Source organism: Rosa chinensis, chromosome 2, assembly GCF_002994745.2.
Source record: "Rosa chinensis cultivar Old Blush chromosome 2, RchiOBHm-V2, whole genome shotgun sequence".
Lineage (NCBI taxonomy): Eukaryota > Viridiplantae > Streptophyta > Magnoliopsida > Rosales > Rosaceae > Rosa > Rosa chinensis.
Genome location: NC_037089.1, coordinates 77,148,005 through 77,219,902, shown reverse-complemented (window position 1 = coordinate 77,219,902; position 71,898 = coordinate 77,148,005). Strand labels below are relative to the sequence as shown.

The 71,898-nt window shown below is 37.7% G+C and overlaps 4 protein-coding genes and 1 long non-coding RNA gene across 8 annotated transcripts; all 5 read right to left on the bottom strand.

The window, feature by feature from the left end:
• Positions 1-1,262: 1,262 nt before the first annotated feature.
• LOC112189099 (myb-related protein 308) lies at positions 1,263-3,032 on the bottom strand. The gene is made up of 3 exons (XM_024328373.2): positions 2,582-3,032; positions 2,362-2,491; positions 1,263-2,182 (listed from the first exon to the last, which is right to left on the bottom strand). The coding sequence occupies exons 1-3, from the start codon at positions 2,712-2,714 to the stop codon at positions 1,543-1,545; spliced, it is 903 nt and encodes a 300-aa protein (XP_024184141.1). The 5' UTR covers positions 2,715-3,032; the 3' UTR covers positions 1,263-1,542.
• A 4,446-nt stretch (positions 3,033-7,478) lies between these two features.
• LOC112184341 (transcription factor MYB4) lies at positions 7,479-8,634 on the bottom strand. Its single transcript, XM_024322599.2, has 2 exons — positions 8,382-8,634; positions 7,479-8,252 (listed from the first exon to the last, which is right to left on the bottom strand). Exons 1-2 carry the CDS (start codon positions 8,512-8,514, stop codon positions 7,597-7,599), a joined length of 789 nt encoding a protein of 262 aa, XP_024178367.1. The 5' UTR covers positions 8,515-8,634; the 3' UTR covers positions 7,479-7,596.
• A 26,059-nt stretch (positions 8,635-34,693) lies between these two features.
• Positions 34,694-42,099, bottom strand: LOC112187552 (origin of replication complex subunit 5). 2 transcript variants are annotated; one of them, XM_040514775.1, is made up of 9 exons: positions 41,943-42,099; positions 40,802-40,914; positions 39,874-40,030; positions 38,359-38,484; positions 37,163-38,004; positions 36,661-37,077; positions 35,865-36,180; positions 35,630-35,754; positions 34,694-35,013 (listed from the first exon to the last, which is right to left on the bottom strand). In XM_040514775.1, exons 2-8 carry the CDS (start codon positions 40,894-40,896, stop codon positions 35,704-35,706), a joined length of 2,004 nt encoding a protein of 667 aa, XP_040370709.1. In that variant the 5' UTR covers positions 40,897-40,914; positions 41,943-42,099; the 3' UTR covers positions 34,694-35,013; positions 35,630-35,703. The 2 variants fall into 2 exon arrangements, with proteins under 2 accessions (XP_040370709.1, XP_040370711.1); XM_040514777.1 differs by lacking the exons at positions 40,802-40,914; positions 41,943-42,099 and adding an exon at positions 38,556-38,589 and having other exon boundaries at positions 39,874-39,976.
• A 7,239-nt stretch (positions 42,100-49,338) lies between these two features.
• LOC112189426 lies at positions 49,339-52,489 on the bottom strand. 3 transcript variants are annotated; one of them, XR_002931920.2, is made up of 6 exons: positions 51,727-52,489; positions 51,435-51,516; positions 51,270-51,332; positions 51,104-51,174; positions 50,937-51,008; positions 49,339-50,749 (listed from the first exon to the last, which is right to left on the bottom strand). It is a non-coding gene; the product is annotated as an uncharacterized LOC112189426 (long non-coding RNA). The 3 variants fall into 3 exon arrangements; XR_002931919.2 differs by having other exon boundaries at positions 49,339-49,527; XR_002931918.2 differs by having other exon boundaries at positions 49,339-50,737; positions 51,727-52,488.
• Positions 52,490-64,407: 11,918 nt separating this feature from the next.
• LOC112185055 (transcription factor MYB4) lies at positions 64,408-65,393 on the bottom strand. The gene is made up of 2 exons (XM_024323265.2): positions 65,165-65,393; positions 64,408-65,039 (listed from the first exon to the last, which is right to left on the bottom strand). Exons 1-2 carry the CDS (start codon positions 65,295-65,297, stop codon positions 64,408-64,410), a joined length of 765 nt encoding a protein of 254 aa, XP_024179033.1. The 5' UTR covers positions 65,298-65,393.
• Between the last annotated feature and the right edge of the window lie 6,505 nt (positions 65,394-71,898).

Below are 71,898 nucleotides of genomic sequence, written 5' to 3'. Positions count from 1 at the left end.
TTTGGTGCTTGTTAGAATACATAGATTTTGTGGAGAATCTTGATATTATTTTAGGATGTTCTCTCGATGCTTATTGTAATTTAGGGTTCAGGCTTCACGTCCCCCTCCTTGTATTCTACGGTTTTATTAATCAAGACTTGAGGGCAACCGCACCAACTCCCTTTCAAAAAAATATAGTCATTGAATATATATATATATATATATATATATTCATTTCCCTTGGAAAAAATTTGATGAGGTCATGCCCATTCAAATTCACTATATATATATATATATATATATATATATATATGGATTCCTCATAGCATCTCCCATTTGCATGAAGCTAAAATCATTCATTAGAATCTTCCGAAACTACATGATATTCCCATTTATGATTTCAAAAAATGATCATCAAATATTTATCTGATTCTTGACTATGTACGTGTCACGATTGGATTTAAATTTTGCTCATCACTTTTATTTTGTGGTGATATCACCACTATTAAAAACTTGTCCACGTCATATAGAATTAATTTAATACTTAATTTTTTTTTAATAAAATATCATGATTAACTATAATTATGTTTTATAACATATAACAGTTTTATATTGAGCAGTGATATCATTACTAAAGTATTAGTAGTGAACAAATTTGAATCTTATCACGACCTATCTTTCTGTTTAATAGGAAAACGTTTTCTGTCCTTGGCTTAGTGACCACGGTTGATGATGGTTAAAGGGAAACATATATGGTATTTTTCTTGATGCCAAAGAAAGCTAGCTTGATCAAATGCTGATCTTATTGGATTGACGTGGGTCAATTCCACAAGTCAATATAATACGATTGATACCTTCGAACATCAGCAATGAGAACTCAGAATTTGGACTCAAATTTTTGGTTGGAATAATGATTCGAGTTCATTATCATCAACAAAGACTTAACTTTAGTATTGATTAATTTGGTTTACAAAGAAAAATAAACTTTTTATGTCAGCTAAAGCAGTTACAATTAGAATATAACATAGCGTCACATAATCTTGCATGTTACAAAAGAGCGTGAATATTTCAGGTGGTCGAAATTTGACTCTTTTTAGCTTATGAATGACCAATACTTCCTTTGACATGTTACTATTACTTGCATTGCTGTGGACATATTGGGATAGGGAGAATTGAACTTTAATTCTCATAAAAATGCTGTTAAACTAATAGCTAGTAAATATTGCGAACATATCCTTTTTACTAATGGTTTAATAAGTTGAAACACTTTCATCTAAGAATTACAAAATTCCAGATGACAAAGAATGCTACACCAAGCAAATGAAAGAAACCTTATAAAAAAATAAAAACCTAGCCTGCTCGTTATTTAACTCAACTAATTTTTTTTTTATTTTTTTTTATTTCGGCAACTAATCAGTAATGCGGTCATGCAATTAAGTTTCTGATACATTGGGAATTACTTGACAACTTGGGAAAGTTTTATTACAAGAACCACCACTCGATCGATTATATATCATGCCTGATTAGCCAATTAATTGCTAAGCGTTTATGAATATTACATCTTCAACTACCCTCTTGCAGTGTTGGCATGACCTGGTAGAACAAATCCATGCCTTCATCATAGGACAATAAATACGATGATGAAGATGATATAGTGTCACTTTCGATACATGTATTGTCCTGTAGAAACGGTTTGGTCCAAAAATCACCAGCACTGTATTCTTGATCTAATATCATTGTTTCTGATGATGAAACCATGACAATATCTTGATCACCAAGATAGTTCATGATCACGGTAGAACCTCGTGCTTCATGATTATTAGGGGAGCTTGAGGATGAGGAGGAGGAGGAGGAGGAGAAATACTTTGCTGAACTAGTACTACTGGAAAATGTTGACTCACGGGATACTACAGGGGAGCTCTCCAAAATTTGGGGATAATGAAGTAGTTGTAGAGAATTAGCATGATTACAATTATGAGTAGCACTTTCATGAGCCCCTAATTGATTGTCTGAATTGCTTGATGAGTACTCGTGATCATCAGAAGACTGCTGATGATCTTTTAGAAGTACCACTTGACCAGATGATGCTTGATTTTGCTGTTCTTTTGTGCGCTTCTTCTTCTTCTTCTTCATGTGGGTGTGCCAATGGTTTTTTATTTCATTGTCAGTTCTTCCTGGTAATTTTGCAGCAATCATCGACCATCTGCATACTCATGAATTTAGTTCATATATAATTAAGCTTTAGACACACTTCACATTAGTACTCAAGGGAATTGCATTACTTAATTTTGCTTATAATCATATATATGAATGATGATTTTCCTATATGAAGTGTGCTTTGAAACTCATCATAATTTTGAATATTAATACTCCCTTACATACTTATTCCCAAGTTGTTCATGTAGTTTGATGATTAAAGCCTCTTCTTCTTCAGTGTAATCTCCATGTTTTACACCTGGTTGAAGGTAGTTCTTCCATCTTAGTCTGCAACTTTTCCCGCACCTTTGTATACCTTCGATTCACTCATAATTATATGAATAAGAACATGTTCTATGAAAATTCATGAAAGATATTAATTTGGTTTGTGCAAGTATGTACATACCAGCAAATTTCGGTAGTTGACGCCAGTTCCAATGGCCATAGCTTTGGATATAAGCTCTCAACTTATCGTCTTCTTCGGCACTCCATGCCCCTTTCTTTACGCCACTTTTGTCATAGAACGGAGCTCTCACCATCTTTCTCGATCTTTCCCTATATCTCTCTTAATTAAGTACGTCACCCGCTCATCAAGAACACTCAAAATTAGAGTACCAGCTAGCCTGGCTTGAAGGGGGGCCAATCTTTCCAGTGAGATCATGGGTATTAATATACGCGATCGAGGACGTTGATGCACCCGTTTGTCCAAGTGGATGATTGAATTGCATTACCTTTTACTATTAAGAAAGGAACAACAAACAGCTAATCAAAGATGGACCTTTTAACTATACATTTAACATATTTTTAACAATGAAGGCCCCAGAAGGTACAATCAAAATGTCTTTAATTAAGGATTTAGCTAGAGTGAGAAACGTGACTTTAGATATAAAGGTTCACATGAAATTTGGTCAGTAAACTAATTAAAATGTACCATTCAAAACCCGAATATGAAAACACGTTGCTGTCTTAAGCACGTAGTTTCACATGGAGAGAGCATAGTCACGCTAAAATAAAATGTTAGTTAATTGATGCCAAATCCCATGCAATGTTTAATTTGGACAGAGAACGTTCTTAATTACTTTTCAATTAATTAAACATTAAATCTTAATTAATTTAATTTACCATGCGTTAGATATTGATTTGCTGAAGCTGAGTGCGCATGTAGTGATGACGGATGAACTGACGGCGTAAACTCGAAATCAGATGACGTAGAAGCTGTGATGTCATCGCTAGTTGGAGTGTTGGACCAAAAAAATAATAATTGAGATATCCAGCTAATTGTTGTAAGGGCCCCAATTCGCACTTGTGGTAATCAATTAATTAAGTTTTCTTTCAAGTTTCAACAGAAGAGATAAAGATCGAAGGAGATAAGAACAATTTTATTAGACGGTTTCACACCGATTCGGATTCCGATTATACTTATATGGGTTTAAGACGACGTGGAGTTAAAAGCCGGTCAACGGAAACTTCTTTGAAGGTGTGTAGAAGCAATGTTCATTATTGGCCCAGTTCACCCAATTCCAAGGCCCAATATGATAATAGTGCAAAGAACAAACAGTTTGTAACCAATGAGACTGAAACTATTAAGCTCGGTTTGCGATAGACTAGTTTAAACCGTAAGCAGTTGTAGGTTTTAGCTTATCAAAGCTAGTTTGTACAAACTTCTGTAAGCAGCTGCTTGATGATGTAACTTTTGAAATAAGCTGCTTTATTTAATTTTACCAAACATATTTTGCTACTTTACTTATAAGTTAAGTAGTTTCTTGCAAAGCATAAGCTATGGCAAACTGGACTTTAATATGGCGAGACAAAAATAAACAATGATGGAAAACGTTAATTGGCTGAAAGGTTAAGGATTTGAACATTGGATTAGGTATGCTTAGGGAAGCTAACTATGAGGTCTATAAAGGAAATTGAGATCACATTGATCTTAAAGTTATCGTTTGTGTAGTTTGAGTAATTTGATAGTGATATTTAATATATTAAAGCTCAATCCGCTGTTATACTGTTGACAAATGTTCATAAGCGTGTGAAAAGACAGTTTTGCCCTTTATTTTCCATCAATTACCGGATGCCACTCTGAATGTGGGTATTGTTCAATTAATAGTAAAAACTGTGATTTTCCGAATTTGCCCTCTATTTTCTTTAGTCTTTGACTCTTTTGTCCTTATTTTTGTTTTTGTTTTTGTTTTTCAAAACAAAAAAACACAAATATTAGCTCAATTGAATTATTGCAAATAGAAGTAAAAGAGGATTATGATCTTAAAATTTATTTGTTCTTGAATCCATGGTTTTAATTAGCTTAGTAGGATTTTATAGATTTTTTATCTGTCTTTATATATGGCCTAGGTTTGTCAAATATGAAATAACCGGAGTCTTTATTTAAGTTGATTTTTCAAATACAAATAGAAAAAGTCAGTAAACATGGTATTATATAAATGGGTGTCTTGAGTCAAATGTGAAATAACCGGAGTCTTTATTTAAGTTGATTTTTCAAATACAAATAGAAAAAGTCAGTAAACATGGTATTATATAAATGGGTGTCTTGAGTAATTCTTAAATTTTAAATTTAACACTTTTTATGTTTATACATATATATCAATAAATTGTTGTTCAAATTTTTAAAAGCATCACTGTTAAGTTTCATATGCTACTCCTTATATTATGTTGTTTGTATCCAAAAGCAAATGAAGGGTCTTCAACACCATATGAATCAATAAGTGATACATCAGAGGATGATTAGTTTCAACTTGAAATGTATAATATTTTGGTGAGATTTAACCACTTTCTTAATTTGTATGTAAAGAATATATTTTTGTTAGAATATCCCTTTCTTTTGAAAAATGTAAATACAGAAGATTGGTTAAAATATCATCTCATACTCAACACTTCCATTTTTGAAATATGTTTATATTAAAACCAGGTTAAAATGCCAGCTTTCATAATATGCAAAACAGTAATACATTTAGTTAACATTTTTATATTGTCATTTCTATCTTAATGCATGTAGAATTTAAGATAAAAAATACAAATTCACAGCATCGCGTGGACGAGCTTCCTAGTAGTTTACTAACCATAGAACATGTCTTCACATATGCAATGTCATTACTTTTGCACTTTTTGGGAAATAAATAAGGTGGCGGAGATCCTTCCCAATTCTGCTCCCTTTTTTTGTTTTTTTGCTGATTTATATAGTCAGGTGAGACTTGCCCCTCAATAATTTCTTTTGGTACGCACACCATAATAAAGGTTACTTTTAGCAATCGCTTTTTTAACCTAGCTTTTCCGCGCGGCATGTTTGTTACTTTGTTTAATCTTGAGGGATAAAGTTTATATCTTATTTTAGCCAGGTGTCTGTGGTTTATGACAAATACTGGGGGCATTCTTTTGGAATGCTAGTTTCCTCTCGGCTCTTCTCTTAAGAGACATATTTTGGTTAAATGTGTAACTATGTACAACTGCACATGACTTAAAAAAGCTGAAGGAAAAAAAAAAAAAGGAAGTTGTATGAGCAGCAAAATGAGGGCTATTTAAGCCTACAAGGCTACAAACCCAGTTTTGGGAATTTTAAATTAACCCAAAGATAAAATATATGAGAGCCAGCTACCCTCATGCCGGGTATTGTGGCCACCTCCGTAGTTCTACTTGACTTTCTTTTTGATGTACAAAGTACCTTAACTCAATCTTTTAATAGATATAGATTTTCGGGACCCTACGGTACTAATTAAACACAATTTGGTGGCTACTTAAGTTATAAACTTAATAAACTCAAGTCCATGAATTCAGTTCGCTGACATTGATCTATCTCAACGCGTTTACGATTAAGCAGAAGCAGAATGGAGTCACAAGCAAACAGACACATAATTCTATCGGCCAAGTTGTGTGTTCTATAACACCATCATATTATATAACAGAGTTTTAACTTATTCAACTGACCCCACACTGTTCTTGATATATATATATATATATATATATATATAAACCCACGTTTCCTAAAACCCGCTCCAGGACAAGGTTTAGATCATTTACAAGGGTTTCCAGGAAGCCCATGTATGGGGGAGATTAAAGTAGTGCTAATTATATAGTGTGAATCACATGCGTATATAATTCACGCGTATGGATATGTTATTCATCGTTTCATTACTATATAAATTAAATCATTGATCAATTAGGATGGCTGTACGCTGAAGTTATATATACGGGCTCGGTCAAGATACCATCTATCCTGATAGTGACTATACGTATGCCATGGAGATTTTATTAAGACTTGGGACTTGAGAGGGATATCTACGTCAGCAAGGTTAGTATTTTTGAAAAAATTTTAGGTCAATAAACTCATCTCTGGAAGGTTTTTAGTCGTCAATTGTGTGGTTTTGTTTTCTTCTAGGGTCACTGTATATTATTAAAAGTACATTCCCAGATGGTAATTAAGCAGCGAGAATTTTGTTATTACTAACTGCAAATCATTAGGAGGAGAGGATCCTATATATAGGAACTTCTTAATCTTTTTAATTTGTTATTCTTCCGACTCAACTCAACTCAGCCTGTATTTTTCGAAAATAGCATATTGATGTGTAAATGACCGTCTAAAGTAGGTAGTTACATAAATCCTGACTTGAAAAAGTTTAGCATGATGCTGCAATTAGTATCATCCAAACTCATCAAATGCTTGTAGCATTTGGAAGTTTAGAGACAACAGACCAACTAGTATCTAATTGAGAAATATTTTTCTTGATTTTATTGGATCCAACATTATCGCCCTAATGTCAATATTGAATCCTAAAATAAATAAAAATTTAGATGAGTTAATTATCTGAATCATATGACTCATCAGAACAAGGACTAAATTATGCCTCTAATTTTGTTTTCTATATAGCATATACATGACAGCTCTTAACTATAACATAAGAAATGTTGTGTCTAATTGTTTCAGATTTGATAGAAATTTCATTGCTAATGTGAGGAAAGAACTCGATAAGATGTGCATAAAAGCAAAATCTACCACGTTAGAGATACTTGGCAAGACAAAGGCTTGAATAAGGAGAAAGAATCTAAAACACCCATAGCATACAAATCACTAAACAAGTTCGTATCTTGTTAATAAAGATGGATCATATGCAAATTATATATGAAGAGACAAACAAAAGGGAGAGTAGATTTGGACTTAACATAGAAATCATCACAAGCATGCATTTAGAAAAGAAAGATGGGAGAAGATATCGTAGGATATCTACAATCGATCCATATAATACCTTGATATATATTGAATGTTTAGAAGAGATCATATCAAAACAAAATTGTGATTTATCAGAACTAAATACTAAGCTATTTCCAATTTTATTATTCTTTTGATGACTTGGGCGTTTCCATCTTAATACTTCAAAAGCACATATAAAATTGAAATCTTTAGTAAACCCCTAATCATGTTGCTCCGTACAAGAAATCTCCATCAAATGGTGGATACAGAAATTCAGGCTCCATCAAGGGTGTATAAAAACCACTTGTGTTGTAGGAATTATCAGCCAGAAATGGTTCTGTCCAGAAATTATCGCCGAAATCTCCATAAATTGTTCCCATGGCAGCTGAAGTAGCATTGTCCTCCACAACCAAACCATCTGCGGCAGTAATTGCAACCGCAGTATCGCTGGTCATGGACGAGACCTCACTCGATGAAGGCTGTGGCGACCACAGTTCTGGGTAATCAAGATAATCAATTTGGGGAATTTGATCAACAGTAGTTTCTGCATTTGCGAAATCAGCAGGAGCAGTAGTCTTTGGCAGATCCGATGATTTCGGTACTACTTCTTCATGATGATCATCGTGTGTGATTGAAACTGAGGAGGCCTTGTGCTTGTTCATCATTAAGCGTTTCTTGAGGTTTGTGTGCCAGTGATTCTTAACCTCATTGTCAGTTCTTCCCTGAAGCTGTGCCGCAATCGCAGACCATTTGTTCCCCAGCTTTTCGTGAAGTCTGATTATTATTTCCTCTTCTTCACTGGTGTAGTTTCCTCTCTTGATGTTCGGCCTCAAGTAATTCAGCCACCTCAGCCTGCAACTCTTCCCACACCTTGAAAGCCCTAATTAAAGAAGGAAATGAAAACTGATTAGCAACAGAAACCCAATTCGATCGATTCTCATATCTAATTACAAATTTATGGACTCAATTAGTGATCTAGATATGGTTATGTCTATAACTAAATACTCACCAGCAAACTTGGGAAGTTGGCGCCAATTCCAGCAGCCATACCTAGTAACATAAGCTATGAGCTTCCTATCTTCCTCCGGAGTCCATGTACCTTTCTTCATTCCCCTTTCATCACAGCAAGGAGTTCTCACCATCTTTCTCTATTTTTCTTCTTCTTAGTGATCGATGAACGAACCCTCTTAAATTTCTCTGTGTCTCTCTTGCTCTCTCAACTCTGAGCTCCGAGTTGTACTTGTAGAGGTACTTCTGGCTGAAGTTGAACCCCTCACTTATTTATATCATTCCCAAAAACGTGTTTCACAAACATAAATTATTAAGATATTACACTGCATGGATTATTTTTCTTTTGGGGTCACTGTCAGATTAGTTTACTGGCACTGGAACAAAACCAAGAAGGCCTATAATATGCTTCAAGAGGCATGGGTCCCTCTTCTCCACGAATAAAAGAAGATTCAATGAAAGTCACCAGGGTTTTATGTGAACTCTTGTGGATGATCGTACTGACTTGACTGACTGGTCAGTCTATTTAGTAGCAAAGTAGCAAAAGATTAATATTAATTAACACGAGTATAATATAGCCAGCTTCAAGGAAACCCACACCCATCGATTCGATGCTAGCAGCTTCCACGTACTTATCCCACAACATGCAAACAGCATCATCACCATGTGATTTGTTTATGTGCCCCAATACCTTCATGACATGACGAGGTAGCTAGCCACCTAGCCATGATTCATGAGTTACACTGTTACTGTACTTTGGCTCCACAAGGTCAACGGACCTTTTCTACATGTAGAGTCTTGCATCCTGCGGATATAACATGGTATAACATGATGCTTTTGTTTTCAAGGCTGACTGGGAAAGGGTGCCGCAAAATATGTGGCTTAGGATTTAGGCGCCGGTAAAGCAACATAAACCATAACGTTATATGTACATTTCGACAAGCACGACAAGATATTGTCAGCGGTGAAGGACTTTGCTCCCCGGCAGCTTCGTTGTTCATATGTGATGGTGAAGCATCTAGCTGACCAAATCAGCTAACCAACTAACTTTTAAATAATATGATTAACTGTCACATGGATATTAATTGTCTGATTTTTTTTTAAACGTTTTAAGCCAATAATATTAAATAAGGTTTTAAGTTCATGACACGTTTACTTAATTGGAATGGAAAACAATTATGAATCGGAGACAAATAGAATGAGAGAAGAAAGGAATCGGTATTGTTTCCGGATGATTGATTCCTAAACCCATCTCCCCCCTTCGTAATCAAATTCCTGAATATTCAGGAATCAATTCCTGATAAATAGGTGGGACCTACATAAATTCTGATTCCTTCATGTGTTAGTAAACACGTATGTGTTAATAAACACATGAGTGTTTTTACTCCGTAATCATTCCATTCCATTCCAAGTAAATAAACGTGTCCTCAATTTTTTTTTTTTGGTTTAGAAATAAGATGCTATATGAGATAATGAAAAGTGTCTTTGGTGTCACTTAACAAGTTTATTATTGAAAATACTTTTATGACCAGCTCCTAGTCGACTTGGTGTCTTGGTCAAGAAGCAATTTGTACTTTTACAATAAGCTTTTAGAATCTTAATAGAAATTCTTTGATTTCTAGAAAGAAATGGTTGTGATTAACATTTTACCGAGTATTATTGAGTGCATATGCTTTTTACTTGAACAATACTAGATGAGCCTTGAATCAGGATAATCACAACTTTCATGAGAATTGTGCGAATGGTATTTTTGTTTTTTCATACTAATTTTCAAAAAGGTTATTGTCTCTATTTGTATGTTTTTTTTATTCTTTTAACACATTATGGAGGATGAAATCGTTGTCTAGTGTCTACCTAGTTCAACTCGCTAATTTGTTTTCTTATAACTGAGAGCTTATTAAAGTCAAAGGGTAGCTATTGAACAATCTCGAAGGCTTTGTTAAGATACATATTTATAATTGGAACATTTATACACATTACACACGTATATATGACGACGCGAGAGCTGCGTGCGGAATCAAGGTTTGCTGATGATGCAGAAACTGTTGATGGGAGTTTGATTAATCACAAGTAGCTTTCCATTAATTAGTTTAAACAAGCGAGTTGGTCCGAGGGTTCACATATACAGAAGAGCACGTGTGAATTGGATTTTGGTCTCACATGGTTTGAATCACGTTTGTCTGGTCAATGAAGAATCAATATCAATTTATCACTTTCAAGCCCCAAGAGCCAACAGCAGAAAATCAATGTCAATTTATCTTTCTCAAGACCCAAAAGCCAACAGCAGAAAATATGAAATGGAAAACCTCATTCTCTGGGTCCCCTCTTTAATTTCACTACGAATTCCTCACTCGTTTTGGTCTCCAGACTCCAGAATTTGTAGGTCCTCGTTTTTACTTATTTCATACAAGGCTTTCATACAATTGATCTGTGGACTACGACCATATATTGAGAATATTTGTCCATGCACCCTCGGTTGAAACTTCTTTGCTCCGGTGGCGAAGTCAAGGGACTGCGAGAAACAAATTAGTATAATTTATGGGTCAAATGTTTGTTTTTATTTTTTGGTTACAAGGAGGGCTAAAAGCTTGAAAAACTAATTAAGCAAGAACAAGTCTTGGTCTCGGTCTCATTAGACCATCTTTATCTTCTTGGTACAATCAGGTGGTTCTTTAAAAAAGTGCTGTTCTAAAGTATGTCCAAATTGTGCTAAATTATTTGTAAACATGTTACATTCTCAATAGATATGCATTATCGTGCAATTCCAATTCCTCAACCAAAGAATTTTGCAAATTGTGATGATGTCATAGAGGGGATGGGTATCATCCCACTCTCTTTTAACTAGATTAACTACAAGAGAAGAATCAGACTCAACCATAATATGGGTAACATTTCGTCCTAAAGCCATTTTCAAATCAATACACAATACCCATAATTCAGCTACAAATATTTCTCCTACACCAAGATTGGCAGAAAAACCACAAACCCAATCTCCATTGTTAATTGCTTTGGAAACAAAGAAATTGTGCCTTGTCCCACCCCCCTTCTCTCTCTCTCTCCCTCCTATGGTGTATTGATCCAATTAATTAAGAAAACTTATTTTTTGATACTCTACTTAAATTCAATCTCAAAATTACATGGTGCATCTAGTAAGGCTGGTCAAGCGGCCTAGCATGAAACCCTCATATTTAGCCTTTGAGTCCCAACTCCCACCAATTTGTGGCCAGCAGGTTTGAGGGTCTTCGGGTTCTTGCGCTTGTGGTGGAGGATTAGTCTAAATTTGCTGGAATACCCTTGTGGACATTGATCCAAATATTGACTGGGTAGGTGTGTTACTAATTCGCTAATGTGATCGAGGTGACTTGCTACCTCACCCCTGATCAAATTCAGTCTCAATAAAGAAACAAAAAATCAATTTCCTCAATTATTTACTTTACTTTTATTATTATAATTTCAATGTTTGGTATAGATTAATCCTTATATGATTGGAAAGATTTATAAATAAAAAATTAATTGGATATGAGAACATAAAACAATTTAAAATTGATACTTCATTTTAAATGAAAAATACAACATGAATACAAAGTCCAATTCAGTCATATTTGTTTGGCCCCGCTAGTTTTGAATTCCTGGCTCTGCCTATGTCTTCTGAATTTTTTTCAAATGTTTTAAAATTTTGATATTGAAAGGTCATGTAGTGATTAACTGATTGCTGCACTTTAATAGTTATAAGATAATGTCAAATAAGCCACAATTTGGTAAATTACATAATGTATATGAGATTGAAAAAGTATATATATATTTTTTTGAGAAGCAAGAGACGAGTGCATAATTTTTTTATTTTTTTATTGTTTTTTTTTTTTAGGGAAGCGGAGTCAAGCTCCATTCAGATGCTTGCAAGTGCATAATTGCTTTTGAGGAATGCAAGCAATATTTTTCTATAAGTTTCCAACACAATTCAGATGTCTTCCAAAGTTTGTTTCTTGTATGATGAATTCAGAAAAATAAGAAAGTCTCCAACAAACTAAATATTGTTTAAGGAAAACTGAATTGGGAGAGAGTTGAGTCGTACTTTCATTGATAATAGGGCCTCTTTATATAGAGGATTACAAGCATAGAGATAGAGTTGTACATGAAAACATAATCGTACATTGATTTGATATCTCCTAAGATTCTCCGAGAGTATCTCTAATATAAATCTTATTTCAATTGGAGCAAGTAACCTCGAGTTTGGGTCAGACACATAATCTGGATTTATTTGAACACTCCCCCTTGTGTCGACCAAACGTGGTGCTCATCTCGTTGCCTCATTAAAAACCTTCCCGAGTAACAAAAACTCAGTGGGACAAAAATAACCTCGGTTGAAGGGGAAAAAAAGCACAACACACCCTTCACGTTTCGAGACCATACATGTAGACACCTCCCCCTGACGTCTGCATCTCCCCCTAACGACTACGGTCATTGGAGTTCGGATAACTTCCGCAAACGATGCTACTAACATGTTTCTCGAAAGTGGAATTTAGGCAATGACTTAGTGAGCAAGTCTGCCGTACTGTCCTCAGATTGAACCTAGTTCACTTTGATCTTGAGGAGAGTTTGTTGTTTCTGATTATGCTTAGTGTTGTCTCTTTTGATGTAGCATTTGCTTCTTTATTCAAAACAAGCAGCATTTTCTTAAATGCTCGTAGGCTCATCTGTGGTAGACTTCAAACCACAATTGTTCGAACATGCGTAATTATGGATCTAATCCATATACATTCACAAACCACTTCGTGAAGAGCAAGAATCTCTGCATTATTCGAAGATATAGCGACTAAGGTCTGTTCTGTATACCTCCAAGATATCACGGTCTTTTCCCATGGTGAACACTTAACCAGTTTGGGAATGACCTTTGTGTGGGTCAGAGAGATACCCAACATCAACAAAACCTTCCAAAACACATGTCGTTTTGGGATGGGGATAGTGGAAGCATGCCAGTGTTGGCGGTGTTCCTGGTGTGTGATGGGTCTGAATCCATTATCTCTCTATGATAGGAGCATTTTAATGCGACGTTTTAACTGCATTTCCCTACATTTTCTGCGTTATTTCCTTAATAAAACCCTGTTTAGGAAAGTTTCCATTCTTTGAATGGGAAAGTTCCTATTTATAGGCAGTTTCCATTTTTGTAGTTTCTATTTTTCTTTTTTAGAAAGTTTCCCATTTTCAGTTTAGGAAAGTTTCCGTTTTTCATTTTAGGAAAGTTTCTATTTTTGGTAACAGTTTCTATTTTCAGGACTTTGGAATAAATGAGCTGAAATGAGCTCACAAATGGAGAGAGAAGCTAGCCAACGTTGGAGGGAGACAAGATGAAGTACAAAGGGAAGCACAAATGAGCATAAATGAAGAAATGGAGCTTTCCTGGTCCAACCAGGAAACCCTGTCCAGAAAAGGAAAGCTTGCCAAAACAAGACTCTTGAGCCAACCAAGAATGGAGATCGAATTAATGAAGTGACATGGCATGAGAGAAGCTTCTTGAAGACTCTAGATGATGACATGGCATAAAGGTGGCGCATGGAGGCCCAAAAACTCTCAAGAATGAAGTGGATTTTCGGCAATTGGATTAAAGGCCCATAAAAGCCCATGGAATTAGGGTTTGTGATGCAAAGAGTAAACCCTAGGGAGTTGTTGCCGTAAAATCCTAAGAGATAAACAAGGAAGTTGGCGTGAAAATCAGAAATTAAAAGAAGATACCCTAGACATCATGTTGCCGTTCAAAGCCAAGAGAAAAACAAGGAAAGTGGCGTGAAAATCAGAATTATATGTGGAGATTTTCTAGGGAGATTTTCTAGGGTTATTTTTATGGAAATAAATCAAGAGATAAACCCTAGAAGACTCCTAGCCGTCCAAGCCAAGAGGAAAACTAGGGTTTGCCGTGAGAAAAATCAGAAAATCAAGAAGAAAACGTTGGGAGAAGAAATAGGGAGAGTTTTAAGGAAAGAAGAAGTGTGGACATCAAGAAAAGGTTCAAAACGTGTCTAGGTTCATCCCTATATTCCCTAAAGGAGTTTTGGCCGAATTTAATGTATAAAATCAGAATATATCCATGGAATTTCGGCAAGATTATTTAGGGAATTAAATTGGAATTATATGATTGGTTGGACCACATCATAGGGCTTATTTGGCAAGCTATCATTGGAGGAAACTATGTGGCATTTTCAGATTAATTCCATGGAAAATAAAGAAGAAATACACGGCTTGGAGACCAAGGAGGCCGATCCCTATATAACCTCCCCTCTTCTCAACGTTTTGGGTCCCAAGTTCGATTCTTTACATTTTACACTTTGAAAAAAAATCAGAAAAACCTCTAGCGTAGCCGTGCTCTTCTCCATCCTCTAGGGCAACCACGAAGTGCAAGCAAGGCCAAGGAAGAAGAGGACAAGCCGTGCACATCATCCATCACCATCCTTGAAGATTGCTTTCGAAATTCAAGAGACCACTTCATCACTTCATTCATCTCATCTTCATCCACGGTGTAATCCGATTCTCCTTGTAACCTTTGCTTTGTAATTTTCGTTGGTTATGCCTTAGTTGACACAAATGTTTGAACAAATATTGATTTCTGAAATTTTATGATTAATTGTTAATTTTCAGATTCATATATTGTGATTTATGGTTGCTTTTGTGTGAGTGTTTGATTAAATTTGCATGATAGATAACTTTTGTATTTTAATCTTATGTGGTTGCAAACACTTAGGGTTTTGATATAATTGGTGCTACGAATTTGAGAACATGAATCAACTTTTTGGTTTTGTGTTCTTGAATCAATAAGTAGTAAAGGTTTTGTACAAAAACCGAATTTAATCAAAGAAGATTGCAATTAGGTGGACTTTTCCATACTAAGTTGCACATTTGAGTTGATAGCCTTTCTAGGTGCTTAATGCGTTAAACATGACATGATTGACTAGCTTTCTAGGGTTTGATTGCATGTTTGATAGGATTAATCTAGGTGCTTTCGCTTAGGTTAATTAGCATTGAAAGTAAAATATGGGAAATTGTTTGCTTTTGAACGTTTCACATGATCAACTCCTCTTGCATGACTATGATGAACAATGATGAACTTGAATCAATTTTAATCATGAGTTTCGACTTTGATCCTTGTTCTTGCATTCCATTTGTATTTTTATGTTTTTGCATTTTAATTATTTTGTATTTCAGGGTTAAATTGTGCGCTTTCCAAGAGCGACATCAATTTTTGGCGCCGTTGCCGGGGATTGAAAAATCATTTGTCATATTGTGAATATTTGTTTTGTTTATATGTGTGTTCGAAAAAAAAAAAAAAAAATTACTTGTTAGTTGTTTGTAATTCTCTTAATTGTTAGTTAATTAGTTAATTAATTACTTAGGTTGTTATTTATATTATGGAACACGAATTTTAATTGTAGGTTGTAAATTAAAGAAGGAATAGGTGAAGTCGTGTTTATTAATATTGGCCTAAACCCCTTATTGGTACCTAGTCCAGGTCCCTTAAGGTTGAGGGCGGCCTTTATTAACATTCATTGAACTGTCTTCACACTTAGGACATTTTTCATCCAAGTAAGTATAGCCTATGTGGGATGGTGTCTAGGAAGGGGACAACGATCATGACGGTTTTTGAATCCAGAAGTGCTTACAAATGGGCTTAGCTCATGCCAAAATGGATTTTGTCTCTCGTGGTCGCCCTCCCCTACCTGGCCATTTCAGTAAGGTTGCCCAAAGGATGTAGGAGGGACTTTGTGTCTAGACGACTATACTTGGGCCGCACGTCCACTTGATTTACCACTTGGAATTTAATTTGAAATCAATGATATTTATAACAAACGAAAATGTTGTGATTCACTAAGGTATATTGGATTAAACATAGTCTTGAAAAGGGTAGCTGTTTCAGTCCCATTGCACATCGAGACTCCATGTTCCCGTACCTAAGTGTTGAAAATAATTGTAAAGAAAAGGAAAGAATAGAAATATTTGTAAGTATTTTCGTAAAAAGAAAAAAAAAGAAAAAAAAAAAAAGAGAAGAAAAAGAAAAAAGAAAAAAAATAGTGACGTTTTGTTGGTTTCTTGTGTAAAAGTTTTTGTACAAAATGTGTCTAATCTTGTTAAACAAAAGAAATGTAAAGATTTAATTGTAAATATTGTTAAATTCTTGATTGTTATAAGTGTGTAAAATCGTATGAGTAGATAAGGGCCCTTTTGTTAATATTGGCCTTAACCCTTCATTAGTGCCTTTCTAAGGTCTTATGAGGTTAAGGGCGACCTTTATTAGCATTTGGAGAACTGTCTAACACATGGGTTCTTTCCCAGCTGAGTAAGGGGCATATAGGTGGTGTCTTAGGTTGAGACCCTGGGTGATGGGTTCAAATTGGATCTCAGAGATACTATAGACTGTGCGTAAACCACAATGTGGGAGTAGCCAATAGGGGCCTAAACCTCAATGAGGGAGTAGCCTCCGTAGTGTCACCAAAATGAGTCCTCCCTCTCACTTACCTCTTAATCTGGCCATCTAGCCTTCTGAAACAAAGGAAAGCAACTTATGTCTAGGCGACTATCCCTAGATCGTATCTCACCAATAGTAGTGGTTTCTATTGGGCTCGACTTACAACTTGTAATCAATTGAGATATTAACTATATTTGTAAAGATAATAATACACTTTAACATAACCTCCACATGTAAATTGTGTTGTTTTGTACATTTTATATTTGTATAAGCGTCTTACGTGGTATATTTGTGAAGTTTGTGGATAGTTTGTAATTTATACTTCTCTTTATACTTGTAAATTCGTGAATAGTAACTCATGAATAGTGACATTTTGTACTTGTGTCTCTGTGTAAAATTATGTACATTATACTTGTCTAAAAAAAAAAAAAAAAAGTGATTAGTGAATAGTGACGTTTTTTGTATAAATCATTAATTTGTATTTCTTTTATTGTATAGTCACTAACTTTATTTAGTGGAGGTCCGTCTGGCTGAAAGACGTTAAACTCAAGCGCTGCTTGGGAGGCAACCCAATTCAGAAGTAGTTGTGAAGGAGTCTACACACGCAGATTTGATTTCTCCTTCCCTATTTCTCTCTCTTTTCATCTTTCTTTTTGAATTTAGTAGGTCTTTTCGTAAATTTCATCCCTATATGCTTACTTGTTTCATTGCATGCTTATGATTGATTACATTGAGGACAATGCAATATTTAAGTGTGGGGGAATGGATTTATATTTGAGTCTTTTATTTTGAGTCATATATTGAAAAATACAAAAAAAAAAAATTGAAAAATGTCAAAAATTTAAAAATTTTCGTTGCTTTTGTTTTTATTTTTGAGTCTTAGGATGCCCTTTCAACTGTCTAGGATGATTCTATATCTCTGAAATCATGACTAAAAGAGGATCACAAGATTGAGATGATTTTTAAACATGGTATTCTTTGGTTAATTGAGATATATGAAAAATGTATGCATGTGTAGTGGATATGGATTTCGTACCTTGGTACAGAATATAAAGCATGTTAAGATGAGTTTTGATTCATAAAGCCCATGTGAGATATTTGAGCCATGTCCCTTTTTCTTGGAGTGATAAATGAAATATATTCTTAATTTCTTGGCGATATTTTGACGATCTCATTATTCTTCATTTGATTGATTGCTTGCCATAGATTAAGTTTGATGGACTAGAGAATGCTAGAATTCGCTCTTGTGCTTGTTGAGACGTTTGTCAATACATGGCCCTGATTCTGGAAGGGATAGAGGCACCCTAGGAATTATCACCATTGCCAAATAAACTTGTGTCCCTATTTGTGCCCGTTGTGGGACCCCCCTTAGATAAGCCCTTTGAGCCAACATTGAGCCTTTTTATTCATCACCCTTAAAACCCTTAACCATGAAGCTTAGTATAGTTACGACCTTACCCTTTGTTCTAAGAACTTAGTGGAGCTATCTTGTGAGACATACTACACGGGTTTGGTGCTAAGGATGAAGAGTGAGAAGAGGTGAAAGTTCAAGTGTGGGGGTAGACTTGTCCATAAAAAAAATATATGAGAAAGCCGAAAAAAAAAATGAAAGAAAAGAAAATGTGTACGGCTAAAAAGAAAAAAAAAATGAAAAAAATGAAATGTCAATGGATTTTAGTCCCCCATACTTAGTGATTTTGGAGTTTACTTTGAACTGAAGGCCCACTACAGAAAAATTTGGCCTTTGTCCATTTCACTATAGTGCAAGGGAAGTTTACAATGAAGATTGGGCCCAACATGAAGACATTAGTCCCCTTTTATGTTACCTCTAGGGAAAGTGACGTTTTTGCAATGCCTTGGTGGATTTCTTGAGGTCTCTACATCTACATGTGCTCTACTAGGTTTTTAGGACACTTTGTTAAAATCCTTACCCTTCGTTTCTTTAAACCTAGAGCCATGGCCCCATTACAACCCTTGAGAAGACCTTCTTGATCCTTAAGATGGGACAGCCCTTGATGTGGAGATGAGTTACAAGAGTTGAACCTATGGCTTGGGTCCATCTGTGCAAGTAGTTAGTATCATTCATGAGATCTTTTGAAAAAATTATATTCACAAAGTGCTTTTCGTTTCTTATATATGTGAGCTATTTGAATGCCTTTAAATATGTTCTCTCACATATACATGAGTGATTATAAGCTTTTAAGCATTGCCTTGATTTCTGAGAGAAGAAAGAGTGGATATACCTTGTGAGGATATGAATCATACTTGTCTAAAACATGTTTAACAGAACCCACCACCATTGTTACAACCAAGTCCTACTTGTGTATGTGTAAATTATGTGTTTCAATTAACTCTCGAATGCCTAAACATTTATTCTTGGTGAAGTGCTAATCTTGGAGTTGTGAAAGAATGAGATTGCCGAGACAAAATGTTGAAGGGCAATAGAGTCTTTGTTCGTGTAGAGTCTTTAATTTTCGTTGAGTCTTAGTGTGTGTCTTAGTGTGATTTTGCTAAGGGACTAGCAAAAGCTAAGTGTGGGGGAATTTGATAGGAGCATTTTAATGCGACGTTTTAACTGCATTTCCCTACATTTTCTGCGTTATTTCCTTAATAAAACCCTGTTTAGGAAAGTTTCCATTCTTTGAATGGGAAAGTTCCTATTTATAGGCAGTTTCCATTTTTGTAGTTTCTATTTTTCTTTTTTAGAAAGTTTCCCATTTTCAGTTTAGGAAAGTTTCCGTTTTTCATTTTAGGAAAGTTTCTATTTTTGGTAACAGTTTCTATTTTCAGGACTTTGGAATAAATGAGCTGAAATGAGCTCACAAATGGAGAGAGAAGCTAGCCAACGTTGGAGGGAGACAAGATGAAGTACAAAGGGAAGCACAAATGAGCATAAATGAAGAAATGGAGCTTTCCTGGTCCAACCAGGAAACCCTGTCCAGAAAAGGAAAGCTTGCCAAAACAAGACTCTTGAGCCAACCAAGAATGGAGATCGAATTAATGAAGTGACATGGCATGAGAGAAGCTTCTTGAAGACTCTAGATGATGACATGGCATAAAGGTGGCGCATGGAGGCCCAAAAACTCTCAAGAATGAAGTGGATTTTCGGCAATTGGATTAAAGGCCCATAAAAGCCCATGGAATTAGGGTTTGTGATGCAAAGAGTAAACCCTAGGGAGTTGTTGCCGTAAAATCCTAAGAGATAAACAAGGAAGTTGGCGTGAAAATCAGAAATTAAAAGAAGATTTCGGTGGAGATTTTCTAGGGCTATTTTTATGGAAAGAAAATATTCTTGGAGGAGTAATTTTATGTGTTTGCCGTGCAAAGGGAGAGAGATAAAGAGGTAATCAACGTGAAAATCAAGAAACCCTAGGGTGATTGACACCAAGAGAAATTCAAGGGAGAAATAAAAGGAAAGAGAAAAAGGTGGAGACCAAGAAAAGCTCAAAAGAAGTCTAGATACATTCCTATATTCCCTAAAGGAATTTTGGCCGAATTTAAAGTATAAAATCAGAATATTATCAAGGGAATTTCGGCCAAGATTATTAGGGAATTAAATGGAATTTTGTGATTGGTTGAACCACCTCATAGGGCTTATTTGGCAAGATATTATTGGAGGAAATTATGTGGAATTTTCAGATTAATTCCATGAGGTTTACACGGCTTGGAGAGCAAGGAGGCCGTCCCCTATATAATCTCCACTCTTCTCAACGTTTTGGAAGTTCCAAGTCCCACTTTTGCGTTTACACTTTGAGAAAAAAAATCAGAAAAACCTCTAGCCTAGCCGTGCTCTTCTCCATCCTCTAGGGCAACCACGAAGTTCAAGCAAGGCCAAGGAAGAAGAGGACAAGCCGTGCACATCATCCATCACCATCCTTGAAGATTGCTTTCGAAATTCAAGAGACCACTTCATCACTTCATTCATCTCATCTTCATCCACGGTGTAATCCGATTCTCCTTGTAACCTTTGCTTTGTATTTTCGTTGGTTTTGCTTTAGTTGACACATATGTTTGAACAATTGTTAAATTCTGGAATTTTATGATTAATTGTTAATTTTCAGATTCATATATTGCAATTTATGGTTGCTTTTGTGTGAGTGTTTGATTAAATTTGCATGATAGATAACTTTTGTATTTTAATCTTATGTGGTTGCAAACACTTAGGGTTTTGATATAATTGGTGCTACGAATTTGAGAACATGAATCAACTTTTTGGTTTTGTGTTCTTGAATCGATAAGTAGTAAAGGTTTTGTGCAAAAACCGAATTTAATCAAAGAAGATTGCAATTAGGTGGACTTTTTCATACTAAGTTGCACATTTGAGTTGATAGCCTTTCTAGGTGCTTAATGCGTTAAACATGACATGATTGACTAGCTTTCTAGGGTTTGATTGCATGTTTGATAGGATTAATCTAGGTGCTTTCGCTTAGGTTAATTAGCATTGAAAGTAAAATATGGGAAATTGTTTGCTTTTGAACGTTTCACATGATCAACTCCTCTTGCATGACTATGATGAACAATGATGAACTTGAATTGATTTTAATCATATATTTCGGTTTGATCTTTGTTCTTGCGTTCCATTTGTATTTTTATGTTTTTGCATTTTAATTATTTTATTAGCTTAGCTTTTATTTTCGAAAAAGAAAACCAAAGACAAAAATCCCCCTCTTTCGTAAATATGTTTATATTTTGTTATATTTTTGTAAATATTATACTTTGTTTTAATTTTAACTGTTTAACTGTTTGACAATGACAGGTGTACCCTCAATCCCCGGAATAGAACGATCCCTATTTACTATATACTACTAATGACATTTCAGGGTTAAATTGGTCGCTTCCCAAGAGCGACATCACTCTATAGGGATAGAACGAGCCCATATCAATCGTACATCTCAAGTACTGAAAGATATCTTTTACACCAATCAAATGGTGTCGTGTTGGCGCAGAGCTATACCTTAGCTAATAAGTTCACTGCAAATGAGATGTCCGATATTGTGCATTGAGCTAAGTACAATAATGCGCCTACTATACTCAAGTAAGACACTTCTGCCTCTAGCACATCTTCGTCATCATCCTTCAGACGAAGAGGATCATTTTCAGGATCAAGACTACGGACGATCATAGGTGTGATTGAAGGTTTGACCTTGTCAAAATGCCTAAGCATCTATCGACACGATGCTCAAGTTCCAAACTGAGACATGTCCAACATGAGCCACGATAGAATCCGAAACTTGTTATGGAAAAGCGTGGGCATATCCCTTCCCAATCAAGTAGTCACTTTAGTGAGCGTTTCAACCTTTTTGTAAACGCGCTCCGTGGTCTAGAGCCACATGACTTGGGTAAATGAAGTTAACCATGAACCTTCATGTATATTTCGTATCTAGATCCCTATAGAGATACTTAGTAACCATATTTGTAAACTGCATGTTCAGTTATTCGGAAACTACCAAACTGACAGGGTAGTGGAGTGCAATGACATCCATTACGAGAGAATATGTCTCATCGTAGTCGATTCCAGGAAGTTTTATGAGAAGCCTTGCGCCATAAGGCGAGATTACCATCACCTTTTCTCACTACGCTTTCTAACAAAGACGCATTAGTCAACAAGTTTTATGTTAGGAGGTGTTGGCATCACTAGCTCGAAAACCTTCCTCTTCGTTAGAGAATCCATCTTAACATGGATCACATCTTTCCATTTAGACCAAATCTCTCTACATTGGCATTCATTCATCAACGAAGCATGGTTCGATATCATCGGACTCAACAAACCCATGCGCAACTACATTAACAATTATGATGGAGTTTCTATCCCACGTCTCATGTACACTAGTGTAATTTTCATAGAGCTCTATATTCTCAGGAATAGGTTCTGATGTTGAGGCGTCCCCCAACGATAACCATAATCCGAAAGATTCTCATGAGACGGATTTTGAGTCTTGATGATCAAAGGATTGGAATGTGCCAAAGTATCCTTCGAACTCACGAGCCTCCCACGCATCCTAGCCAGGGCCATGGCCTGTAACGCCAAAGTGCCACTCTCTATGGCGTTGGCGCCATGCCTACCTCTATGTAGGGTGGCGCTACGCCAAAGTGCCACTCTCGTAGGGACGTACTTCCTTGCAGGCATGTTTGTAGCATATTTGTGTGATCTCGTCACTTTAACAGGGATCGAGATGAGACATAGTGGGGACAGGCTACGATAATTTCTGTCGTTCCTGCTGAACATCCGTGTTCTTATTTCCCTCTAACGATGGGAAGACTGTCTCATCAAAGTGATAACCCACAAATCTAGTGGTAATGAGATCGCCTTGCAAGGGCATTAAGTGGCGGACGATTGTTGGAGTCTCAAATCCAACGTAGTTGCCCATTCGTCTGTAATGACCCCATCATAGAGTGTTGTGGCGGCGCAATTGGCACATAAATGGCTGACTCAAATATGCGTAAGTATGATACTTGTACCCAGTCACTAGCTGTAACGCAGAGGTACATTGAGTGGCGGTGGGTCGTAGACGAATTAGCATAGCTGCATGCGATATTGCATCACCCCAAGCTGATATAAGGAGATTGGTGCGCATTACCAATGTCTGGACTACCATCGTAGTCATTTCCGCAAGACCATTTGGGTGTGTACATGGAAATACGATGTCCAACATCAGTCCCATTGCAATATCCATCGAAAGTCTTTCGATGTAAACTCTCTAGCATAGTCAAATCCAATGGACTGAGTAGGATGATCTGGGGAGTGAGCCCGTTGTCATATGATAATGTGCTAGGAGTGGAGCATAAGCAGCATTTATAGGTGGACAATGGCACAACACGTGACCAGCGTGTTTGCGTGTCAACCAACATCATGAAATATTTAAGCGTCTACAAGTTGGTTGAACTAGTCCACAAAATCCCCACGGATTCTATATAAGAACATAATGAGTATTTTCATATCCTTTACATAGGACGGTCTCAGTCCTAATTTCTCTAAGGAACGGGCTTTGTAAAACGAGCGAGAGGCTTTAGAAGCAACTAATGAGAATTTTGGTTAGGCCTGAGCGTCTGAAATGCTATTTTAAAGCAAGTTGGTGATTGCAGCATCACTTGGGGCACCATCACCATGATGGACGCCATCCATGGCGTTATGGATAGGGACTGCGCCAGCCCTAGGCTGGTGGTGGATGGAGGAGGTGCCCTAGGCAGCAGCGTCGGTCACACTTCGTCCAAGAATCAACTTTTGATTCATGCTTAATGTCGCTCGAGAGAAAGGATGTCCATGTGAAGTCTTTAGTAGATGGATCCTCATATCAAGACTAAGATGACCTATCATGTCGTGACAATGCCAATATGTGTCTAAATCGAAGAGATCTTCTCTCATAACTTTATTGGATTTAATAACTCGAATAGTGACATAGAGTCTACTAGAGAGACACATAAACTTCTCTAAGATGCGCCTTCATTTGCAATCATTAGAGGTATTGCAAAGGAACTCATTTTCGTTCTCTACATGCATTTTCGCATGGAATCCGTTGGTTATTCATACGGTACGATTTTCCCTAAGATCGTGGAGAGTTTCTGTGACAGTAATCAAGGTGCCATTTGGCAAGGGGAACTTGAGCTATTCCATGTCCTTGAATTAATATTGATGACCCAGCCATCGTAGTCACAAAAATAATATGCTCATAATCAAAATTGAGTCATAATGAAAAGAACTCTAAATTTTATTCATAAGCTAACAGAGTTACATCATTGTCTCTTTAATCAAAGAAAATCTAATCCAAAATGCTAGGTAATGCAAAACAATGGTAGTCGTCTAACTTCTTTAAGTAATTCCAAAATAAATGTGACCAGGTGAGTAGAGAGATGTCGGTGGAGCAAGGCTCGCTTAAGTATCACTAATCTCAGAACCTTCCTAGACATCACACTTACTTTGGGTGAGCCTACTTTGAAGAAAGACTAAGCCATTGATATTTACTACAAAGTATATGGCAATTGTCTATTACATCTCTTGGAAAAATAAAGACTTAAACAGAATTGGCGATCTATTGATCTCATCCAGATTTGTAGTCTTCAACCCTTCACTCTAGATCATCTTCTTGATATTCTTGTTCCACATAGTGAGCTTCTCTTGCTTCACAATATGTTTTGTAGGCGGTGACAAGTTTTTCACGAGCTCTACAAATGTGTGCCCAATGATCAGACACTCTACATCGAGAACATACATCTTTTTGCTCAAATTCTATTGATTGAGGCGATTTGAAAGCGTCATTTAGATGGCTCTTAGTGTTGGTGACGCCACCAACATGGCCAGAGGCGTTGCCTCCCTCTCTCTTTCCACATTTACCTCTTCGGTTCTATGTTCGCCTATTTTGGCAGTTACCTTCCCAAGTAGAGCGATTATATGGACCAGAACGTCCAGAAGTATCCCTAAAATTAGGGTTTCGCTCTTGGCGCCTTCTCTTAGGGGCGCAACTATAATTGGATTCCGGAATATGCTCTATTTCCACGAATCTCGAATTATAGTTCTTCACAAGGATGTTGTCATGCCTTTCAGCGACATTCATAGCTGCAATGAGCTCATGAAACCTTGTGATCCGTCCTGCAGTAACATTAATTCGTTAGTTCTTAGCAACCATCAATGCAGAAACGGGGAAGGTAGAGAGAGTCTTCTCAATCAACATCGCATTTGTGATCTCTTTACCACAGAATTACATTAACGATTTAATGCGAAGTGCTGCCGAGTAGTAGTCAAGAACTGACTTGAAATCACAGAAGCAAAGGTTATGTCATCTCACTTCTAGGTCAAGAAACAGGGAGTCAATGAAGTTGCCAAATCTTTCATCGAGTGAGACCCACAGCTTTCTGGGGTCTTCTTCATTCATACACTCGTACTGGAGCAGATCATCCATATGACGAGTCATTAGGATGATGGCTTTCGCCTTATTTGCCTCTAAAGCTGCTCTATTGGCTTCCAAAGCTTGAGCTTGCTCAACAGTTAGCACGTCCTGGCTAGGCTCGAGAATCGTATCTAGGATTCCATCGGCCTTGAGATACTGGTGGACATCACGAACCCACATGTGATATCCAGAGCTAGTTGTTCCCAACTAAGCAAAGTCCAAGTTGTTCAGGTTACTCATCTTGAAAGAGAATAAGAAATTAGGGTTAGTTTCGGAGCGTAAAAGGCTACCATGAAAACATATAAAATTTCTGAGCGTAGTCGCATCCAAGAAATTCTATTCCAAGAGGGGTTGGATTAGATCGAAACAATGATGTTTGCGGTCGATCATTTTATCTCAACAAACTCTAAATTTGGAGAACTCTACAAGCTCCAAACTTGGAGTAAGCACGAACCCCCACAATTCCGCTTAATTTGGTCTCACCTATGATAAAGAAAGGGGGGTAGAAGAAGGGAGGTTGCAAGTCCCCGAAAAACAAGAGAAATTGAATTAAAAACTCTAAAAAAAACAGGAACGTTTAGTAAAAAATACATCGAAATAGGTCGCCGGAAAATTTGACCTGAAAAAGTAGACGGAAAATTGGTGGAAAAACTGGTCGGCGGTCGTTGACCGGTTGTTGACCGTTGACCAAGATGACAGCTGACATGGCAATGGGGTCCAGTGATGACGTAGCTGCTGACTGTGCTGCTGACGTGGCTTGTCTGTGGGCTAGGCTTGGGCCTCTGGGCTGCAGCTTCTCCTGCCTCCTTTTTTCTTTTTTTTTCCTTCTTTTCCTTCTGCCGGACTTTCAGTCGGCCAGTTCAGCAATGTTTTGGCGGGTTTTTGTGATATTTCTTCCGGTTCCTAAATCTTCAGGTGGAGGAGCTTCTTGTGACAAAATTTGGTGGAAATTGGAGGTCCGGAAAATGGTGAATCGATGGAATATTTTCTGCGACTTGTATGGAGCTTCCGGTCGCCGGTTCTTGGGGTGGGATTGCCGGTTCTGGACTCCTGGGATCTAGTTCTTCAATGTGTGAGGTGGAGGTAGAAAAGGCTTCAAGGTTTTGTATTCGGATTCAAGGTTTTTAGCTTCTTGAATCAGGGTTTGGCTATTTGTTTCAGGGTTAGGGCTTCGTGCTGATAACATGTTCAAGGAAAACTGAATTTGGAGAGAATTGAGTCGTACTTTCATTGATAATAGAGGCCTCTTTATATAGAGGATTACAAGTATAGAGATAGAGTTGTACATGGAAACATAATCGTACATTGATTGGATATCTCTTAAGATTCTCCGAGAATATCTCTAATATAAACCTTATTTCAACTAGAGCAAGTAACCTCGAGTTTGGGCCAGACACATATATAATTTAATTGATTTATCAATATCACAACTTTTGTTTTATGTCCTCGTATTATTGTCCAGTCTTCTTTAATTAAGGATCCTTACTCAAAAGTCTCTTAAAAAAAAATCATTACTCAGAGTTGAAATAGTCGATGATAAGAATAAAGGATCCGTAAAATTTTCATTTGGGGTCAAGATACATAAATTAATTCCCAAAATCATAGTGATGATAGATTGATAGTCCGAGGTGATGTGGGAAGCTGGGATTAAGGTTTGCAGGACTGAATAATGATGGAGGAAGTATTGGAGTTACATGATGATGGTTGATGGATAAAAGTTTATTTCCTTCCGGGAATGAAATTCACACTCCTCATTATTTTACAATTCATATTCTATGTTTTCTTTTTAAGTATCATAAGTTTTATCTTTTTGTAGTGTGGATTATAAAATTGTAATGTTAGGATACTAAAAAATGAATCATGGAGTGTGAATTGTAAAATACAGAGTGTGAATTTCACTCCTCTAGCTAGCCTTCTTTTAACGTTGTTTAGTTTATGTTCTACTTTGAATGACTCAACCCAAAACGACATTTCTATAGTAAAAACATGATTAACTGGAGCAGAAGGGCAAATGTTTAAAGTAGATGTTGCCCTATAAGCAAGACATTCATGGTGTACGTCGTTCCAATAATATGAGAGTTCAAGAAACTCATGGGGGGATCATGTGACCCCCGTCCCTTCACCGGAAGGATCGAATACACCGAAGTTGAAGATCACACTGGTCCTGCACTCACGTGCCCCACTTATTAAAAGGACTGTACAGCAGTGTGGTTGGTCAAAGGACCAATTATAAGGTTTTTGATTAAAAAGAAAAAGAGTAATTAGAGATTATGAAAATTATTCTAGCACATCAATGATCAATGTATCAATTACATACCCATAGGTTAACTTTTTGCAATGGTAGACAAAACTTTTCATCATGATAGCTAGAAGCTAGATATCTCAACACTGCTACAAATCTACTTTAAAATTGCATGAAGTTGGTTTACTACTTTTAAAAGTTACTAGCCAGTATAAAAAAGTTTAAGTATTGACCATTAATGTATGGTAGCTTTTCAATATGATAAGAGTTTCATTTCATTCTTTTCTATATTTGATTAGCAAATCTTGTACGTTATATATTATATGAGATTCTTATAGAGTAACGCCATGATTGAAGCATTCTTGATTCATCACGGTTTCACAATTTTGGTGTTTGTTTCTAACAAACCTAGAGGGTTTTCTTACCTACGATGATACCTCATTTTATTGGATTAGATTTGTTGTAGAAGAAAATTTCATCCCAAAGAAAAGAAAAGATATATTATTACACGACTTTGAAACAGTAATCTATCCGTCCTTTGTGACTTATGAATGCTTGAAATTAAGTGGCAAAGTTGCTTGATTGCTTAGAGAAAGAAAAAGGTACGGTCTTCCGTCTTCATTCTTCTAAATGAAGAAAAGAATCTTTGCAGGTAATACGATTCATTTGTATATATTTGGCAAATTGTTTTGAGGCTTGGCTTCCACGCATTCTGGTCTCTGTCAACCTACTCTCTGTTTTTGGCACAAAGACTCGTATATTCTCTCGTTTACTTTCTATGTAAACTGTAGCTGGCATGTTATTCGGGGAAGAAAACCAAAAGTGTTGTTGACTTTGACGCGTCAAAGTCAAGATGCTCATGTGCTCTATCAATAGCTATTGCTTTCTGATGATATATATCTTTCTTTTCCAGATCGATCATATTTCCAGGTTTCACGTTCTCACTTGGTCCCCTTCCCACTGAGCCTCAACGTCACTGCCCTGTACACGCTTTACACCTAAACTATTTTACACAGCTTAACAATAATTCACATAATTATCTACATGATCAACTAGACACTATTAGACGTAAGGGAATCTAATTATTATTTAGGGTTTTCGATCTGTGGGTGATAGTTCGTTTAGTTTACGTAACTCACCTGAGACTCTGAGAAGCAGAGACCTCTCTCTTTCCTGTATCTTCGATTTAATATATGTATCGAGCTATTGTTTATTTTCGAACTATTGCAAGCAACGTCAACCCTAATATTGCTAATATTATTTAGAGGACCAAGTCTCATAACATTCAAGTTTTTATGTTATTTTTTTCCCAGAGGAATTAGAAATTCTGCAGACGATCAGATTTGACTCAATAGCTGGTGTTTTTTTAATAGGAGTTCAGCGATCGATCTATGCTACACACGGTTATGTGTTTGAATAATGATATTAGGCGCATTTGTGTGAGAGAAGATACAGAACAGTTGTATTTTTTTTTTTTTTTTTTTTTTTTTGAGGTTTGGACGACAATATATAGTAACCACACACACCCACACTCTCATGCAGTGTATCCCAGCGTAGCCAGACTAATCACTGCACCGCAGACGCACGAACCTTGGTGTTTAATCAACCTAGGTCCCTCAAATCTGCTGGCCACGGGGTAGAGCTAGGATTTGAACGCTAGACCTGGAGGTTCCAGAGACCAACACACCACACCACGTGGTTAACAGTTATATTCTTGTGAACAAGAGTCAATGCTACTGGAGTTTGCTCAAACCCAAGTCATTCTTTGTTTTAGAGCCCAAGTATTTTGGTCTTCATTTTCCTTTTTGACCCATGTGGCAATTTTGTTCCTTCAATTTTCATTTTTTCAGATTGGTCCGAGTCCGAATGCAATTTGAGACGGATGGGTGGATCCAACCCACGGTTAAACATTTGAGCTTTTCCTACAATGATCTCTATTTTGTTTAGGAATCTAGAAGGTACTCGTTTCATGAATATTAATTTGAACCCGGTAGTTGAACCCTGGAAGATTTTTTTTTTTTTTTTTTTATGACAGAAAAAAGTACAACAACTAAAAAATAAAACCTCTACAAACACCCCCTCCCAGTTGATCCAACTGAAACGCTGAGGACACCGAAAGGGGTAAACAAAAGAACCAGACAGAAGGCTAGGATTATTACAAGAATGGGCTGTCAAAGCTAACCGATCTGCTACGAAATTGGCCTCACGAGATATGTGTCGGAAAAGAACCGACTGAAAGTGAAGAGTCAAGGACTTAATGTCATCAATCAAAGTTCAAATCCTGTAAGGAATCTGGCATCTACCTTGAATACAGTTAATTAGGAGCTTGGAATCCCCTTCCATTATTACATTGGGATGCTGGTGCAGAAGAGCAGTGTGTAAACCATCCCGTAAGGCCGTAGCCTCCATCACAAGAACATTAGCATTTCATATTTGCCTATTAGTTGCAAACAAAGGATTAGCGTCCTCATTGCGGATAACAAATCCAATAGTAGCCAAACCATTTCGTACAGAACCATCAAAGTTCAGCTTGACTTGATTAACATTAGGAGGTTGCCATTTGATATGAGAATATATTGAAACCTTTGGAAGAGAGATTCTAAGATTAGCCTGGAGGTAGCTATGACTTAAGCAAAAACGCTTGAAACACACAAGAAACAGGAGAAATTTGAAGATGCTTAAATATTAGTTTATTTCTACAGTTCCGAATAGCCCAAGCAGTATAGAAAATTGAAGCAAGAAGCTTAGCAGCAGATGGTCTGTTACTAATATGCTCAATCCAAGACAAAAATGAGCTATTCCAAGACAAAGGGGTAGGAAATGGAGCAGAAGACCAAACTTGAGTAGCAAAAGACATTGAATGAAGAGATGATCAATGGATTCTAAACCATTCAAACAAAATGGACACTGTGGGGAAATATTATGATTACAGCAAGAAAGTTTATCTTGATTTTTTAGAGCATTCCTAAGTAAGGTCCAAGCAAAAATTTTAAATTTAGGTGAAATGTTTAGCTTCCACATCTTTGTTAAGACTGAAGATCTTGAATGGCAAGGAACAACCTGAGTTTGAATCCAAGAGGCAGACTTAATTGAAAACTCCCCTAAAGATGAAGGTCCCCAAACAAAAGTATCATATGTAGGATGAATAGGTATAGGAATTGCTAAAATCATTTGAACAACATCCTGAGGAGGCAAATTCTGAAGTGCATTAATATCCCAAGTATTATGAGTAATAAAATGTGCTACTGTAAGGTTTCTATCTAGATGAGATCGTTGATCTTCTGGCAAAATTAAAAATAAAGGAAAAGGGAGCATCCAATTAAACGACCAAAATAAGATAGTTTGACCGTTCCTAGTATCCATCTAATGCCCTGAGAGAGCAAGTCTCTAGCATCTAAAATACCTTTCCATGCTAAAGAATTTTAGGCTTTTTTCCTGCACTATTAAAAAATGATGGTACTTCAAATACTTTCTAGTAACTAGCTGAACCCACCAATTATGAGGTTGAGTTAAAATTTTGGGAAAATTTCGCAAACAGTACACCAAGTAAAGGCCATTAATAATTCTTATACACAAAGTTTCAAACCAAACATTTCAGTACACGAAATCTGAAACTCGACCCACTATCAGTACACGACATCAATTTTTGACACCAAAATGTCCATTATGCCCTCTTTTTTTTTTTTAATAATTTTTTTTTTCAGTTATTTTTTTTTCCTTCATTTATAAATGACTCGAGTCATTTTTTTCTGTTATGCTAGGTGAGGAAGGTGGCGTTGGAAGTGAGGGAGTGAGCCCGAAAGAAGGAAGAAGAAAGAGATAAAACAAAGGAAAAAAAAATAACAGAAAAAAAAATTATTAAAAAAAAGAAAGAACTGAGGGCATAATGGATATTTTGGTGTCAAAAATTGGCGTCGTGTACTGATAGTGGGTTGAGTTTCAGATTTCGTATACCGAAATGTTTGGTTTGAAACTTTGTGTATAAGAATTATTAGTGACCTTTATTTGATGTACTGTTTGCGAAATTTACCCTAAAATTTTCCATCCTAAGTTGGCTAAAGCAGCTTTATTAAAATGACTAGGTAATCTCACCCCTAGTCCACCTTGAGATTTAGGAAGACAAACTTGATTCCAGTCAACAAGACCATGTGACTTACCCCAGAAGAACTGCTTAAGCTCTTTATTAATTCTATCAGACAGAGTACGAGGACACTTAAAGCAAGAAAGAATGTGATTAGGCATCTTGGAAAGATTAGATTTAAGCAAGGTTAACTTACCTCCTCTAGAGAGAGTATGTGCTTTCCAGCCTGCAAACTTTTTCAGGATTTTAACAGTAAGATCATGAAAGTTAAGAGGATCTTTCCAGCAAACTATATTCTGAACTCCTAAATATCTACCAATAGAAGATTTATGTTGGATACCTAAACAACAAGCAATATCCCTTTTAATAGATGCATAAATATTATTGGAAAAATAAATTGTAGATTTATGACAATTGATTAGCTGTCCTGATGCTTCAGAAAAGAGGTTTAAGATATGCAAAATATTTTTTGCTGCAGAATGAGAAGATTTTACAAAAATAAGACAATCATCTGCAAACATGAGATTAGAAACTTTGAAACCATGAGTAGAAGTTAAAAGGCCAACATGTGTTTTAAACTTAGCAGTAAGATCATTGAGTTTCCTAATGAAGGGTTCCATAGCAATAATAAATAAGTAAGGCGAAAGAGGGTCTCCTTGTCTAATACCCCAATTAGGCCGAAAAGAGCCTTGAGGATAACCATTAAGAAGAATGGAAAAAGAAACAGTGTGTAAACACTAAACAGTTTGTTATAAGATTGATCCAATTATTATAAAAACCAAAAGCTTGTAAGCAGGCAGTTAATAATCCCAGTTAAGAAAGTCATAAGCCTTTTCCAAGTCAATTTTGATAGTCATTGATCCCATCTTACCTCTTTTCTGTTAGCGTGAGTCAATGTATCCTATTTAGAATATTATTATTTTATTAGGAATGTACTTATTGTATGCAATTAGGAATGTAATTATCCCTTTAATTGTAATTAGCACTTACCTAGTTAGTATATGTAACCTTAGTATATAAATACCTCCTTGTGAGAAGAATAAAATTATCTCATCATTCTCTCAAATACATTCTTATTATCAAGTTGGTATCAGAGCAGGTCGCTCTTCAATACGTCGTCATCATGGACCCGGATATGGGTTCATTCATTAATTGATTCACCAATCTCCTCTCCAATCATGGACCTAGTTTGGATTCATTAAATTGGCCATCGGAAGTTTCCAATTGGATTGCCAAGTGTCCGATGTGGGCCTTGGATTGTTATGTGATTGGTCAAGTCTCTAATGTGGGACTTGTGACCCGATTTCCAATGTGGAATCGGGTTTGTCAATTAATTCCACGTGCATACCTAGAGCTAGGTTGCACGTGAGGAGGCGTGTTGGAGAGGAAAGATCCCACATTGGAAAAGTGACAAATAAAATATAACTTATAAGTGGGTGGATCTCACCCAATTGTACCGAGGCTTTTTGTGATTAAAACCCAACACCTAACGGGTGGTTAAGTTGGGACAGTATTGGTACAATGGTGGGCCACAAGCCACGCTTGTCGCTGTTTAACATTTTCTTTTTAAAAGAAGAAAATAACTCATGCTCGATAATTCTCATAATGAATAGACTTTCTTGGAGCAAAACTCCTTGATTATTAAAAAACCAATAATGGTCTAAGACGAGTAATCATAATCTTTGTAATGACATTGATCATCTCAGCTAGATTTATCACTTGGAGGTTCTAATCTTGAATCTATAGTCTGCTAGATGGAAGAGTCTCCCGTATGTGAATATATCGCGATGGTAGACAAGACCATTACGTTAGTAGATCAACTTCTTATAGTAGCAAACCAACATTTCATAACTACCATGAGAAATTGGTTTATTTTAACATCTGGTAGCCTGCAACTAATATATCGATAGATTAATGTATCAATAGAGATGTCTTACTACATATATGTATAAACTTGTAAGATGTTGAATGGGGGACTTGAACTGAACTTAAGTACTAAAATGGTCCAAACAGGAAGCATCATACAACCTCTGGTTATACCTACTCGTTCAATTCTAGATGCTACTATATTCAAGAAAGAACCATTTTACTTGGAGAAGAAAATGCATATAATACCCTATCAACGAACAGAAATAAGTTAGAGATGTATTTGAGAAAAACAATCACAATAAGTCTATCACATCAATACCGAATTATTTGTATAGCAATACCCACAAGTCATTTAGGCTTCTTTTAGAGAAGAACATAAGATTAGTCATGAGCGATGGACGCCCTACATCAATACAAAAAGAGATACTACCATCATGAACAACAAATCTAGCAAGACATACCATGGGTTGCCCGACTACTTCATCTAGGAACATTTAAACTAGTTAATGTGTATTTGTTAATTTTCTCTAATTAGCTATTGGTTTAATGGTATCTTTCACCACAGTAATAGATTGAGTCACCAGTTCGGTTTTGACGCTAAAGAAATTGTTAACTTTGTCACTTCCTTGGTATGCATACCACATTCTTATCTTGTACATGGTTTTTGGAGAACTTAATGTTTAACATATCCTACACTTGAACTATTTAAAACAAAATTTCTGTGGAGTAAATGAAGGTAAATGAACACTCACTTTGCTATAAGACAGAAGATGACAAAGAGAATGAATTTGTAATAAGAAATCAAGGAAACTTTTGACCACGCATGCCTATATCCAAAATTTATACACCAACAGTTTTGTGCTGAAGGAATTAAACTAAATCTTATTTTAGTTTTTTCTCATCTTCACATTGAGCACATTGCATGAGAAAAATAATTGACTGATATTTTCCTCCCATTTCATACTCTGGTTTCTAATTGCAAGAACATATTTAATAGTTCTGTGGTCAAAAACAGTCCCTTCTCTTCTCAGCCCTGACTCCCTGAGCTCCAGTAAAATAGAGTAATTTGGTGCTGAATCATATGATTAAGCTCATTCAAGGCTTTCCCTAAAAAACAAACACTGCAAGTAAGTTTGTGCTTTCTATTACGATACTCATAATACAAAATCTAAAGAATCATCTCACCAGATGAAAAAAAAAAGAAAAAAAAAAAATCTAACGAATCATCTCAGTCAAAACCCATCTGCTTCTGACAAACTTCTTTTCCTGGGTGAACTAATTGCATGCTTATGTGTCTTCTATCCAAACAGGTAAAGTAACCTATTGGTAATTTCCAATTAATGGCTTGGATTGACACATTCCAGAAGAAACCAAAACTTCCCCATTTGTCAATAAATTAGATAGCCACAGACACTCCTAATGAATTAAATAAAGTAGTTGAACAAAAGAAGAAAATAATCAGGTCCAGCATCATATTAGCTATGGTCGCTTAGAAAGCTACAAGGGAAAGTCAAGCTACGAAGACTATAATGCTGTTCAAGCATCAAAATCAATATATCTTTGTGTTTCTGATAACAAATTCCAAGTACTTGAGATTCTTGTCTACAGCTCTCATAGTTTTTGTGAAGGGTTCATAATCCACATTTCAAAGAAGATCCTTGTTCTGTTTTTAAATTAACAATGGAAAATAAAAGTATTAAGCCTAAAATTATGTATCACTTACACAATCTGACCCTTCTATTTCATCCTTGAAAGTAAGTTGACGACAATGTTGCAGATACCATTGCCCTTATGCAATCATCTTCTGTACAAGTACTTTGAGAGAGGAAACTTAATGCTCCTTGCTACCTGCAATCCAAGTATATGCAAGATGTTGGACGAATCAAAAGTTGTTCATTATCTCACAATCTTACACCATACAAACTTTTGAACTTCTATATGAGAGGCACAAAAGGTACCTGCAGGGCCATATCTTCACTAACTGTAGAACGATAGCGAGTTGAGCCCTCGAGTGGGCAGCTTCCTCCTTTGACAATAAAATTTGCACCACAGAGACTAGTCAATTGTAAGAGGACATCAGACATGAGCCCACAATGCCCATCTTGAATCCCTAACCCATCCTGCGCTTGTTCCTCATCATCAAGTGGATCTTCCGCCACAGATGTAATACACTGGAATATGGCTAGTAACCTCTCCATTGGGAATGTTCCGGGGCCCTTTATGAGTAATTCCTGTTCTGCAGTTTCCTTCTGTTCCATTGACTTCTCAGAGACCCTGATAGTGAAGAAGCATTATTTAAAAGAAATCAGTGCCTACAAGTGAAAGAAAATCACAACGATATTAAACTGGTATTGGCATAATCAAATCTTGCTAATTTTTTTTTTGTTTTTTTTAAGACAATGGCAAAAGAATCTTAAGCATTTTCACTCATGGTAACTTATGCCAGAAATTTTTACACAAGATTCTTTGCACACAGCCTAATGGAAAGAAAAACTAAAGCATCTGTTAACCATACCGTGGTATACATTATAACAGTAGAAGGCGAGTGGATATGCTTAATTTTCATTCTTAAAAGCACATATTTTAGCTTAGTTTGGTCAGGCTTGTATTGAAAGGATTACAGGGGTAAATTTTGTAATGATAGCTAGATTTTAGTGTCCTATCTCAGTAGCAGGTCACAGACTGAAAGTTTACAACTACAGCCAGATAAACTATATTAATACAGTAATACTGGTACTTTGGAAATACACTTACTTCCTCTTTCGTTTTCGATTATTAGAACCTCCAGTAGAATCGAACAATGATGCATCAAGGGTAGCTGGATTTCTTGAAGCAAGGAATGCTGAAATTAGAAGATACTTGGCAGAGGTAGACATGTGAAAATCTAACTGGTCAGCAACTTCATAACCTCTGGATTTCCTTGTGCTAACCTTTGGCTTTCTCTCCCTAGCTTCAACTTCAGTGGAAGGCTGAGTTGAAACCTTAAATATCTCATTCAGTGCAGGAGCAATATGGGGCTGAAATTGACTAAACAACTTTCTCTTCATCTCTTCATTGGGAAAAACCCCAAGATCAGTAATAGGTTCACAATATTTTCTGAATAATAGTGAAAATGCACTAGACAATTCATCCACTCGTCTGGTAATTCTACTGAAAGGCCTTAGTACAACACTAATAAGAACAAGAGATTCAACATCAGATAATATATAAAGCAAAAGATGAGAGTAGCGAAAAAGGAAAAAGCTAACATTCTTACCTGAGAAAAGAGGTGTAAAGCTTTTTGTTTGCTTGGTGTCTCATTAAGATTTGACCAAGATCATCATCTGTATAATCAGGAAGATATAGAGGGTTAGGCTCAACATAACCCATATTTGAGTCGTATGTATCCGGTGAGGTATTGCTGATGAAGATAAGACCGACCTCGGGCATTTTCAGAGTGTCATAGAGATTAAACAACAAAGATAACACAGTAGAACCTTTGTCCCACCCTTTGACACGCTCCAAATTGTCAAAAATCAAGTAGATCATATTTCCATTAGCCTTTCCTGACCTTTTGCTACTCAATCCTGACTTTTGTCCCTGAGGATTACCAATAATGCTAACCAAGGCTTCGCGAAGAAAATTCACAAAATCAGATGGCCTTTCACAGCGCTTTGCACTAGAATAACCATTTTCTGCTTTCTTTCGGTGAAGGAACAATTGATTTAATATGGATTCAAACATGATTCGAGGATTATAACAGGTAAGGCAGCTTGAGTAAACAAAAGGTCGTTTAAGATGCCTAAATGTTTGTAGAACAATACTGGTTTTTCCAGTGGAAGAGCCTCCATATATAAATATAGGAAGCATGGGAGAGTTCTGTGGACCCAAAAGGTGCACAAGCTCTTTGATCTGACTTTCTTTACCAGGAAAACTAGACACCAGATCATCGAAGCTAAAGGACTCTCCTTCTCCAATCACAAGGTCATCTAAAGTCGGTTGCTGCTGACTATTTGCATCTGTTTCTTCAACTACATTGTTTGAACATTTGGCCAAAACGGAGGATCGGGTTGTTCTCCTTGAAATTTGTGGGCTTTCTTCTTTAATAATGTCTGAACTCTAGCCAAAAGAAACATTAAGATAATAAATGAGAATAATCTTAAGACAATGACCAGGAAATACAATGCAAGCCATGGAAACAGTAAAAGTACAAACAAGACCAAGATTCATTGAACTTTGAATAAAATCAACTTATAAAAGACAAAGTTGCAATGATATTGCATGCGAAAACTTGCAAACATGATAAAAAAAATATGGAAACAATATTCGAAAGAACGGAACTGAAACAAAAGCTGAAGCCCCCTCAGTGAGATCATATAAAGACAAGGAAATCTACTTATCTCTGATGACATAGAACTCAAATATCTGGAAAAGAAAAAATAATTAGACAAGGAAATGAATGCATTAGAATACCGCAGAAGCATCATTTGGGTGCTGACTGCTTGTATCTGTTTCTTCAACTACACTTTTAGCCAAAGCGGAGGATCTGGTTGCTCTCCTTGTAATTTGTGGCCTTTCTTCCTTAACCATGTCTGAATTCTGGCCAAAAGAAACACATTAGACTAATAAATGAGAAAAGCTGAGAGAAACTTTCAAGATAAAACTAGTACCTAAGGAATCACAATGCAAGCCAACAACGCAACACTGAAAAGTGGATACATCACCAAGAAGCATTAAAACTCGAAAGCAGTCAACTTATCAAAAGCAATGTTGCAAGGAAATTGCACATTAGAACTTGCAACAATGATAGAAATCAAGGAAATGACATCCAAGGTGTACTGAAAAATTATCAGAACATGAACTATAGTCGAATTGAATAACAGAAGAGCAAAAGCAAAAAACAGAAGATAACAAAGAAGCATGAAATTCGGAAAGAATTCTATCAGAATTAATTAGAAAAGGTCAAACGTACTTCAGCGTAAAGACAAAAACACATTGATTCAAACATAAGTCAAATCCAATCCCGAAGGATTTAAGAACACTTAGAAACCCAAGTATAAACCAACCAATTTCAACTATGAACAACTGGTTTGAGCATCCAATTAATCTTCTCTGATCGAAAGTTAAATAAAAACCAAGTTCCAGAAACAAATAGATAGCATTTACATTTGCTCACTACTCAGCTTAATAACCACAATCTCACTTCGCCTTTTCATCAATTAATAGAACAAAGAGAACAAAACCACAGAAAACCAATACCAAAAGAAAGCCGTTCACTTCTGAAAACTTACTTTCTCCCCTTGCCTTCCCACAATTCTATTTAGAGATCAGGAAAAAAAAAATCCTCTCTTTCTTTTCTTCCAGCTGAAACTTATCTCTTTGATTTAAAAACCCAAATCCCAAAAACAATCAAAGGAATAAATATTCAGAAACATAGAGAAATCAAATATATGGAAATGCCCACTACTCAGATAAAGAAATTGATACATTTGAACACTTCACAAAAAGCTCTGTACATCATTTGGTTCAAATTGCAATCCACTACAAAATCAGAAGTAAAGATTAGCTCTTTTCATTTTTTTTTTTTGAGAAGATGAAGTAAAGATTAGTTTGAAATGGGTGATTGGGAAAACAGAGAGGTTGAGAGTGAGGATTTCGAGTTCGCCTGAGGATCAAAGAAACGGAGGCAAAGCAGCGGTCTTTGTTTTGGTAGAAGGATGAGCCAAGAATGTATAACATCAAACCTCTCCACCCTAACCAAAAACAATCTAGAAACCCTAAAGTCACAATTTTCTAATTTACCCAATCCTTAGCCAACAACAAAAGCAAGCATGGATAACTCTCTCTCTCACACACACACACACACACCTAGAAGAGTGACGGCATCTCTTCTTTTTTTTTTGTAAATAACTGAAATTTTCAGATGGAAGAAAATTGGACTTAACATACCTAACGAAAATCATGATAGTGAATATCGAGAGAGCTTACCTGATTCTTACAATAGACACCACAAGGGCAATATCCAGGAGTGCATTGCGTGCTGGTCAACACATTCAAGCACCGTTCTCCACATGCACTTTCAAGATCCTTTTCATCACACTTGCATTCACATATGAGAATCTCCTCCTCCTCCTGCTTCTTGTGCCTGCAAACATTGGAAAGGGAACCAAAATCATGTCATACTTGTAAAGGACAGATATTGCATCAGAAGGTAATATTGTTCTGTCCATGGCCAAGAGGGAATCCATAAACAACATTTCCAAGAGCAGATTAAAGATAAAAATACTAACTTAACCATGGGAAGACGAGGGATATCATTTTCAAGAAGGGAAAAAGAAAAAAGAAAAAACAATAAACCCCAATCTTATGCCAAAGGTCTAGTTCCTACATCTCAGTTTTCAATTCAATAAAGAGCACTATCCAAACTTCAAGCCACCTTACATTTTCCAAGACACATGTTGCAAACTGAATGCAATACGCTGTGCATCCAGTAAAAAACTACTTGTATACTGAGATGCATCAGTTCCATTAATAGTTATAGGTGAGTAAGATCCATGTAAAATAGTTCAAATGGTGGCTGGACATTGCTTGCACACTCATCCAACACTGAATATGGTAAGAAGGTATATGTCTCTCTACAAAACCTGAAACTTGCCTCATATTGTAAACTCAAACTAAAATGAAATGTAAAACATCAAGTCATTTACACTTCTTGTGTATGACACCACTAAACAGACCCCCAAAGATTTTTGAGCAAAATCAAATTGAGAAGCCCAGCAGAGCAATAGACAAGTCATGAACCATAGTTCTTCCCATTCCATAAACTCAATTGCAAGAATATCATGCCAAGCTATAAATTACACCAAATCATAAAGCAAGCACTAATTTACAAAGAAGAGAAAGAAGGTTGAGTTACCTTCTCTGTGAGAATTCATTCCGGTCAATATGTGTGTACTGTGGCTCTTGTTCAACACATTGATCTGTGGTACAGAGCATAGTCTCTGACTCCATGTCTCCCCACAATTCTAGCTGCTCACAAGAGCATGACTTTAAGTTATTCAATTTCTCATTATAATTCTTAAACATTGACATATGAAAACAGTTTTTACCTACAGCAGCAATCAAATGTCAATAACAATCTTGAGCACATCCTTCAGTAAAAATTAATTATTATTCTGTATTCTTCCTTTGATTGCCAAGTGTTTAAGCTTTACATTTTTGGTCTGAATAATACTTCATTTAAAGACTCAAAGCAAGCAGAGCAATACAAGGAGAAAAGAACTGGAAAGTACAACAAAGAAGAAACTACAAACATAATAAGAAAAGCATAGCAGCAAGCTGCAACAAAAACGAGTCAAAAGAACATCAACTAAGCTTTACATTGAAAAATTTGTTACGAGAGAGAGAGAGAGAGAGATGGTGTTCAGTGTCTAACAGCTTCCTACGCTAACAAAAGTCAGCAACAACCAAAAGACACCCACCAACACTGATGTCTACATCCTTACTACTAATATAATTCGATAAAGTTTCGTCGATTATCACAGTAAAGCACAACAATCTCTTGCTTTACTGGTATACGGTGTTACTATAGGCTTTGCATTGTGCTTAAACAGGTGCTAACAAAGATGTTCCATTTTCATTTTTCTACGGTACCGAACAATGCACTGTGCCAAATGCAACAATATTTCATAAAGTAGGTAGCTCAAATATTTTGGACCAAAAAACGAAGCTTCTGAACTAAAGCTAAGCATACTATCTGGACAACAAGGATTGTAATTACTCCTGGACCCAAAAGTCACCACAGGGCTTAATACAAAATCAAATCTTTCCAATTAACACAAAAAATTATCTGACTATTGGCATACTGACGACTGCCCATGATAACAAATCAAAAACCCAACCGATTCCCCACTTCCGCTAATCAAAAATCAATTCAAACAACCCCAAACGAAGACGACCCAGTAGAAAAGACAACAACTTTACCGCAGGGATCACATCAAATCAAGAAAAAGAAATCGAAAGAATGAAAAGCAAAGCAAAAGTGGAGGGGTACGTACCCTGAAGGGGAAGAAGCTTCTGTGCGGTCTCGTTGGGATTCATGTTAGAGCATTTGGATCTCTCTCTCTTTGAGCGTCTTCCTCGCACTGTCTAACGCTAAACCCTAAAACGACCGGTACTACCGGTCATCTAATGTCAGCCGCATGATCAGACTATCAAATAATCGGACGGCTCTATCCAACTCCTTCATCCCCCCCCGCTTCAAAATTGGAATCGACCAGCATATCCCTAGTTAATTAATATGATTAATTTCAGTTTATCCCCCTATAATTTGGGGTGACATGATGACACTCCTCTACTTTTAATTTTGAATTTTTATCACCCAAAATTTTCAATTTCAATCAGCCGTGTCTATTTCTCTGATTCTGTCCAAATTGGACGTTAACTCTAACGATCTGACCCACTTTGAGGGCTAAAATGATCATTTCAGGACAATCAATCAAAAAAAAAAAAACCTCTCTTTCACTTTCAGGGTCTCTCTCTCTCTCTCTCCTACAAAGATCACAGTGGACAATACACTGACCGTCATTTTCTATAGCAGGGAAAAAAAAACTCAAATTCCAGCAAAATGAAGAACTCGATGGAGGAGATCAGTTGTCTCCCATGTGGGAGACCAGTCAATGGCCTTGCTTGGTCTATCAAAGCCAAGACGGTCTTGAATATCATAGAACTCTATGGCATATTGAGTTGAAAGCTGGACCTCCTGTTTCTTAGGCCCTTGGACGTGTAGTCTTGTTGTGCCTGTCTTTTCTCGCAATTGATCGAATAACGTGGCCTCCTTGAACCTTCACAATCCTCATGACACCACCAATCTTAGGATCAATCACATTCAGCAGAAGACATAGCTTCATCTCATCTTGTCCTACAATAGCTATAAATAGATACACCCGCCTCTGGCTTTCCTTGGCAGCAAGCCTCAGTGCCTAAAATATGACCAGTATGACTAGAATTAACAACGCATAAACTGAAAGAGCTAATCTTTATATACCATTTCTAGTTCTAAACTTAAAAACTATTTCTTGAAACTAATCAAACACAATGTTTCTCCAAAATGGACATAATGAACAAAACCCATCAAAATAAACAGAACTTTCATCTCAAATCAGACAAAGGGAAGCCAATTACAATTGCATAAAGGTCATCAATTATCACGGACAAACAATTATCATTTATCAAACAATCAATTATCATTTATGAAACATGATGAACATCATCAACAACCCTTGCTAAAAAAAAAAACAAACCATCATGAGGTTTCGAGTTTCGACCTCATGGGCAAACACCAAAGTGACCAAACCAGGACCAAACAACACAATCTGGAAAACCCACTCCCAATTATCAAACAAACATCATCACTTCATCAGCAATTCAGTAAATTACGACCTCACCCAGTCACATTAAACACCAAACATCACGAATTCACGATTCAAAGTTTCAATTTTCAAACATCATCAGCATGGTAGTAAAGGTACCTGAGAATATGAGATTCAGGGATTGGAGATGGCTCGGTGGACTGAAACTATGAGAATCTGAGATGCTCTGTCACAGACTCGCAGAGATGCAGACCACAGTGGAGCGAGGTGGTTCGGTGGACGGTGGCGGAGGAGGTAGCTCAGGCAAGCCGATTGAAACTCTGAAAGGGGAGGTGGCTCGGTGGCTAGAACCTGGAACTCTGGAAGGTGGAACCGATCTGAAGTTCTGAACTGGGAGACGGCCGACAAGTTTGGTGTTTGAGAGTTGGGATGGACAACAGCAACCCAGCAACTCTTCGAAGCATTAGTATTTTTTATTTATTTGGGCTATACCCCTACTTGGCACATTTTGGGCCAAATTTTCCCTTAGGCTACAGCCCAAGTAACCCTATGAGTGGCTCCATCCCTGGGTTTGCAGAAGAAAGAGATGGTGATGAAAATGGTTTGCGGAAGAGGGAGTTGAAGAAGAGAGAGTTGCAGAAGAGAGAGAGGAACCTCGAAAGTGAAAGAGAGTTTTTTTTTTTAGGTTGTTTGTCTTGAAATGACCATTTCAGCCCTCAAAGTGGGTCAAATCGTCAAAGTTGTCCAATTTGGACGGAATCAGAGAAATTGGACATGGCTGATTGAAATTGGAAAGTTTGGAGGGTAAAAATTCAAAATTGAAAGTAGATGATGACACCCCCAAACCTCAGGGGGGTAAACTGAAATTAATCCTAATTAATAACTAACCTTCTTCCACACGTGCGGACGGACTGTACTCGTGTGTGAAGTGTTTTTTGTATTTTTTTTTTTAAATAGAAGTTGAATACATTAGATCAAAACTAGGCCTGGGATCTGGAACCGTAAAACCTGCTAAACAGCACCGAACTGGACCAAAAAACCCAATTCGGTTAAGTTCTTCAACATATTGACATACATGTTTTCCGGTTCGGTTCTTTATATGACAATAACGGTTCGGTCCCGGTTTTCACTTTTTAAACTTGCGTGGAACCGAACTACTAGATAATTGATATTTGCTAATAGGTAGATATGATTATCCATCACTCAATATCCTATCTTATCCACTCAAGACTTTTTTGTTTGTTTGTTTCACTCAGCCTTGTCCACTCCTAATTATCTATTAAAAAAACAATCCTAAAACCTCTCTCTCTCTCTCTCTCTCTCTCTCTCTCTCTCTCTCTCTCTCTCTCTCTCTCTCTCTCTCTCTCTCTCTCTCTCTCTCTCTCTCTCTCTCTCTCTCTCTCTCTCTCAGTGAGACTAGAACTCATCTCTCGATGAAAACCCACAGATTCACCTATTGTTTATTAATCAATTCTTCATCTCCAACTCAAACACGAAACCCCTAGATTAAAACTCCTAACCTTTCTCAGTCTCTAAAAACCTATCTTTCACCGATGCGATCTATAATTCTTCAATCTCCTCTCTCAATCTCGAGCTTCTTTTAGCACCCAGTGGTTGTGGATTCTATAATCTGCGCTCAAGGAAGCTGAGGAGAAAAGCAGAGTCTTCAGCAGAAGCTTGAGTCTCTCATTCAGGTAGGATTTAGTGGATATTGAAATAATGAATTGCAAGGGCTGGACTAATTGTTCATCGGTGGAGTTAGTGTTTAATAGAAATTGGAGTATAAACTTGGTTATTTGGATAAAATTGGGTTTCTGTGGTTGCTGTATTGACAAGCTTAGAGTACGAAAGTTCAATTCTTTATTTGCTGGGCAGTTGGGTTATTTTCTAAGAACAGTTCATACATTAAATTCACAATCATTCATAAGTTTGTTCCTTATTTCTAATTCTGATTTTGTTTGGGTTTGTTTAATTTCTTTCAGATAAGCATTGAAGGGTTGGAGCTGAGAAATTGGGGCCTAGAAAAGAGATGGTTCCCAACAAGTATTAGATTGTTTAGGAACCGAGAAAAAGGCACAAACCGAACCGATTAGAGACAGTTCGGTTCTAGTTCGGTTTCAATTTTTTTACTTTAAACCTGAACCGTTTGTGGTATGTAGTTTTCAGTGTCGGTTCCTAAGTTTTTTAACAGGAACCGACCCGGTCCCAAGCCTAATCAAAACAATCAAAAGGCTATCGGTGAGTTGCGGTCTATTAGTTATCTAGTTTAACTAACACCGTAGAGGTCATGCGTTCAAATCTTACTGACATTAGGGTTGAGGTTATGAGTTATTACTGTTGTCCAGAATAAAAAAATAAATAAATAAATAAATCAAAAGGGTAGAGACTACAAATACTTAAATATAAGAAAAAGGTGATGCACCAACCAGTTATACTATATACTAAAGTTGGTAGAACTGTTCATATTGTTCATTAGGGGTGGAAGTTACAATTTTGCCTTTTTTTTTTCTTTACTTACAGCCCTGCCATTGATATATGAATAAGAACGCTCCTCTTCAGCACCATCGCTTTGGTGTTTCAGTACAGAGGCAGAGAGACCACAATGCTCACCACAATATCAACTATTGAAGCTGGAGTAGAAAAGAGAAGAGGAGAATTTTGTTTGGGTTTGTTCCGGACAATATACCAAATTCGTTCTTTTTGTGGGTTTGGCAAGGGTGAAGATCAGATGTCTGGAACCCCCACACCACCTCAATTTTCACTCTTTTCTATTATTGTTTCATTAATTTTTGCGTGCTTTGATTTTGGTTGGGTTTTTTTGTTTGCCTTGGTTTTGAGCTGATTGGGGTTTTGAATTTTTAGGGGTTTTGCCTGTGCTGGAGTCTGAGACCTCAATGATCAGTTGGACCGATTTCAAGTAAGAATATTAGAGACGGAGACGATAGTTATTCTTCTCGACTAGGCCAGAAAGAAAGGGAAGAAGAATTCATTTCAGACATCTGGGTATGATTGAATTTTGCTTATTTTTTTCTTTTTCTTTTTTAAATTGTGTTAATATCTAAGATTGAGCGATAGCCCAAATCTCAGTTAACGCTGGTCCAGTGGGCGGACCGCTACTTGTGATGTTCTCCTAGTTTCCGCTATCTGTCAAATAAAATACAAAGGGCGTCAGAGGGAGACCGCGTTGGGCGGTTTTCTCTTCTTCGATGCCTAAGTTGGTCAATGTATTTGTGTTGACAGAATAACAGTAGATAAGTAGTAAATGCGTAATTAATGAAGAGAGATGAGTGGACTTTTTATAGGTGGGGAAGAGACTGGTCTCTTCCTTATTTTTAATGTGGGACTGACATGCTTCAGGTCCCAGCTTCTGATGCTTCAGCGAGGCTATCTTGACAAGGCACGTGGCATTGTGTCAGCGGTGATCTGGGGGTGTGTCGGGGCTTAGGTGATAGCCTGCTTGGCTGTGTTTCCGTAGGTCACACCGTTGGTGGTTGTTGGTATCGCTGGCAGTGGTATGAGCGTCGATCATTATAGCTAATTATGGTTGGCAAATGTTTATGTAAGTACAAGTCCCCCAAGTTCCTAGTCAAGGAGGGCAATCTTGGTTGAAGAGTTGCCTAGCGGTTTTGAAGCGTTACTTCTGCTAGACTTGCGAAAGCATAATTAACGTCAGTATGTTGCCAACCATAGATTTACTATGAGCAAACGCTTTATACCCTTTCGGGTGGGCCCCTGCTAGGCCCCCCAGGGAGTCCCCCACTCCCCGGCTTAGATAGGCCTCCGTTTGGCAGAGTATTGTTTGTTGAGGGGGAGCTATGCGGAGCAGAGGGTGTTGGGTAGCGAGCCCAATCTTTGGTACCCGAGTGTCGGGGGTCAATGTGCTTAATCAGGGAAGTCATAAACTGTTGACGTGTCCCCTTACTTGTCCAGGAGGAACAGGGCTTGATTGCAACTCTGCGTGGCGGTCGTTGTCATTATAAGGCGTTGCCTCGGGAGTTGCCATTGGCGGAAGTCCCTCCGCTGATGGTCAGAGGTAAGAAGTGTCGCGAGGACATTCTTGCTTGCGAGATAGAGAAGTTCCGTGAGCGGCTTTGTGTTTAGCGGAGACCGGGTTACTTTACAAGATGAGGGAGAAGTCCCGCTAGCGGTGTGGCGCTTAGAGGAGACTGTCTCTCTTGCAACATGAGGAGAAGTCCTGCTAGCAGTGTTGTGTTTAGTGGAGACTGTCTCTCTTGCAAGGTGAGGGAGAAGTTCTACTAGCGGTGTTGAGCTTAGAGGAGACTGTCTCGCTTGCAAGATGAGGAGAAGTCCCACTAGCAGTGTTGCGCTTAGCAGAGACTATCTTGCTTGCAAGATGAGGAGAGGTCCCGCTAGCGGTGTTGCGCTTAGCAGAGACTATCTCGCTTGCAAGATGAGGAGAAGTCTCGCTAACGATGTTGCGCTTAGTGGAGACTGTCTCGTTTGCGAGATGAGGAGAAGTTCTGCTATCGGTGTTGCGCTTAGCGGAGACTGTCTCGTTTGCAAGATGAGGAGAAATCCAGCTAGCAGTGTTGCACTTAGCGGAGACTGTCTCGTTTGCAAGATGAGGAGAAGTCCCGCTAGCGGTGTTGAGCTTAGCGGGGACTATCTCGACGATTGGTATGCCTGCCTTTTGACTGTTACTTCGATAGACGCTTCATCTGACAGCTCCCGACACGTGGTTGTCATGTATTGGGTTGGCGTGCTGGTGTACACCTTCCTAGCACGACCGTCTCTTCGTCATTAATGCAAGTAATTATAGCTTTTGTAACTGAGGCGATGTCTCGGTTAATCCGGAAAGTAAGTGCGATCATGGGGCACATGTACGGCTGTCGTGTGATGTCGTTTTTCAGCGGATGGCCTGGATTTGTTTGATGTTGACATAAAATATAGGGAAACTCAACATGGTTTTGACATCTCCTGTACTTCAAACCTAACTCATCGTCTTCAAGCTTTGCTTTCTTAGAGTTGAGGAGTGCGTTTTGCAAATCGAGCGAGAGCATTGTCCTTTTGAAGCACGAGATTCGCCGAAGTGAAGACGAACATCTCCAAGCGTCCCAGCGTTTTCATATTTCAGGTTGGTAATCTGAGCCCCGTGCCTGTTTGATTGTTTCTGTCAGTTTCTACTTTTGCTATTTGAAGTGATTGCTGCTATTCCAAGGTGTGTCTGAGGATCTAGAATGGTTTTGGGGATGGATTTAGGTGTTTGTGGCAGAGAGTTGAGGTTTATGGATTTGCTAGATGGTCGAATCTACACTACTACAAAAATTTAATCAGACAACGGTGGATTTCCGTTGTCTGATGACCAAGTCCACCATTATCTAAGTGAGTGTTGTGTGATCGAAAGATCACACAACGGTAATTCCACCTTTGTAGTAGTTGGCTCAAAAAATAATTATTTTTCCGTTGTGTGAATTCTGCGCAGGAGGTGCCTGCCATGACATGTGCCAGGATGCCTCGACAATTCAGACATCAGAAGATAATTTCTGCTGTTGTCTGAGATTCATAACACACAATAGCCGTGACTCTTTCTTTGTTGTCTAAGATTCATAACACACAACAGTTATGATTCATTCTTTGTTGTTTGAGATCAATTACACATAACAGATATTACTCATTCTTTGTTGTGTGAGATATGTAACACACAATAGATATAACTCATTCTTTGTTGACTGAGATTAATAATACACAACAGATATAACTCATTCTTTGTTGTCTGAGATATGTAACACACAACCAAAGTGAAATTATCTCCCTCGTCTGTTGATTCACTCAGACAATAGGGATGATTTTATTTCTGTTGTGTGTTAAGAATCTCACACAACAGAATTTTGTTTTATTTTGTTGTTGGTTGTTAGTTCACACAACAACTATATTTGGTTAGCTGTGGTGTGAATATTGTAATCAAATTGGATAACAACCAGTGACTGTTGTAGGAGAAGCCTTAATTTTGAACTCTTTTACAGTCATACAACACATTGTTTTGTATTGTGTTGTATGACTTAACATTGGAAACAAGAAGAATATCCATATAAACGTTTGTCCAAATATAATGCTCGATATATTACCATATAAATAATACTCTAATTGATATAATTCAAGTACCGTTATTCAAACATCTATACATTCAAGTAACTAGATAATGTACCAAACAAGAGCATTCCTAGCTAGTTATACATGAATAAAAAGCTTTCATATTCTCAATGGAATATGACACTTAGCCTTCATCAGCCTTTGGCTTCAAGAAAGCCACCTGAAACAATGAAATTTTTAATTCACAATCAATAGTGGCACTTATAAGTATATAACAACTGAAGAAGACAAAACAGAGGGCCAATAGGAGAAATCAGACCATGATTTGGACATTTTACATATGTTATGCACTTAAATTATTATTATTATTATTACTATTTTTGGCCAATGCACTTGAGTTATCTTTCAGGGCATAAGGAACGATTCAATTTTGTTGCATCCTTTGTGAATTCAATTTTCCATCATATGAATCGTGTCAACAAAATTAGGCTGTCCGCCTCCAACAAAAGTGATAATATGGTAAAATGCTCAATAGCTTTTCCGGTTCATAACTAAGACAATTTTGCAAGAAGAGAGCTACAATGAACTTATTAGCATCAGAGCTAATGCATTTACTAATTATTGGGAGGGAGAGAAAAAAAAAAAACCAAAACCTGGAATATAGCTTGAAAGACGCAACTGCATTTAACTGCTACTGGGAGGACATATTTTTCCTATTGGTTATTTAAGCCACTTTTCTCATGTTCAAGGAGAATGTATGTACCATTCTCTGCATCTGAACCCACTTAATGAACACCGAAACCCATTCTTCTTGTTTTGCTATACCAGAAACTACCATAAATGGATAAAAGAGATCCAAACTACAAAAAGAAAGAAAGAAGAACACAACAAAATTGAGAACCAAGTTCAACTAGAAATTTCAGATACTGGGCTTACAAAAGCTGTTATGTAGTCTGCTAATGGTTGCATCTTAATAATCAAATACTATGTTATTAAGATTTAAGGTAGAAGTAGATCAGAAAGCAGACCCCGTAATTAGGCCTGAGATTAGCCGGAGAAGTTAGTCATTAAATGTGGTTTGTTTCTAAATGAAAAGGGTTAAGAAATTTGGTTAGTCATTAAATGCCAATTTCTATATACTTCTACACAATTCATAGTGTCATTTCAAGATCATACTATAACTACTATGGACACCCTAGTCCAAACCCATCAAGCCAAAGAAAGACAACTACAGTGACTGAATAGAGCTAAAACATGCAAAGAATTTAAAATACAGGATAGTACTTATAGCTAACATTAGGATATGTAGATCATTATCAAGAATCTATCATCAAGTTTATTTAACCCAATTCTTAGCTTATCAATGTTAATCTTGCCCTTATTGCAAGTATCCATGATCTTAATCCCTCTTGTATGCCAGCAACTTCCTCCTGTGATAAATGCTAAGTTAAATTCCAAAAAAAAAAAAGATGGTAAGGAATCATATAAATCACACAGTTGAGCTTCCAAAGCAAATGCAAACACACACAGAATCATTTGCCTATGCAAAAAAAAAAAAAAACACACACACACACACACATGTACACCATTCTCAAAATAAATAAATTGAAAGGGATTAATCATACATACCAAGGAAATAATCAACTCAATCAATGCATCCATCACATCAGGCCCATATTTTCACAAGCTCATCGTGAAAAGCTGAAGACAATAAAATCAACGCAAACGGAAGGTTCAATAACACCACCAAAATCGAAACACATGAAAATAACATAAGCTAAACACTAAACCCTCACCGGAGAAAGAAGGCCAACATGAACAACACTTTCAATATAAGAAGCTGCTTCAGACAGTCTTTCAAGCTTGCCTGCCACATCAAAACCCAAAATAAATCTAATTGAATCGAATCGAACAAGCTTCACTTCAAATCAATCGATTACAGCTTAATAATCAAATACTAACCACGAGCTTGACGACGTCATCTAGAGAGTGAAGATTTCCAGATTCAAAAACTCAATCAAAAATCTAAAGAATCGTCGAATTAGAATTGCATCACCATCAATTATGAATTTTAAAGAACTTGAATTTAAAACTCATAATGAAATTCAAAGAGATAGAATTGCATACTTGCACTTTTTCAATGAAGCTCTGACAAGTCCTTAACAACTTTGAGGTGGTTGACTACTCCCCAGACACAGCCACTACTCATCTAGCATTGGAAACACACAACAACAAAAGGTGAAGACCCAATACAACAATAACAGAGAAGAAATTAGAGAAGAATAGCCATGTCTAGATCCTTATCCACCAGCTATTCAAATCAAAAGCCAAACACCCATCAATTATCCCATGAATTAGAGTAAGATAAAAACTAATCTAGGTTTTGGAATCGAATTTCGAAAAGTTCCCAAAAGCTTACCTAAACATTCTTGGCTCTGACGTAGGGGGTATCACCCATAGGGACCTTGTGAGTCCCATGGAACGACTCAGATCGAGCCCTCGAAACTCCGAGAGGCTTGGCCGGAGAGGAATGAGCGAGCCCCAATTTGAACCCATGTGGGTCTGAAACCCAGTGGTGCATTCCACATATATATCTTCGAATCCAATATCGATTTCAATCAAAATGAAGAGCGAGCCCCAATTTGTTTGCACCGGATATGGCACAGATGGAGAAAATTCTGAACAGGAAAGGCATCGTCTTCCTTTTTAGGGTTTTTTGATGAAGAGAGAGGCAGACAAGTGCAGGGGAGGAGGAGGAAGCAGCGAAGGTTTTAAGGGTAGAAAGTGTTTTGGGTGTTTGGGTGGTTTAAGATTTCAATGTGATTCATGAAATTTCTGGAGAATTTTGGGGTTTCAGAACTACGAGAGAGAGAGATGACAAGAGAAAGATATATGAGAGAATGAGGGACTTGATTGTTTGATGGCTTCACGATAGTCGTGGCCGTCGCGGAGCTTGCGTGCTCAGGGAAGAAAAGGCGCAGTTTGAGGTTGAAATGGAGTGATTGGGAACTAGCCGGGGTTCTTGGGAAGGATTGAAGATGAAAAATTGGGTTTTAGGGTTTGATGGAAGAAGGGAAAGGTTGGTGTCGAAGAAGTCTTATTTGGACTCAAATGAGGAAGAGAGAGAATGAAAGGAAAAGAAATGATTTGAACTTCAAATATCACTTCTCAAGTCGATCTCACAATAGAGACACAACACACTGTCGTAAGAGTGTATGACATAAAATTAAAATGTCAAAACATGGAGGGAAATTTGCCGGCTGCTGCATTTTGACCCAAAATATTGCCGCCTATGTTCCCACTTCACACAACATAAAAGTATAACTTCTGTTGTCTAATTTCTACATCTTGCACAAGGTTTACCTAGTGGAAGATATCCAAGCAAGCTTCCTCTAAATTTGACGTCTAGTTTTCAATCACACAATGAAAGATGTCAAGCACCGTTGTACTAAGTACCCCAAATTTCAGATTTCAAGAGGCAATCAAGACTCGAAAGTGGAGGGAAATCTGCCACTAAATTTTTATGACTCAGATAACGGACAATACTTAATTGTGTTGTGCAATGTTGCTCTGAGAAAAAAAGTTATCACTTTGTTGACATTCACACAACACAACATTACTAATACCGTTGTACAATATATTTTACTTAAACACACAACAGAAGATTTATGTTGCGTTGTGTGATTAACTTTTTGAAGTAGTGCTAGGTTCTGAGTGTATATACATTGTGTTCTTGTTTTGGTATTTTCTGGGTTTTCTGGATATGATTGTTCTTGGTCTTATTTGACTAAAATCTAGCATGGAGATAGTTTAGATCATTTTGGAACTAACTGACTTGGGTTTTAGGGTGTTTCTGATGGCTAGCATCATAGAGATTTCGAGTAATGAGGATTCCGGGTCTAACGTGTCGCTCAAAGGTTCAGATAGGATGTGACTCGTTGCGTCCGTCTGCCCCTGCAGGAACCTCATTGCCGGAACCGCTAGATATTGAACCCTTACAAACTATACCCTGGGAAGTGGCTATGGTTCACAGTGGGCGTCCGGACAGTTCGACGGCAAGGGAAGAGCCTGCCGCCAGTAAGCAGCGCGAGGAGAGGAGAGCTAGTAATAACGCTACTAGCGGCTCTGCTGATGTGGGAGAGGCTAGCGGGGAGGAGATAGAGTCAGCCTGGGTTCTCCATGATGGTACCCCTGTTGACGAGGCACGCGGTCCGATGACTGCGTCGGCTGTTAACCTTCTGAAGAGGGTGTTTCGTCTCCCTAGTATGGTGAAGTTACGACCGCCGACGAGGGATGAGAATGAGTCAATTTTGCCGGCTGGGTACGCCGCCGTTCACGAGGCCATCTTCCTCCAAGGAGTAACGCTTCCGCTACTGCCAAACCTCCATATTTTAATTTGCAAGTTCGACCTTGCCTTTGGGCAAATTTTCCCTAATATGTGGCGATTACTGATGGCGCTCAGCTCTCTCTGGCTGAGAAAGTCCCACAGTGGCGGAGGTGCTGCACTTCTACGAACTGGTTTATGTGAGGCACCAGGGCTGTAGCAGATATGTGAATCTTACTCGCTGCCAGGGGGTGCCCAAGTTTATCAAGAATCTGAAGGATTCGATGTCCCCCTAGTGGTCGACCTTCTGTATTGCTACTAGGGGATGGGAGTATAAAGCAGGGGTGAACGAGGAGGCGCCGACATTTAGGAATAAGTCGGAGTTCCAACCTATCTGAGGTTGTCACTAGTTTCCGCTGACCCATGTTTGTGGTTTTTCTTTTGTAATATACCTTTGTTGTGTTTCTAACATCACTTATGTTCTTGTGCAGCGGGCTTGCGCTTTATGCTAACGTGCTAGGAGCAGTGCCTCATAGTAAGGATCAAAGGGTGTTGGCGGAACCATAACTTACTAGATCTCCGTTTGTTAACAGGCTGGGAGCTGTTAGTCAATTTGAAATTGACTCATGCCTTTGGTAAGCGACGTCCGCCTACCTGTGCCGTTGCGAACCCATCTTACGCTTATGCTAACTTGTTTAGTTTGCTTTGTTCAGACTCCGTTCCTGGTAACAAGGCTAGTCGTGAAGCTTTTAGTAGGGATATGGACAACGCCGAGCTATAAAATTTCATGGAGGGAATGTATGCCGCCGGTCTTGAAGAGCAGAAGACTGTCGTTGACCTGCAGTCTTAGGCACTGAGCCAAGCGGAGACGGAGGTCGTGATGCCAATGCCACATCACTCCCATCTTGCCGCTGCTGGTCAGACCATTGTGTTGCTTGAGGCCTGCGCCTAGCCCTGGGCCTGCGGAGGGAGCAGGACAGGCGCTGCCCCAGAGAGAGGTCGGGAGAGGGCTTCCACTCAGTGGCGTGGGGTTGGTGAAGCAGCCTGTTGTTATTGCGGGCTTGGAGCCGCAGAACCCGCTGAGGTCTGTCAACGTGGGTGCCGCACAAGGCGCTGTGTTGAGAAAACGGCGGCGGAATGATTCCATGGAAGAAAACGAGGTGGAACATTCGGTGCTAATCGGTGCCCCCCAATAGAAGAGGGCGAGGCAGGCCTCGCAAAAGGTGACTGTGGCAATCGCCGGGGAAGTGCCGACGAGTGGGGTGGACTCGTTTGCATCATATGCTGAATTCCAAACTGACCTCGAGCGAGAGTCTCTTTTCCACCTCTGCGAGCGGCTAGGATTTGGTGGGATGGACGGGACGGTGCGCCAGACGGCCCTGTAGCAGTCGTCGTTCAGCTTAGCCTTTGGCCATCTGTTAATTGGGCTCCATAAGCTATTTTTGACAGCATCGAAGTCGTCGCCCCCCGAGCAGTAGATGAAGGGGGAAGTTAAAGGTCTCCGGAGGGAGCTGAGGGAGACATCAGACAAGCTGGCGGACACCGAGCATCTCCTGTCCAAGGTGGAGTGTGACTTGGTAGACGTTTGGGGAAAGTTGAACGTCGCCATTGATAGGGACGTGGAGCGGAACAGCCACGTGGCGCAGTTGGAGCAAGACATGGCTCTGCTACAGGAGCAAGTAGGGGCCAGGAGCAGGCGCGCAGAGATTCTCCAGCGCAATGTTGCCGCTAAAATCGCGGAGTTAAAGTGGTTGGAGAATGAGGTTGCTCGGCTAGAAACTGAGAGAGGTCAGGCGGGCGCCAATGCTGTGGAGGCCTTTAAGCTGTCAGAGGATTTTAAGCATGCTCTGACGGAGGTGGCGAAGGCTGGTGTTGCAGCCAACTTTGAGATGCTGAACAAGAAGGTTGTGATTAACTGGGACAAGGCTCCTTGGATTTCCAGTAAGACGAGCCAGCTTGCGCTAGGTGGGCCTGCCGCTGATCAGACTGGAGGTGTGCACTCTGGTAGTGGGGAGAGCGGCTATGGTCCGGCTAATGATTCTCAGCACACCCCACTGCCTACCCAGTCCGAAGTGTCCCGTGCCGACTTCCTAGCATCCCACACACGTGCGGATGGTACCATGGTGCGCCGAGTCCTATCGCTCATGGCTCTAATCAAACAAGCCACGTGGCCATTCAACAGCCGCCGGTTGACGGTGAAAATGTTGGTGCTGCTCCCAACCCCTAAAGACTGTCGCAGCTGTGTAGTTTTTGCTTGTTTTTTTTTTCCTTTTTCCACCTCTGAGGCGTTTTTTCAGATGTAGGACAATATTTTTGGGCAGGGACTCCTGACCCTAAATATATGAAGTATTGCTATTTGCCTCTGTAACATCCAATCTTGAATTTATTTGAAAATAATCCGGATTTTTTAGTGGAAAGGAAATTATAGCAGTGGGCAAAAAAGCACGTAAAACCTAGCATATTGTCGTACAACCATGCGAACACTTCCTGCCTGGTTTTGAGGAAGGCGATTTGAGGGATTATTAATTAGCGTGATGACTTATGGTTATAACGTAACTAAGGTAGTTCTATATAAGTTGGATTCGACTGGAATCCCCAACCGCGAGTCGTATCAGGTGCTTCATGACATTACTGCAGAGATTTACTTCCTAACCTAATATCTTAATGGGGTGAATTGCTTAGGTAAATATGATGGTGGCTGGATATTGTTGGTGGCTACTAGCCGGGATGGTAGCTATTGGAATCATAAACATCTAACAAAGTTTCAAGTTTCCGTCTCAAATGACCTTGAAGGCAATCAAACCCTGTATGTAGAAATCGAGACTCATGGAGTTCCAGATTTTCGAACCTTCAAGTTATTGCTCGTCAACTTTCACCTTGTGCCATCATGTGGACAAGATCGAGTCATACTAGATAAACATTATCTAAACACTAATAATGCTAATTGTAAGTATTACAGAGGAAAATAATATACATATATTCCTGTTATGCAATATAGAAATCTCGGTCATGAGTTTGCAAGGAAACTTGATATTTGCATCTTTAGAACTTAAGTATTTTCTTTGCATATTATTATGACGAGCATCATTTTCCTATTGATGAAATCATGTTCAAATGATGATTCGCACAAAGATTTAATTAAGCGTTGAATATCCAAGATAACGGTGGAAAGTAATTTCAAAATATTCCAATTTTTTACTATTTGGAGGAACCGACCGTTCAAATATTTTCTGCATGTAGCAAAAAATGCAACCAATTTTGTCTTCATTTCAGTTTTGATCGGCTTTGTGGTGACCCGAGAGGGGTGTCCCACAGCGCCGTGACCCCGACCCAATGAGAAACCGACATGTCACGAATAACATCTTGATAACTCATCAACCCGAAATCGCAAGGCCTTTTAGGTTTAGATTGTTGGTTTACAAAACACTTTCTTGGACAAATCATTCTAAGCAACCGAACGACATATTTTCAAAAGCGGAATTTGAAATGGGCTATGAGTTTTTGGCTTACAATCGGAGCCCAATTTGGAAAACAAATAACTAAGTAACTACAAGTGCGAGAGACATGCCCCAGGGTTACGGGCCTCTCGAAGTTTTGGTAAACGAGTAGGAAATAAATAAAAAGTGAATAAACAAGCTACTTCAAAATCCGATAAAGGACTAAAACCTTCTTTTAATAAAGTCAAAGAAGAATGTGCTAAGTCGGGCCATGTGCCTCCTTTGTACGCTTCCCGACCGCATGCTCGAATCCTGCACACTATTGTAGGGGTGAGCTTTCGTTCTCGCATGCCCAGTAGGGGTCGACCCAACTATGCTAGGTTTGAAAATAATAATAATAATAATCGAAAATATTTACTACATAATGTTGTGCACGTTTGTCGAAAATACTTTAAAAGAGGCAACCACAAACATTTATTCGCTTTTATAAAACATATGCAGCATGCCTCACACACTTGAAGCTCCGAGATACTTACCTGCCAGCTAAACTCAAACAAATCGGTGACCGACCTGGTTCGTCATCCTTAGAGAACCGGCCAACTACTCTGTAGTCCTTGTGACTATAAGTAGCGAAAGTATCCATTTCCTGGCCCTGAGTCTCCTATGACTGATTCACTGTCTGTACTCACCATTCCTCGACAAATGTAGGAGCACGGCCCCCTCTGGAGGTTCACGGTTATCGACACTGTAGGATCCCTAGGAATCTACACGTCTAGGTCCCATTCACTTTCAGGTCACAAGTACAAACATACAATGGGGTACAATATCTCAACATACAAGTCTTGCCTCAGTTTTCACAATCAGCAAATATCAGTTATGGAAACACAGATATCACGAAGCATCGACTAATGAACAATCAAAAACGTATTTACAGGCAACATACTATTTTACTAGTGCATTCCACACATAGAAAAGCCTCTAACAAGGAAGGGACAGCTCACCCTACCTAGATATGGAGTGCTCGTCCACATTCTGGTTCGTTCCCGACTTTCGATCATTTGTCCAAATCTATGTGCACACGCTCGAGTCATTTGAAATAAAATTAACCAATGAGTAACTTGACGTTATTATAACTCAACTAACCGAGCAACCAAAACATTTATTTAACTTCCTTGAAGTCCATCGGATTATCCTTTAATCGAACAATGATCTAGAACTTGTGTTTGTAGAGATCTTCCTTTAATAGATAAATTCTATTACAAATAATCCAAATGACTAATGTAGCATTTGAATCATTGAAGATATGGCGATTATACTTGGCACTTTCACCTTCATTTCTTTACCCTTTTTACTTTAAGAAAACAAATGGCAATTTCCATTCCTGAACATTCTACTACATAAATTTCTTTCAATTTTCGGGACATGGAGAAATTAACAAAGCTATGATCCGAAATTAAATTTTAGGTCAACTCGTTAGACCTTTCTGTTTTCTTGGTATACCTTAGCTTCCTAAATTTCCCTTTTAATAGTCAGAATATTTACTAAACGAACTTCCTATTAAGTTCAGCCCAATAATCATTAGCCAATATAACTTCATTTTGGATTTCAATTCCTTATGAACTTGATCAATTTACATTTTCGTTAACAATAACCAACTCACTTCTTTTCTTACAACCGTGGTATCCGGAATGATGGTTATAAACATTCTTATTTTACACTTCAATGTTGATAACGAATTTTTGCTAATTCACAAGACCAATTTCCCTTATACTAAACTGATTTTATCCTTTTCCTCTATCATGCAAGGTTTCCAACGTAACTCAAACAACAAGTACCACTTTCGTTTCTAATATTTCACATAACCATGATTTCACCGAGTACACATAATATATGGCAAAAACAGATCCAAATGCCCAGACCCTTACCATTCTTTTTTTCCAAATTTAGAAGCCGAATCGTGGAAGCTGCACTTCACCACCATCAACTCATTCAGACCTCTAGCAGAAAACAATACAATCAACATTCAATACTCGACCAATTTCTTCAAGACAGAGTTCGGGAATCCTTACCAATCTCCAATATTAGTTGGGCTGAACCAACAGTTTCTCCCTCCTCCAAAATCTCCAAAACACTGATTCCATAATCCTCACAGATTTCAAATTAAGAAATCGAGTTAGGGGCTCCAATTTAGATCAAAGCAGAAGTGTTAACTAAGAAGGAGGGATAAAAATCCAGCTTACCAAATAAGCTGGTGGCCATCACGGTGTCTCTCAGTGGTTCACGTGCCAGCGGTGGCGCGTACAGTGGCATCTGCCAGAGTTAGAGGTCGAAACTAGGGGGCTTTGGTTAATCATGAGGTCCTAATTCTAACCTTGGAGGTGACTTCGCTCGTTTGGAACAGGAGGTCAGAGAACGAAGGCATGCAGAGCCTCGAGTTCAGGCGAGCTCGTACTGCTTTTTATGGCTTCGGAGTTTGTGGCTATGGTTCGGGCTTTGGTCTTTATGGCTTGGTGCTTCAATTTCTGATAGTGGTGGTGTAAATCAGTGACTGGAGATTGAAGGATTAAGGATGGCAGTGGTGTCGCAGGTTTGGTGGTCGTGTGTGGAGGCTGGAGACGATGCATGGTGGTGCTGGGCTCGGGTTTAAGTCGGATTTGGGTGTTGGATAGATTGAAGGTGGCGGGGTGGTGAGATGGTGGCCGGAGATGGTGTTCTCCGGTGGTTGCAGAGGGAAGAAGAAGGGAGAGGGAGCGAGAGGTCGGGGAGAGAGAGAAAGAGAGGACGCGGCAGAGAGGGGGAGAGAGAGGTTCTAGGGTTTTCACACCCTAAGTTTCCTATTTATACTTGTGTGTGAGAAATGTCGAATTTGCCCTTGCGACTAATTACGAGACTCTCTTAGCTGATTGCTTTCGGTTTTGGCCTCATAACATTTTCTTTTATTCGTTTTTCATCGGAAACTTCATAAGTTACTTTTCGACTTCGTCCTAGGCCCAAAACTCTATTTCGTAAAAATTAAAAATCCAAAACTTTGTGACAACTCAATTTATCATATTCGAAACTTCAACAAACGGTCGCCTCACTAAACTTCAGTAACCTTCTAGGCCCAAATCAAGGAATCTCGGCCCGAACTTAGTTCGAATAGCCCAATTAGTAGTCTCGACACCAAATTAATCTCCAAAGTCACTTCCTTCACTTAAATCACCTTGCGGAAAAATCTTATTGGCTAAAAATTACCTTCTAAAAATTAAAGAAATTTTTCAGGGGCTCACAGGCTTGGTCAACTGAAGTCACATTTATAAGTTATAACTATATATTTTTAATTAGACTCTCAAAGGGAGTTCCCATTAACACATAATAAACTAGGGAAACGACCATTGAATGTGATGATATAGATATTTTATCCTCGTTAGAAAAATATCACTTGCTTTTGAATTTTGTCTAAAAAATTGTTATTAATTAATTCAAACTTAAATAAAATGACCCTTTTTTTAGAAGAAAATAAAATGTCCATGAAAATAATTTTTCTTCATCTTTCTGTAACTAAAATAGTTTGTTTATTTTCGTATTTGGGTAAAGCTATGGTATGTTAACATTTCTCATACATCAACTATTTTTACCACTTTAAGAACTCGTGTTACCACTTTGAGGACTAATATTACTATTTTGAGGACTCATGCGGTAAACTAAGAAAATTTACCACTTTAAGGACTCATGTTACCACTTTGAGGACTAATATTACTATTTTGAGGACTCATACGGTAAACTAAGAAAATTGACCACTTTAAGGACTCATGTTGCCACTTTGAGGATTAATATTACGATTTTGATGACTCATTTGACCACTTTTAAGGCAATTGTATGCATGTCATACGTTAACACATTGTAGAATTTTCCTATTTATTTTTAAGTTTTATTGAAGATTTGATCAATAATTTTTTTTATTGAATATTGCAGTTAGAAAAGAAAAGATATTTTGACAAAAAATAAAAACAAGAAAGAAAAGAAAAGGGAACTACATAAAAACCGAAAACACAACCGAGGTCGTGTCTCAAACCAACGTGGCCCATCGGTGGTGTTAGGATTGCTAAACAAATATAAATACTTTATTAAACGGAAAAAAAATTATGAATAATACCCAGAATTCCAGAAACACAGATTTCCTTACTCTTCTTCAACCTTCACCTCCTTCATTAGTTCATTATCTTTGGCCATCTCTGTAGTTTTTTTTTTTTTTTTGTCAATCATACGGTGTCCTCAAAATCTTCCTAGACTCAGAGACTAATCCGCGCTCGGGGAATCTTGTCAGAACACTTCCTACTCCTGACTACTGAGAATATATTGTCCACCTCCGTAGCTTTATTTGACTTTCTTTTTTATGTACAGAGTATCTTAACTCAATCTTTTAATAGACCTTTTTGATGTACAGAGTACTTTAACTCAATCTTTTAATAGACATAGATTTTCGGGACCCTACAATACCAATTAAACACAATTTGGTGGCTACTTACGTAGCTCAAGGACACGAATTCAGTTCGCTGACATTAATCAATCATATATTTATCTACGTCATTTTCTATCTCGATCAACACGTTTACAATGACGCAGAAGTTGAATAAAGGAGAAACTGAATGAAGTCACAAGCGTTTAACATAATTCTATGTCTTTGGTGTGTTCAATAACACCATCATATTGTATAACAGAGATTTAACTTATTCAACTGAATCAAGACTGTTGTTGATATATATATATATATAATATTTATCTAAAGTGAGGTCTCGCTATGAAATTAAAATGTGAGGTTAGAGTTTAGAGTCATTTTTCGATCTCATATACACATCTCGATCTTTCAGTTGTTAGGCATTAATGTATAGATCATCTCTGCAAAATTTCAGCCAAATTGATGATCTTTAATGTATCTAACTCGCTTTAACTAATGAACGAATTAAATCTGTCCAACCTGAACCGTACTAGCTGTAAGGTAGTTATAACTCACTTTAACTAATGAACGAACCAAATCTGTCCAATCTGAACCGTACTAGCTTTAAGGCAGTTATCATTGCCTTAACGACCATTAATTTGACTGAAATTTTACAGAGATAATTTATACATTATTACCTAAAAACTGAACGATCAAGATGTAGATATGCGACTGAAAAGTGACCATAAACTCTAAAAGCGCACTTTGATTTCAGAGCAAGGCCTTGCTCTAGATATATATACACACACACCCATGCACGTTTCCTAAAACCCGCTCCAGGACAAGGTTTAGATAATTTACGAGGGTTTCCAGGAAGCCCATATATGGGGGAGTAAGTTTGCAGACTAAAGTAGTGCTAATTATAGAGTGAATCACATGCGTACATAATTCACGCGTATGGATATGTTATTCATCGTTTCATTACTATATAAATTGAATCATCGATCAATTAGGATGGCTGTACGCTGAATTTATAGCAGCTTGGTCAAGATATACCATCTATCCTGATGGTGACTGTACGCTACTGAGATTTTATTAAGACTTGGGACTTAAGAGGAATATCTACTGCAGCAAGGTTAGTATTTTTGAAAATTTTTTAGGTCAAGAAACTCATCTCTGGAAGGTTTTTGGTCGTCATTTGAGTGGTTTCTTTTACTTCTAGGGTCGCTATATATTTTAAAAGTACAATTCCAGATGGGAAGCAGCGAGAATTAATTCTAGGGTCGCTATATATTTTTGTTACTATTGACTGCAAATCATTAGAAGGAGAGGATCCTATATATAGAAGCTTCCTAATCTTTTTAATTTGTTTTTCTTCCGACTCAACTCAACTCAACTCAACTCAAATTAGACTGTATTTTTTTGAAAATATATAGCATATTGATGCGTAAATGACCATCTAAAGTAGGTAGTTACATAAATCCTGACTTGAAAAAGTTTAGCATGATGCTACAACTGTGCAACAAGCCAGGGGCGGATGTACTTGGAAGGCTGTCTAGGCTCAAGCCTAGACAAGATTTTGGGTTGAAAATTCATAGGTATATATGTATCTCTACTTTTCATACCAACCCAAAGAAAAGAAAAGAAAAATTATCCATCACAGCAGCTCACAGGCTCACCGCTCGCAGCCTCAGTGCCTCACACAATCACACTCACTGACTCACAGCAACCTCAGTGCCTCACACAGGTTTTCTAACTTTCTCAAAGAAATCCCAGATTCCCAGAGGCCAGATCTCCTCTCGCCCAGTCTGCCCAGATCGAGAGTCTTGCCTAGATCGAGAGTCTCACCGGACGCCGAATCTGTTTGCTACGGTGCTACCAGTGGCGGAGTCACGGAGAGAGACAAAGACAGAGATTCCATCATTTCCATATTAGCTGAGCCACTGAGGAGTGAGGAACTGCCGAACTGAGGATCTTAAATTCTTGATCATGGTCGGTCTCGGTGAGTCGGTGGATAGCCTATGAGGCTTTGATGAATTGATGATTGTATTTTAACTATTTTTAGTTAGAATTACCGACTAAATGACTGATGTCTTTGATGATAAGCTACTGGCTAAAAAAAAAAAAAATTGTGCACTTCTAAGTAGCCTAGACAACAATTGAATCCTGGATCCGCTCCTGCAACAAGCATCATCCAAACTCACCAAATGCTTGTGGCATTTGGAAGTTTAGAGACTATAGACCAACTAGTATCTAATTGAGTAATATTTTCTTGATTTTATTGTATCCAACATTATCGCGGCGCCCTAACATCATTGAATTCTAACATAAATAAAAATTTAGATGAGTTAATTATCTGAATCATATGACTCATCAAAATTAGGACTAAATTATGCCTCTAATTTTGTTTTCTATATAGCATATATATGACATAGCTTTTAACTATAACATAAGATATGCTATGTCTAAGTTCTGATATGAGAGAAATTTCATTGTTAACGTGAGGAAAAAACTCAATAATTTGTGCATAAAAGCAAAATCTACCATGTTAGAGATACTTAGCAATATGAAGGCTTGAACAAGGAGAAAGAATCTAAAACACCCATAGCATACAAATCACTAAAAAAGTTCGTATCTCATTAATGATGAGGCAAAAAAAGGGAGAGTAGATTTGGACTTAACATAGAAAACATCACAAAGCATGCATATATATAGAAAAGAAAGATGGGAGAAGATATTGTAGATATCTCAAATCGTTCCATATAGTACCTTGATATTGAAGGTTTAGAAGAGAACACGTTAAAACAAAACTGTTATATATCAGAACTAAATACTAAGCTATTTGTATTTTTATCATTCTTTTGATGAATTAGGCGTTTCCATCTTAATACTTCAAAAGCACATATAAAATTAAATCTTTAATCATATTGCTCCATCAAATGATGGATACAGAAACTCAGGCTCTATCAAGGGTGTATAAAAACCAGTTGGGTTGTAGGAATTATCGGCCAGAAATGGCTCTGTCCAGAAATTATCTCCATAAATTGTTTCCATGGCAGCTGATGTAGCATTGTCCACTACAACCAAACCATCTGCGGCAGTAATCGCAACCGCAGTATCGGTGGTCATGGACGAGACCACACTCGATGATGGCTGTGGCGACCACAGTTCTGGGTAATCAAAATAATCAATTTGGGGAATTTGATCAACAGTAGTTTCTGCATTTGCGAAATCAGCAGTAGCAGTAGTCTTTGGCTGATCCGATGATTTCGGTACTACTTCTTCATGATGATCATCATGTGTTATTGAAACTGAGGACGCCTTGTGCTTGTTCATCATTAAACGTTTCTTGAGGTTTGTGTGCCAGTGATTCTTAACCTCATTGTCAGTTCTTCCCTGAAGCTGTGCCGCAATCGCAGACCATTTGTTCCCGAGCTTTTCGTGAAGCCTGATTATTATTTCCTCTTCTTCATTGGTGTAGTTTCCTCTCTTGATGTTCGGCCTCAAGTAATTCAGCCACCTCAGCCTGCAACTCTTCCCACACCTTGAAAGCCCTAATTCAAGAAGGAAATAAAAATTGATTAGCAACAGAAACCCAATTCGATTCTCATCTCTAACTACAAGTTTGTGGACTTAATTAGTGATCTAGTTATGGTTATGTCCATAACTAAATACTCACCAGCAAACTTGGAGAGTTGGCGCCAATTCCAGCAGCCATACCTAGTAACATAAGCTATGAGCTTCCTATCTTCCTCCGGAGTCCATGTACCTTTCTTCACTCCCCTTTCATCACAGCAAGGAGTTCTCACCATCTTTCTCTATTTTTCTTCTTCTTAGTGATCGATGATCGAATCCTCTTAAACTTCTCTGCGTCTCTCTTGATCTCTCAACTCTGAGCTCCGAGTCGTACTTGTAGAGGTACTCCTGGCTGAAGTTGAACCCCTCACTTATTTATATCATTCCCAAAAACGTGTTTCACAAACATAAATTATTAAGACATTATACTGCATGGATTATTTTTCTTATGGGGTCACTGTCAGAGTAGACTGAAAAAAAACCAAGAAGGCTTGTTCTATGCTTGAAGATGCATGGGTCCCTTCTCCACGAATAAAAGCAGATTCAATGAAAGTCACCAGGCCACCAGGGTTTTATGCACCGGCTGACCCAGCTCATGCTTAGTGTGGTCTGCTGCCGTTGCTCAACATTTCGTCATATCCCTATATGGTATGAAAAAGTTAAATAAAAATCTAGGGCAGCCCCCAATTAAGAGAAATTCAACATGCACATAGTTATAGCTTTTATAAATTTAATTAGACACACACAATATATATACACACACACACACACACACACATATCCTATTCAGAGCTAGGCCTCGCTTTGAAATTTCATAGCGAGGTTAGGGTTTAGGGTCATTTTTCAGTCGCATATTCACATCTCAACCGTTCAGTTTCTAGGTACTAATGTATAGATCATCTCTGCAAAATTTCAGCCAAATTGATGGTCGTTAAGGCATTGATAACTGCCTTAAAGCTAGTGCGGTTCAGGTTGGACAGATTCAGTTCGTCCATTGGTTTAAGCGAGTTAGATACCTTAAAGACCATCAATTTCGTTGAAATTTTGCATAGATGATCTATACATTAGTACATAAAAACTGAACGGTTGAGATGTGAATATGCGATAGAAAAATGACTCTAAATCCTAACCTCGCTCTGAAATTTCAAAGCGATGCATCATTCTGGATAAAATATATATATATATATATATATATATATATATATTGTGTGTGTATACACTCTATGTGCCCACTCTATGTGTGTGGGGTCGTTTTTTTTGGTAAGGAAGTGGGTAGTTTTTTTAACCAAAGCAGTTTTCTACAACAACAACTATTTGTTAGAGTGCCACTACCTATGTACGAAGTCATGGGTTCGAGTCACCATGGGGGCATGAGTGAAACCCTTTGATCATCTTTTAAAAAAAAAATTAAAAAAAAATTTATTTTATTTTAAGGAATTTAATTTATTTTTATTTTTTAAATTGACATTATTGTTCCTGTTGGTTATTTCAATTTCTAAATTTTTTAATATTAGAGGGTTATATTCGTCAAAATTTTCAGTTTTGGAGAGCACGCCCTCTTCTCTTAATAATAGTACTAGCGTTCTTCATACATGCTCTGCATGTGTAATAGATTTTTTTTTTAAAGAAAATTAAAAAAATAAATAAAATACAGTTATTGCAGAAAGAAAATAGTGGGAGAGAAAAGTGGAGATTAGAAAATTTATTTTTTAATAAAAATTCATTTTGTAATTGTCATACTTACCCTTGTGATTTAATTTGTTTTCAAATTTTTTTAAATTTTCAGGGTTAAATCTGTCAAAATTTTTGATTTTGGCTAACAAATCATCTTCTCTTAATAATAGTATAGATATATATATATATATATATATATATGTGTGTGTGTGTGTGTGTGTACTATTATTAAAAGAAGAGGCTCTGTTAGCTAAAATAAAATTTTTGACAGAAATGACCCTAAAACATTAAAATACTTTGAGAATTAATTAAAGGGCCATTATGACAATTGCAAATTATATTTTTATTAATAAAAATAAACAAAATAAATCCCACAAATTCCACTTTTCTATTCCACTAGCGTCCCTCTACAATAACTGTTTTCATCCTTTTTTTTTTCTAAAAAAAAATAATAATACTTTCACATGCAGAGCATGTGTAAAGAAATGCTAGTATATATAGAGGAAGGATCTGAAGAGGACGTCTGTGAAGAAGAAAAAAAGCGGACCAACACGTGTCAGCCAGCCAATCAACCTAATTTTCATGCTGGTCCCACCCACATCATCTTCTCTAATCTTTAAGTTCGTTTTTACCAGAACCGCACAGTGGCTTCGCTAGAGTTAGACGCAGGCTCTATCCGAACCACCAAATCTTTCAATGAAATCAAACATAGAGCAAAAAAGAAAAATAGGAATAAGAAGAGCAAAAATGGTGTGTTTCGTTACCTCCCCAAATTTTAGTGCTTTACTCTAAAATTGGAAACTACTGACAGGAAGGGGAGTTTCGATATGGAGGTGAAGCATGAAATGGGTTGGAGAATGAACCCAACCCACCTTGTTATAATGGTTAATAGGCTTATAGGAGGGTTAATATTCTGGCTATGATTATGGATTCTATTAATTAGATGTTGTATATATGGTGTAAAGTTTGAGGCTTTTTTTGTGTGCATTTGATTGGTGTAGTGTTGAGCATTAGAGGTATGCAGCGATGGAGGTTTTGAAGAGATACCTAGAAGATGTTGCTATTGGCAGCGATGATGAACAGCAGGCCACCCAAATGGGGAATGGGAGATGAGCAGCAACACTAGAACTGCTATCGTGATATATTGTATATTGAGGCCCTGCCCATTTCAAGATTTACTCTTTCTAGTTAATCTATTTCTGTTTCTGGATTTAGAGGTTGAAGAGATGGAGAAGGAAAATGATTAGGATTAAGTTTCTTTATAAGACTAGAATAGAGTAAGAGATGGAGGAGGAGATGTGGGTGGGACCCGCGTGAAAATTTGGTTGATTGGCTGGATGACACGTTTCAGTTCGCATATTCTTTCTGAATTTCATTGTACTCGTCGAGTGCAACACATATTAACTCAAAACCTCGCCCCCACAAAATTAAAATCTTAAGTCCGCCACTGATTTTTTTTTTTTTTTTTTTTTTTTTTTTGTTTTTTTTTTTTTGGTTACAAAAAGTTTAGGTGAGAGCTTGGTTACGCTACACCACCATCGCCAGGGCACGCCTACAACCTCAACCCTGCAGGACTTACGGTGACACCTAACTGTCACACAGCCCACAGGTATGGATTTCCGCAGGTACTTACAGATTGCGAACCAACGAGGCCTGCTGGCAGCGGGGATCGAACTCGGGTGGGGGTTCCAGCACGAGGTCGCCCATGCCAACTGAGCCAAACCTCGTTGTGAACTCTTTTGGATGATTATACTGACAGTGTCGTAGCTAGAAATGTTGATAACGAGGGTCAAACCCAAATACATTTTTAAACTATAGAAAAATTATCGATTTACATAAAACTTTGAATAATCATATGAATGATCGATTAGAAATAAAGTGAGTTATGCTAAAAGAAAGTGCACTTGGACTTTGAAACTTCTAGAAATTACTTGACCAATAATTTGGTTTGTTGATTGATTAGTGTACCAAGAAAAAAAAATTAAAAAAATTCTAAATATTATTCTAGAGTAATTGTGACGTGTTGTGTTGTGTTGTGTTTTTTTTTTTTTTTGACTTTGTCAAGGAGAACTACTGACGGGAAGGGGAGTTTCGATATGGAGGTGAAGCATGAAATGGGTTGGAGAATGAACCCGACCGACCTTATTTTTTTAATTTTTTTTTATGAAGCGAGCTAAGGACTAACTCATCGCCCTTAGTCGAAATTTTATTAAAAGAAAATAAAGATACATAGGAAGGGGGGACTAGGCCAACACCACTTCCAAGATGCTAGGTGCAAAGCAACAAGTCGGGCATACCCAAACTTGCAAAGGGACAATACATAACCAGTACAAAGAAAACAAACTGACAAGGACAAAAGACTAACTATAAATCTACGGGAAAACATGAACTAAGAGAATCGATAATTAATTCTTGAAGACAAGTCTCTGCCAAACTTTGCTAGAAAGGAAGAAGGTAAGGTTCTCCACTAGACTGCACCAACATTTGATGCACCAAAACGGACAAATTTGTCTGCTAAAGCATTTCCTTCTCTAAAGATATGTGTCATTCTTAAAGTGATCTGACTAACCTTGTGTAAACAATTCAACCATGAGGTACGCAATCTCCATGGAACTAAACCAGGGTTCTTGAAGTACCGTAGTGCCAATATTGAGTCTGTTTCCAACCAAATATGAGTCCAACGAAACCCGACCCACCTTGTTATAATGGTTAATAGGCTTATAGGAGGGTTAATATTCTGGCTATGATTGTGGATTCTATTAATTGGATGTTGTATATATGGTGTAAAGTTTGAGGCTTTTTTTGTGTGCATTTGATTGGTGTAGTGTTGAGCATTAGAGGTATGCAGCGATGGAGGTTTTGAAGAGATACCTAGAAGATGTTGCTATTGGCAGCGATGATGAACAGCAGGCCACCCAAATGGGGAATGGGAGATGAGCAGCAACACTAGAACTGTTATCGTGATATATTGTATACTGAGGCCCTGCCCATTTCAAGATTTACTCTTTCTAGTTAATCTATTTATGTTTCTGGATTTAGAGGTTGAAGAGATGGAGAAGGATAATGATCAGGATCAAGTTTCTTTATAAAACTAGAATAGAGTTAGAGATAGAGGAGGAGATGTGGGTGGGACCAGTGTGAAAATTAGGTTGATTGGCTAGATGACACGTTTCGGTCAGCATATTCTTTCTGAATTTCATTGTACTCGTTAGGTGCAACACATTGTAATACCCCAGAAATTCGTTATTAATTCCTAAATGTTTCCTGGAATTAATAAATTGTTTGTTTGTACGAGTTCATGGTTCGAGGGTGGAGTGGAATTATTTTCGGACTGATAATTATTCGAAATGCACGTTTTAGGGGGGTTACGAAGTTTGACTTTTTATACGTTTGGATTCTCCGGAACACGAAATTCATAGAGTGTGTCAATACGAGTTCGTGGACATGTGGAACGCGGAAATCAGAGTTCATATGAGAAAGTTATGAGTGATTGAAATTTGGAGAAATTTCTATAAATATAGGAAAATTCCGGATTTTTTCATAAATCCCAAAAGTTATGAAAATCCCATTTTCCTCCCCAAATTCGCTCCGTTCTCTCTCCTCCCTACCCGCGCGACCAGACCTGAACCCGGTGTACCGACCCAGTTCAATCTCTTCCGTCCAACGTCCGCCGACGACTAGACCACCGCAGACGGCTTCATCTCCTCCTCCTAGTCGTCCCCTTGGTGCTTGATCACGGCAGCAGCCATCGAAACTTGGAGATCGGAGCAGCCACAAACCCTAAAACGGATCCGGCCGGATTTCACGGATTCTGGTAACCCCTTGGCCGATCCATTCCATTTTTGGGATTGTCTCTTCCTCCTGATCATCCCCATATAAGCCTTGCATAATGATTTGGAGTGTAGAGCAATAGATCAAGGTTTGAAGCTTTTGATGCCCCATGTCGAATCTGGAAACCTGATCAGAGGGCCGATATTAATTCAACTTCCAAGCTTGATCTAGGACGATCTAGACCGAATCTTGCTTAGCTCCAGGTATGAAAGTTGATCATCCCTTCATTTTGAACAAGTTTGTAGTTGACGACTTTTGCATCGGAGGTGGTTGACCCAGCTTTGACCGCCCGCTGACCGGTCGCTTGTGGTGGTGCATAGCAGCGCATCTGGCCTTATTTTTGTGTTATGTTTTCATATTATTGACCTACGCATCGATATGGTCGTTTTGATATATCATAAGGTCATTTTGGAGAAAGTTGATGCATGCTAGGGTTTCGGTTTTACGCGTTATCTTCGGTTTGCAATCCGCGAGGATTCAACCGTCCGATTGACTTGTAGTTTTGGTATATTGATCGTATAAGTATTCCGGAGACCTCGGGTGGTCTTGGATAAATTTTTACCTCGATTGGCGTCATTTTCGGATTCTTAATGTGTTTCAGGAGTTTCAGAATTAAACGGTTTTTTGTTAATTCGTGTACTGAATCGGGGTTGTACTTGCTTTAGGTGATTGGCAGTACGTCCAGTAATTTATCTTGGCTATTAGAGAAGACGCAGCTGGAGTTAGAGGTGAGTAAATCTCACATGGTTCATTTACGAACCGAGTTACATTATTGTTCGGTTTAATCATTAATTGTGAAATCGTTTTCGGAAATAAATATTTATTTTAAATTATATGAACTTGATCGTCTACGGTTCATAGGTAAGTAAAATGAAGTTTTATTATAAAAATGAATTTCTTGATTTTAGTACGTATGAACTATAGTTGGTATTAGTAGGCATCCATGAGTGGATGACTATGTATATATATATATATATATATATATATATATATATCTGGATGGTGTGACATTGTGATATGTAGACTTGTGGTGATTTCATTCATGTTGTTGAATTGAACATTTACTCATGCTGGAGGTATATTGATGATTTATATTGTTTGTTTTAATGTAATCTCCTGAACTAAATTATATGCAGGGATTACTATGAATTCTATTGTTTGTTTTAATGTGATCTCCTGAACTAAATTATATGTAGGGATTACTATGAATTCTATTGTTTGTTTTAATGTGATCTCTTGAACTAAATTATATGTAGGGATTACCGCTTTTTGAATTGTTTGTTTTAATGTGATCTCCTGAACTAAATTATATGTAGGGATTACTATGAATTC

Excerpts from the sequence above, each read along its gene's own strand:
- LOC112189099 (XM_024328373.2), bottom strand. The coding sequence starts at position 2,714 with ATGGTGAGAGCTCCGTTCTATGACAAAAGTGGCGTAAAGAAAGGGGCA. Across the intron at positions 2,492-2,581 it reads TCAACTACCGAAATTTGCTG|GTATACAAAGGTGCGGGAAA; the intron begins GTATGTACATAC and ends AGTGAATCGAAG. Across the intron at positions 2,183-2,361 it reads CATGAACAACTTGGGAATAA|ATGGTCGATGATTGCTGCAA; the intron begins GTATGTAAGGGA and ends ATGAGTATGCAG.
- LOC112184341 (XM_024322599.2), bottom strand. The coding sequence starts at position 8,514 with ATGGTGAGAACTCCTTGCTGTGATGAAAGGGGAATGAAGAAAGGTACA. Across the intron at positions 8,253-8,381 it reads CCAACTTCCCAAGTTTGCTG|GGCTTTCAAGGTGTGGGAAG; the intron begins GTGAGTATTTAG and ends TTCTTTAATTAG.
- LOC112187552 (XM_040514775.1), bottom strand. The coding sequence starts at position 40,896 with ATGGAGTCAGAGACTATGCTCTGTACCACAGATCAATGTGTTGAACAA. Across the intron at positions 38,485-39,873 it reads GTGTCTATTGTAAGAATCAG|AATTCAGACATGGTTAAGGA; the intron begins GTAAGCTCTCTC and ends TCTTTTGGCCAG. Across the intron at positions 35,755-35,864 it reads GTGAAGATATGGCCCTGCAG|GTAGCAAGGAGCATTAAGTT; the intron begins GTACCTTTTGTG and ends CTTGGATTGCAG.
- LOC112185055 (XM_024323265.2), bottom strand. The coding sequence starts at position 65,297 with ATGGTGAGAACTCCTTGCTGTGATGAAAGGGGAGTGAAGAAAGGTACA. Across the intron at positions 65,040-65,164 it reads CCAACTCTCCAAGTTTGCTG|GGCTTTCAAGGTGTGGGAAG; the intron begins GTGAGTATTTAG and ends TTCTTGAATTAG.